The sequence below is a fragment of the Lissotriton vulgaris genome, chromosome 1_1 (assembly GCF_964263255.1).
Source record: "Lissotriton vulgaris chromosome 1_1, aLisVul1.2, whole genome shotgun sequence".
Classification (NCBI taxonomy): domain Eukaryota; kingdom Metazoa; phylum Chordata; class Amphibia; order Caudata; family Salamandridae; genus Lissotriton; species Lissotriton vulgaris.
The window spans coordinates 1,437,195,670-1,437,267,758 of record NC_141685.1 but is presented as its reverse complement, the minus strand read 5'-3'; the positions used below and the strand labels follow the sequence as shown (position 1 = coordinate 1,437,267,758).

The 72,089-nt window shown below is 43.5% G+C and overlaps 1 protein-coding gene across 1 annotated transcript; it reads right to left on the bottom strand.

Moving 5' to 3' along the window:
* Nucleotides 1-21,894: 21,894 nt before the first annotated feature.
* LOC147750655 (uncharacterized) lies at nt 21,895-43,881 on the bottom strand. Its single transcript, XM_086929959.1, is given in 3 exon segments — nt 21,895-22,196; nt 23,680-24,974; nt 41,687-43,881. Coding segments are annotated over 3 exon segments (3,792 nt in total).
* Nucleotides 43,882-72,089: the final 28,208 nt, after the last annotated feature.

The following is a 72,089-nucleotide window of genomic DNA, read 5'->3' as shown; positions in this document are numbered from 1 at the left end:
AGCTTGACTCCAGTGGTGTGGAGTGCCTGGGACCCACGTCTGGGCATCCAAAGCGCACTTAGGGCGGAATATGCAAACACAACAGGTGATGGACCGAATGTGGATCAATGTCACACACTCAACCCAGTCCAAAGATCTGGGCCCAAATCCATCGTTTTTTTGCACTCCACACCACCCTGGGTTAGACAATGGCGATATGCAAATCAGCTCTGACCCTGTGCCCCATGGGAACAGTCCAGTCCGAACTACAAAAGCCATGTCCTTCCCAGAACGGAATCAAGCATCCGAGGACCGGACCGGTTTCGAGGTAACACCTCTCATCAGCCCGGCTAGCTTGACTCCAGTGGTGTGGAGTGCCTGGGACCCACGTCTGGGCATCCCCAGCGCACTTACAGTGGAATATGCAAACACACCAGGTGATGGACCGAATGTGGATCAATGTCACAAACTCAACCCAGTCCAAAGATCTGGGCCCAAATCCATCGTTTTTTTGCACTCCACACCACCTTGGGTTAGACAATGGCGATATGCAAATCAGCTCTGACCCTGTGCCCCATGGGAACAGTCCAGTCCGAACTACAAAAGCCATGTCCTTCCCAGAACGGAATCAAGCATCCGAGGACCGGACCGGTTTCAAGGTAACACCTCTCATCAGCCCGGCTAGCTTGACTCCAGTGGTGTGGAGGGCCTGGGACCCACGTCTGGGCATCCCCAGCGCACTTAGGGCGGAATATGCAAACACAACAGGTGATGGACCGAATGTGGATCAATGTCACACACTCAACCCAGTCCAAAGATCTGGGCCCAAATCCATCGTTTTTTTGCACTCCACACCACCCTGGGTTAGACAATGGCGATATGCAAATCAGCTCTGACCCTGTGCCCCATGGGAACCGTCCAGTCCGAACTACAAAAGCCATGTCCTTCCCAGAACGGAATAAAGCATCCGAGGACCGGACCGGTTTCGAGGTAACACCTCTCATCAGCCCGGATAGCTTGACTCCAGTGGTGTGGAGTGCCTGGGACCCACGTCTGGGCATCCCCAGTGCACTTAGGGCGGAATATGCAAACACAACAGGTGATGGACCGAATGTGGATCAATGTCACACACTCAACCCAGTCCAAAGATCTGGGCCCAAATCCATCATTTTTTTGCACTCCACACCACCCTGGGTTAGACAATGGCGATATGCAAATCAGCTCTGACCCTGTGCCCCATGGGAACAGTCCAGTCCGAACTACAAAAGCCATGTCCTTCCCAGAACGGAATCAAGCATCCGAGGACCGGACCGGTTTCGAGGTAACACCTCTCATCAGCCCGGCTAGCTTGACTCCAGTGGTGTGGAGTGCCTGGGACCCACGTCTGGGCATCCCCAGCGCACTTAGGGCGGAATATGCAACCACAACAGGTGATGGACCGAATGTGGATCAATGTCACACACTCAACCCAGTACAAAGATCTGGGCCCAAATCCATCGTTTTTTTGCACTCCACACCACCCTGGGTTAGACAATGGCGATATGCAAATCAGCTCTGACCCTGTGCCCCATGGGAACAGTCCAGTCCGAACTACAAAAGCCATGTCCTTCCCAGAACGGAATCAAGCATCCGAGGACCGGACCGGTTTCGAGGTAACACCTCTCATCAGCCCGGCTAGCTTGACTCCAGTGGTGTGGAGTGCCTGGGACCCACGTCTGGGCATCCCCAGCGCACTTAGGGCGGAATATGCAAACACAACAGGTGATGGACCGAATGTGGATCAATGTCACACACTCAACCCAGTCCAAAGATCTGGGCCCAAATCCATCGTTTTTTTGCACTCCACACCACCCTGGGTTAGACAATGGCGATATGCAAATCAGCTCTGACCCTGTGCACCATGGGAACAGTCCAGTCCGAACTACAAAAGCCATGTCCTTCCCAGAACGGAATCAAGGATCCGAGGACCGGACCGGTTTCGAGGTAACACCTCTCATCAGCCCGGCTAGCTTGACTCCAGTGGTGTGGAGTGCCTGGGACCCACGTCTGGGCATCCCCAGCGCACCTAGGGCGGAATATGCAAACACAACAGGTGATGGACCGAATGTGGATCAATGTCACACACTCAACCCAGTCCAAAGATCTGGGCCCAAATCCATCGTTTTTTTGCACTCCACACCACCCTGGGTTAGACAATGGCAATATGCAAATCAGCTCTGACCCTGTGCCCCATGGGAACAGTCCAGTCCGAACTACAAAAGCCATGTCCTTCCCAGAACGGAATCAAGCATCCGAGGACCGGACCGGTTTTGAGGTAACACCTCTCATCAGCCCGGCTAGCTTGACTCCAGTGGTGTGGAGTGCCTGGGACCCACGTCTGGGCATCCCCAGCGCACTTAGGGCGGAATATGCAAACACAACAGGTGATGAACCGAATGTGGATCAATGTCACACACTCAACCCAGTCCAAAGATCTGGGCCCAAATCCATCGTTTTTTTGCACTCCTCACCACCCTGGGTTAGACAATGGCGATATGCAAATCAGCTCTGACCCTGTGCCCCAGGGGAACAGTCCAGTCCGAACTACAAAAGCCATGTCCTTCCCAGAACGGAATCAAGCATCCGAGGACCGGACCGGTTTCGAGGTAACACCTCTCATCAGCCCGGCTAGCTTGACTCCAGTGGTGTGGAGTGCCTGGGACCCACGTCTGGGCATCCCCAGCGCACTTAGGGCGGAATATGCAAACACAACAGGTGATGGACCGAATGTGGATCAATGTCACACACTCAACCCAGTCCAAAGATCTGGGCCCAAATCCATTGTTTTTTTGCACTCCACACCACCCTGGGTTAGACAATGGCGATATGCAAATCAGCTCTGACCCTGTGCCCCATGGGAACAGTCCAGTCCGAACTACAAAAGCCATGTCCTTCCCAGAACGGAATCAAGCGCTGGGGATGCCCAGACGTGGGTTCCAGGCACTCCACACCACTGGAGTCAAGCTAGCCGGGCTGATGAGAGGTGTTACCTCGAAACCTGTCCGGCCCTCGGATGCTTGAGTCTGTTCTGAGAAGGACATGGCTTTTGTAGTTCGGACTGGACTGTTCCCATGGGGCACAGGGTCAGAGCTGATTTGCATATCGCCATTGTGTAACCCAGGGTGGTGTGGAGTGCAAAAAAACGATGGATTTGGGCCCAGATCTTTGGAGTGGGGTGAGTGTGTGACATTGATCCACATTCGGTCCATCACCTGTTGTGTTTCAATATTCCGCCCTAAGTGCGCTGGGGATGCCCAGACGTGCGTCCCATGCACTCCACTCCACTGGAGTCAAGCTAGCCGGGCTGATGAGAGGTGTTAACTCGAAACCGGTCCGGTCTCCGGATGCTTGATTCCGTTCTGGGAAGGACATGGCTTTTGTAGTTCGGACTGGACTGTTCCCATGGGGCACAGGGTCAGAGCTGATTTGCATATCGCCATTGTCTAACCCAGGGTGGTGTGGAGTGCAAAAAAACGATGGATTTGGGCCCAGATCTTTGGACTGGGGTGAGTGTGTGACATTGATCCATATTCGGTCCATCACCTGTTGTGTTTGAATATTCCGCCCTAAGTGCTCTGGGGATGCCCAGACGTGGGTCCCAGGCACTCCACACCACTGGAGTCAAGCTAGCCGGGCTGATGAGAGGTGTTACCTCGAAACTGGCCTGGTCGTCGGATGCTTGATTCCGTTCTGGGAAGGACTTGGCTTTTGTAGTTCGGACTGGACTGTTCCCATGGGGCACAGGGTCAGAGCTGATTTGCATATCGCCATTGTCTAACCCAGGGTGGTGTGGAGTGCAAAAAAACTATGGATTTGGGCCCAGATCTTTGGACTGGGGTGAGTGTGTGACATTGATCCACATTTAGTCCATCACCTGTTGTGTTTGAATATTCTGCCCTAAGTACGCTGGGGGGATATATGACGTTACCACACGTACTTTTAGCACGCATACCATTACCACGGATTTTTTACAACGCAGGTCATGTTACAACGGATACCCCTACAACGCAATACACTACAACGCACATACTATTACAACGCATACCATTACAACGTAAGTATAGGTAAGTATATATATATTTTTTTAAATATCTTGGTAATATTTAATTTAATATTTCATTATTATATTTTAAATAATTAGTTTTTTAAATATTTAATTTAATTATTCATTATGTAATCATTAAATAATTATATTAATGAAATTATTTTTAATTGTAATTTTTTTTAATATATATTAAAAATACCCCTGTACCCCAAAACCCAAACCCAACCCTAAAACCTAAAAATACCCCTGTACCCCAAAACCCAAAACCAGCCCTAAAACCTAAAAATACCCCTGTACCCCAAAACCCAAACCCAGCCCTAAAACCTAAAAATACCCCTGTACCCCAAAACCCAAACCCAGCCCTAAAACCTAAAAATACCCCTGTACCCCAAAACCCAAACCCAGCCCTAAAACCTAAAAATACCCCTGTACGCCAAAACCCAAACCCAACCCTAAAACCTAAAAATACCCCTGTACCCCAAAACCCAAACCCAGCCCTAAAACCTAAAAATACCCCTGTACCCCAAAACCCAAACCCAGCCCTAAAACCTAAAAATACCCCTGTACCCCAAAACCCAAACCCAGCCCTAAAACCTAAAAATACCCCTGTACCCCAAAACCCAAACCCAGCCATAAAACCTAAAGATACCCCTGTACCCCAAAACCCAAACCCAGCCCTAAAACCTAAAAATACCCCTGTACCCCAAAACCCAAACCCAGCCCTAAAACCTAAAAATACCCCTGTACCCCAAAACCCAAACCCAGCCCTAAAACCTAAAAATACTCCTGTACCCCAAAACCCAAACCCAACCCTAAAACCTAAAAATACCCTTGTACCCCAAAACCCAAACCCAGCCCTAAAACCTAAAAATACCCCTGTACCCCAAAACCCAAACCCAACCCTAAAACCTAAAAATACCCCTGTACCCCAAAACCCAAACCCAGCCCTAAAACCTAAAAATACCCCTGTACCCCAAAACCCAAACCCAGCCCTAAAACCTAAAAATACCCCTGTACCCCAAAACCCAAACCCAATACCCCAATACTTACCTTTAAACTTACCTAAACTTACGATGTATTGGTATGCGTTGTAATAGTACCTGCGTTGTAAAAAAATGCGTGGTAAAGGTATCCGTGGTAATGGATCCGTGGTAACGGTACTGCGTGCTCAAAAAACAGTGGTAACAGTTACATACCGCGCTGGGGATGCCCAGACGTGGGTCCCAGGCACTCCACACCACTGGAGTCAAGCTAGCCGGGCTGATGAGAGGTGTTACCTCGAAACCGGTCCGGTCCTCGGATGCTTGATTCCGTTCTGGGAAGGACATGGCTTTTGTAGTTCGGACTGGACTGTTCCCATGGGGCACAGGGTCAGAGCTGATTTGGATATCGCCATTGTCTAACCCAGGGTGGTGTGGAGTGCAAAAAAACAATGGATTTGGGCCCAGATCTTTGGACTGGGGTGAGTGTGTGACATTGATCCACATTCGGTCCATCACCTGTTGTGTTTGAATATTCCGCCCTAAGTGCGCTGGGGATGCCCAGACGTGGGTCCCAGGCACTCCACACCACTGGAGTCAAGCTAGCCGGGCTGATGAGAGGTGTTACCTCGAAACCGGTCCGGTCCTCGGATGCTTGAATCCGTTCTGGGAAGGACATGGCTTTTGTAGTTCGGACTGGACTGTTCCCATGGGGCACAGGGTCAGAGCTGATTTGCATATCGCCATTGTCTAACCCAGGGTGGTGTGGAGTTCAAAAAAACGATGGATTTGGGCCCAGATCTTTGGACTGGGGTGAGTGTGTGACATTGATCCACATTCGGTCCATCACCTGTTGTGTTTAAAGCTTTTAAACCTTTATCACAAAATCTAAAAGCAATTTAAATGAACTTTTAAGAAAATTTACCACATATAAAATAAAAATAATAATGTTATAGAGTGGTTTCCAAATTACTTATGCATTAAATGAATGCCCTTACATTAATTATTTATTACACATTTTATTTGATTAGTTAATGTGCTGTATTATTTTATTAAATTAATTTAGGTTAATTACAAATATTTAAAATTAATTTACATTTAGATTATACATAAAAATATATTTTATAATTTGTAAACAATAATAAACTTTATTAATTATATTTCATTAGAGATTAAAAATGTTTTGTAGTCTAAATAACCAACCTCTATGCTGTGTACTATTGTTTCTTAAGTCTGCATTGTCTTATACTGTTTACTTTCCCAAAGTATGAGCAACGTCCTAACAACTGTAAAACATGCACTGCTCTGTACTGATGAAAATATAACCCAAATGCAAGATATACCAACCACGAATACCTAACACACCAGTGCTGTCCATTGACTATCATCAGACTTGCAATCCACTCAACATTACCCATCACACTGCACCTTTCCAACAACATCTAAAATGTGTCTTTCCAAATTACAAGACAGGATTGATTTGGCTCTGACTGATTCATGTTCACAACACAGAAAGAAAGTCATGTAGTTTGTAAAGTGCTTCCCAATCTGCGGCCCTTTTTTATCGCCACATCCACTTACTTACAGAAACCATGCATATAAAGTTAACTTAAACATGCCACACTCTTATAACAAATGAATACCAGTTTAGAAAGCAATCAGCACCGGCAAAGCAATATTCAAACAACCATCCAGCTAAAGTAAAAATGTCCAAGACCTTTGTCACACCCAAACAAACACTAGTGAAATGGGCAATAATGCATTCACTTATTTTTTTATCCAATGCTTTGTAATACCAAAGTGAGCTCCATCTAATACATGCATCTAGGCTATTATGCAGTAGTGGTAAGTCACAGTTACAATGATTCCAACAGCATTTTTCACCAACATATATGCCATTAACAAGCATTCGACAGAACACATTAGGTAGATGTATGATCTCACTAGTTTGCAAACACATACAGGCAAGATATATCACAAAGGGACAACATAATACAGAAAACATTGTGCAAAATCATCTATTTTGCAGCTAGCGCCGCCCATATGTGCAATATAGCTATTTATAATAGAGTCATAAATTGACCTGCCTCCAAAACATGCCACATGCTAATATACGAGCTATATATATGTATTCTCCCCTGAAGGGGCCTAGCCAGGCAGCTCTTGTTTGACTAGTTAGGAAGATTAAATCGAGCTCCTTCAAGAAATGATACAGAGATATTCACATATTTGAACCATCAGCATCTGCTTTTCTGTTGTTTTTGCAGATTAATAGCTTTGACCTGAGTTTGGGGCCGTATCGTGCAGTGTATTGGCCTTTTCAGATGCACAAGCATCTCTTCAGGGCGAGAGGGGCACTAAGCTATGTAGAAACTTTTATGTAATTACCTAAAGGCCAGTCCTTCTAGAAAGCCAGTTGCGCTGAGACAGAGTGAGTCACATTTAAAGTTTCTGCTTGTAACTCACTCCACCCCAGTACTAAAAGTCAAAATACTTTGTTTACAAAGTAAATGCAACGTGACACCAGTGGATACGTGCAATTGTGTTACCAGTAATGTGTGTGTTCTTGGAATTGCCCTATTTAAATCATGTTATAGCAGATTAACCACTGCCATATTCCCACGTGTTCACATCCCCTTATTTTCGACAACAGCATTCCTTTCTGGAACTATGTCAGTGGTTAATCTGCTGTAACAAGATTTAAATCAGACGATGCTGAGCACACTCTCATCAATCACTAGGAACCACTAAACATTGGCTCAAGACTCGTAGTTTGGGAAATGCTGGTCTAAAATGATATAGTGGGCAAAAAGCAATGAAGTGCAATGCAACCCTCACTAATTCAGAGTTTTAGACAGTGTTTAGTTTGTGGAAACAAAAGCTGCCAGGGCCCTTGTCAGAAAGTCACTGCAGCTCGCACCACCCATTGCTCCCACAAGCGCTGCCAATGACAGAACTACCACAACTAGCTTTCACACTCATGCAAGTGTGATAGTTCAGACTTAAAATATGTATTAAAATGACTAATTGAATTCTGCCCAAGCTATTCTTATAGCTTTGGGTGGCAGGTATTAGTGATGTTAATGTATATTTAATTATTAAACAACAGCTGTAGTGCTCCTCAAAACATAAGACAAACAGCACCATCATGTGGTAGGAGCCGATGTTGACAATTCAGTATTGGTCAGAACAAATTAAGCACTGGTCTGAAATTAATTTATCTTTTCCATTTCAATGTTTTGTTTTCCTCGCTGCAGCAGCCTATGTGAGAAGAGCATGCCCGGATGTGGTTACTGAGCTCATTCTGCCATAGGAAACTAGATGTGTCTTACTGAGGAGGCCTACATAGGTCTGGGGTTGCTTGTGTTTTCATCTGGAGATGAGTTAGCCTGGTCATTCAAGTTGGGCTGTTTTTTGGAGCAGGACTAAGCCTAATTTGCATTTGACTTATCTCTGTCTAGAGAGGCACAGTGGGCACAAAAGTATTGGACTGAAACGTGTCCCTGAGTAATTATCAGTAGCTGAGAATAACTTAAACATTTCACCACCACCTTTTTGTCTTTAGCATGAAACACCAATATCCAGCATAACACACTGGGCAGAAAAAACTCACGCACAGCACAAAAACATATTACATTCTAATTGACACCATCACACTCATGTTAACCTACCATCTCAGTTATTCAGTGCTTTACCCTAAATTATTGAACTGCAATTTATGTATTTATGTACCTATGAATGTAATACTAGCTGGCATGAGCTATACACTGTTGATTCTTACATCTATACTATTTTACTCTGTTTGGTTTCCATATTATGAGGTATGCACTAATGATTAGTTCAGTTCAGTTCAGTAAATCTTTATTTCGATGATTAAAGACCAACATAAAAATACATATGCACAGTTAAAAAATTAATTAAATAGCATGTCTGAACTTTAGCAAAAAACAAAGGTGCACAGTTGTAAAACACAGTATAATATACATTCATTCCTTAACATTAACCTCTTGTAATTTTTAATCTTACTGCCACTTTTAAAAAATTTATAATAGAACATAATGTTCGCATGTCGTTTGCTCTTTGTAAGAAGAGTAAGGCAGTTTTGGCATGACAAAACTTTGCCTCTTTCAAAATAGCCACCAGAAACTTATGTCGAGGCATCTGATAAAAAAGACACAAAAGTACAAAATGAAGGGTGTCCAGCGGAGACCTATTGTCGCAGCCGCAGGCACCCTTCTGCTCAATTGTTAAAGTAAAACCAGATGGATAAGACAATATATTTGGTAACATATTGAGTCTAAAATGACACATTAAAAACTTGTCCTGCGATCGTACATCAAAAATAGGTTAAAAAACCTGGAATGTCCTTTACTTTTTGCCATGTCTTACTTCTCGTTGCCCAAAACGTGTCGGACAGGAAGAAGAGAGTAAATATGTTCAGGGCAGCTGCTTTCATTCAAGAAGCATCTACATACCTGTGAGGGCCATTCCAGTGAGGGGGCAACTCTTTTCTGGTTGTTGTTAGTGGTCAGCCTGGCCACGGAAAGGCACCATCGCAATATCTGAGCATGTCCGTCTCCGTTCACTTGGATAAGAGACATATGGAACAGGAGGTACTTCAGTTTTTTAGAGAGCGGCTACAAGAGACATTGGTTGGTTTCCCGCAAATGTTGTTTTTAAGCGATTGTACAGCAGCAACCCACTCAGGTTATCCACTGTGAACTACCAGTTCCAGAATGCCTGGCTCGTATGAGCAGAAAGAATAAAAGAAAGGAGTCGCTGGTGGTTCTGCCTCGCTTGCTGTTATTTTGCCAAAGCTGTTCATGATTAAGGGCGTAGCCAGAAACGCGCCCTACCTAATCAACTAACCGGTATAAGACACCAGTGCCCACACCTCCTAGCCCTCACCGCCTATCAAGTTGGATGAAAAACACTGAATCTGTACTTAATAAACTCAAACACAAAAGCATGGAAGCGCGTAAAGCATGAAGAGTTGCGAAAGCGGCAACATAGTTTCAGGCAGACACATTGAAATTAATTTCACTGCCAGTAATGACACCACACAGGTGGGAAAGGAAACACTTATAAAACAGTTGTTTTTTCAATTAGAAAGGATGTACAAGAAAGGAACAAATACGAGCTAGGAGGTGATTGCATTATAAAAGTATATAGAGGTCAACAGGGTCATGAGGGGACTAAGGAGCTTTACAACTATTGGAATAATGGGGACAAAACAATATGCAATGTTCCTTAAAATTATGAAAATCCTCATTAATAATGCCAAAATAGATCTGGGCGAAGTACATAGAATAATTGAGAAAATGGATTCCAAAATATCTTTAAATTCAATCAAAGATGAATCAATAGAACTATGAAAAGAAATGAAAATCCAATTAGAAATTGCAAGGACAAAATGTAAGAACGTAAAATGAGGACATTTTCTCGAGATGGAATGGATTATATACAAGGCAGGATATTAACATTCACCAAAAGATTTGAGGCTTTAAAATGCAACTATCCTCAACACAAACCAATGTCTGCAACAGGAGACGCTACAAGTGAATCGGATGTGGAATTAAGCAAAGGGGAAGGTCAAGCACCAGAAACCCCCAACAGAATATCACTATTTTAGAATAGATAAGATTAATGCATTAGGATCAAACAATAATCAGAGGTAGAGGAACAGGAAGTGACAGAGGCAGAGGGCACGGGAGAGGAGATTCAAATTCTACAAGAGAACCAGAAAGAGAAGAAGGTATTAAAGACAAATTACAATATTCTCTCCACAATCTCTACAGGAAGAACCAATAAATGAAGAAGCAAACTTAATTTTCAATCTCTCAAATTAGCAAGAAAGAAAAGGCATTGCTTAAGAAAGGTCTTTCCTTCAGCCCAGAGAGCCACTTCAATTACACAGACACAAGAATTGGCATTTACAAATATGTGCGCAAACACAAATTGGCAAAAATACATGCATCCATACCTCCAAAATCAGCTCTCAAGACTAAAATCAAGAACCAAGAATTGATTTCACAATAGCACAGATTCCCAATATTAAAGATATTTTTGATCTGATGTACAATCTCAAAGACGATGATATGACAAGAAAAGGAGATCTTTTAAGAACTATACATAGAAACAGAGTAAATTAAAAAGTAAATCCAAATACTGTCCATCCCTATCTCCAGAAATAAAGTGGAAAATCATACATTAAAAGAAATAACAGCATTGAGAAATCTAATGGAAAATGAACACTTAGGGCCAAATTACGAGAATTTGCAGACCGGTTACGTAGCTGTGCAAACTGCTGCACCACGGCTACGCCAAAGCTCGCGCTGCTCACCCGCCAGATTACGATTTAGGGCCTCATTACGATGACAGTAGAAAAGCATTCTGACCGACTCAGTGTCGGAATGGTTTCTGACCGACTCAGGTTCGGGGAATCTGACCAAACGATTACGATGGTTCCGAACACCTTTCGGTTGGACTCCCATTGACTTCAATGGGAGCTTTTGTTCCGACCGACAACACAGGGTCCCATTGAAGAAAGGGGTGGTTGCAGAAAACTGTGCACCCTGAGGTGGACACCCAATGGTGCCTGCGACACTGTGCATGGTTGCAAAGATGGATTCCATGGGTACCCGCAGGGGCCCAACCGGAGACCTCAGGGTGAAGGGGGGGCTGCTGCAGGCCCCCAAATTTGGAATCAGTCAGCCGATCCATGTCTGACAAATCAAGTCGGAAAGGCTGTCTGAATCCGACATCGTAATCTGTTGGTCGACTCCGACTGACTCGATTCCTCTGAATGTCTGTCGGAACTGAGTCGGAAGGACCAAACTGTTACCTACCATCGTAATCGGCCACTCGGAAATGTTTCTGAATCGGTCGGAAACACCGGTTCAGGCACGGATTCGGACAATCCAAATGCCGTTCGAAGCCTTTCTGACCAACATCGTAATGAGGCCCTTATTCATAGTCTGTTGGCAGGCTGCATGGTGGTTTCCATTGCGGTGCCTTTTAAAAGGTGCTGGTGCCTTTTAAAAAGGCACTGCCATAGGAACGCCTCATAAGGTTTCTGCACGGCATGGCCTCGTAAGTGCAGGAACCTATGTGCATGCACACAGGAGGGCACAAGTTATGCTCCACTGTGTGCATCCAAATATGTCTGAGGCATAGAGGGCCTTGTAGGTCCTCCTTTGATTCCTCTCTACCAGGCTTTTCATGCCAGTGGAACCAGAAGCAGTCAACATTGAATCATCAAGGTATGGAAATTCTAAATCAACTATAATTGCAAGGCTGCCACCACTGGTAATAATACATTTATAAAAACTCTTATTGAAGAAAAAAAGGCTTAAGGGAAGAGCTTAGAATTGAAAAGGTTGGTTGTTTAGAGCAGGCCTTAAATAACATTGACTGCTTGGGTGAATAGGAAAATGAAAATATGCATCTTGTAGGTCCAGGGTCGCCAAGAAGACCTCTTTGAAAATTAACTGCTTGAAGACGAATCCTCCTGAAATGTCTGTGCTGGACATATTTGTTTAGATTCTTTAAATCCACAAATCAGGCAAATTCCTCCTGATTTAAAACGCAAAACAAAATTGAATACAGACTTTGACCTCTCTGGTCCTTTGGTACTGGTATCATTGTTCTATTCTGGATTATGGCTTGTGCCCCTTAAACACTGCTTGCCTATTTATCTTGCTTTTTGGTACATGAGTATGCTGAAATAATGGCTGTGGAAGCTACTTCTTAAACTCTATTAAATATGATAGAGTATGATGACGGTAAGACACACTTGTCTTGCAATCATCAAGTCCATTGGGCATAAAACTCTTTAAGTCTCTACATTCATTTTGGGTGATATAATCAGGCTTTTGGTCGTTGATCATTGGGCTCAGCTGATTGCACCTGGGATTTTATTTGCCTCCGCAATTCTACTGGCCTAGCCATGAAAGGGACACCAAGTATCTTGAAGATGTTGTCCTGGGCACTTTAATTAATGTTTTTCTTCATGCAGAGAATATAAAAGATTGTTAAATATTCTTCTTCTACGCTATTTTTTTTACCTTATCATTTAGATGTGGAGAGGATGTAGCCTAGCTGTTAGGGCTGTTGACTTCAAATCTGGGGAACTAGGGTTCCAGTCTTGGCAATGACGCTCAACATCCTGTAATTCTGGGCAAATCACTTAATCTCCCCATGCCTAACAAAAATGACTGTGTCCTCATGTTAAGCAACTGGTGCTCATGTAAAGTGCTCTGATACCTGATTTCTGGTCAATTTTGCGCTATTTAAAACTTCGAAAAAAATAAAAAAATAAATTTTGCTCAGTTCCAAATACATTTGGACCAAGAAAGGGAAGACAATGTATTAGGGATCTTTGCTCTGGATCTAATTTCCATGGCTTCATCCATAGCCATTTTCTGCATGCCACCTCCTCTCCTGCCATTGCAGCCACAGAAAAAACACAAACCGAATGATGTATCTGATACATATTGTGCCAAAAGCTCTATATGCCCAAAATAGGGACTGGATTCCATTTTCCTGTATGGTATCAAAAAGGGTTTTGAAATCCTTTAGCAGAACTCACTTTTGTATGCTAGTTCTTACTAAGGAATTTGCTGCTGCATAGACCTTTTGAAGGCACCATCCACTTCTCTTTCCACTACATCTGGCAGAGTGTACTCCTCTGAGGCTAATAATGGGGTTGAGGCTAAGGAAGAAAGTATAGAGTTCCATTTTGGGTTTTGTGGTAACTCATCCTCAAAATTTTAAACAGACTATGTTTTAGATACAAATCGGGAATTGCTTGTTTCAGCGACACCTTTCTGCTCTTTCATTAAGATGTTCTTGATTACATCACGTAGTTATAGGACATGTACTTTAGATCCATTGTACTGATCATACAAGTTATCCTCTTGTTGGTATCTTATTCTTGTGGTCCTTGTTTAATCCCCTCGATTTCCCTAATATGAGTCAAATGTTCCTGAAAATGTGTTTCTTGAGCATATTTGTCTTTGGGATCACTATCCTGTTTCTCATCGTTATTTATCAGGCACTAGTTCTTTGATGCTCATTTAAGGCTGTGCCTACTGCCTCTTTAACAACTGCAGCAATGTCAGCACTGGAAATATTTTGTATTTCCTTCTCCTCCAGGGCTGCATAATCATGGTTACATTTTGAGTGGGGAAATTGACTACACTAGTGCAGCAGTATTTCTTTTTATCAAAAACACACAGGGGATGCTAAGGGTCTAGAAAAAGCTACAAATATCTGTACACTCAGATGTAGTGTGGAGGGCTGGTCTTTTTCTAGACCCTTAGCATCCCCTGTGTGTTTTTGATAGTGAGATTGGGGGATAGGATGCAAGCAGGTCTTTAAAACACTCTCCCCTTAGACCCTCCTTTACATTGTGTTTTCTGTGTATTTCTTTTTATACCTATTTCTCAAACAAACATTCATACCGTGAGATGCCTGGTCTCTAAATAACTGTCTGCAGCCTTCCCCTTGTGTAGGCACCTCAGCTCTTGCAAGTGGCTCAGCATCCAATCAGAAACGGCTTCCTCCTGGTCCACACAGAGCACTTGCTTTTACTCCCTGCCCCAACATAGTACATGAACAGGGAGAAGGCTTCATCACTCAATAGTCTGCCCAGCCAGCGACTTCCTAAATACACAATGACATTCATAGCAGAGTATTCACAGTCCGGGATGACCTTTGCTCAAAATGCACCCTGGGCAAAACCATATTTTGCACCCCTTCTAAACTCACCCCATCAACCCCCCCTTGCCATTACACTTGCGCCTTTTCTAAGTGCAGTAGATAATAGCGTTTAGTATGAAACAACTAAAGAGCGCTGCTTTTGTGCTATGCTTTGTGCGGGAATGAGAAAACCCTGCTCTGCTGTCTGATGCTGTAGTATGTGGTACCCATTATTTGTGCATAGCGCCAGACACCCTGCTGGGGGTAACTGTGCACTTTATTAATATCATCCATCCATGAATGCATGAATAAAATACCTATTGCTGCTATTCTAGTTGTAACCACTACCTTCTTCAGAAAACCCATTGTCGTGGACGTAGTGGAGCAAACCAGGGGGGGGGGGGTGGAACTGGGCAATCTTGAGAGTTGTTAAAGGTCTGTGCCATGCCAGCCTCACTGCTCTCGACCATAGCGAAGTGCCTTTCGTGTTCACAGGTCAGTCAGGTCCTGGGTGATTACCATAACAGAAGTGACCCACCTGTGAACACAAATTTCCTTCTCTTTCCCTGAACCTGAATCACCAATTCAGGGGCTAAAATAGAGATGAGATGGAAACAAACAAAGAAAGTGGGAAGATTATTGAGAAAATGAATAGCGCTCTTGCCCAAGGACGACCCTGTTCACAGCAGTTACCCAAAAGGAACTTATACCACTGTCACTATCATAAAAACAGAACAGTTATTTCTTGATGGGTTATTCACTGAGTGTGCATGGTGATAACAGGCTGGGAGGCGGGCCAACTCAATGTGTAACGGCTGGGTTGAGGAGGACTGACAAAGGTGTAAAGTTTCCTGTTCCTGACTATTTTACTTCTTTAGGAGATTCCTCCATCCTGCTATAGCTTGATACACAGACCTTTCTTCTGACTCTTTTCCATTTTTGTCTGTGGAGACCAATTTATATTTATGTTTCTGTTTCAATATGCTCCTCTTCTACTCCTATCAGCCATCAGGATACAAGATATCGGGATGGAGCAGTCACCATTATCTTTAGAACAAGACCTCATGCCGCCTGTTACATCACAAATCATTAGAGAAATGTATTGAATAGACAGAGGTAACAGGAAAAGACTGTCCATGGAGCAATCGGGTGAATGCATTTGATAGGTCGAAGGGGCAAGACATTCTAGTCTTCAGGTAAAAGGAACAATTAGGTAGTAATAGTAAGAAGGCCTATCCCTGTAACCTGTTCAGGCAGACTTCTGTGGTACCAGCCAGCTCCTATACAGGGAATCAAGACAGGAAAGGACATGTAATACAAATAATTGGTGGCAAGAACCATGCAAACTCTTCGACAATGTATGTACACACACTTGTGGCCAGGGAGTCCAACACACTAGAATAGACTTTGCAGAGTGAGAGACACACAGGTAATAATGGGACACTGAGTCAGAGTTACCAGAGTCCTACAAAGGCATCAGTAGACACTGACAAGCTTCAAAAAGCCAAACATACCACTCACTGACTACACTTTTAAGAGTGTTGAATGACTGAAATAACAGAGCCCTGCTACTTTCATACCAATGATCAACAGACAATAGTCTACATATTACACACCAATGCACCCAGCAGTGACAATCATCCATGGTGTCACTGATGCTAACATGTCTGTTACATATTGATTTGACATCAACACTCTGTATAGTTTACATAGCTATTACAGCTACACTCTTGTTTTTATATGGGACAGAATAATTGTGGACCTGTCATTCTCCTAAAACTAGTTTTGTGGTTCACGATATTCATTAATCTGTTACATGAAAAAGAAACATTCAATTGCAGATATAACATCAGATAGTTAAAACAAAATCTGCTACAATATTTTCTTCCCTCTCCAATTGGTTTAAAATATCTAGACCCAAATGCCTTAATTATAGTCTTAAATAAACTATATGCATATCCCTCCTCTTTTTTGTAAATTATTTGTCAAGTTTTTAGAAAATTCCATTCGGTGCCTGCCTGTGGGTTGAATATTGGCTTGCAATTCTTTTTCAAGGATTTTGAAAATGTATCTTCCAATGTCATTTTGGCAATTATCTCTTGTTAAGGATTGTTTGATTTGCACAGCAACTTATTTACAAGCCCCTTGTACCACCAGCGCGTCACTGTTAATATTGGAAAAAGTAACCTACCGGTGACGCATGGGGCTTGTAAATAAGCCCCACTGTGTCTTGCCTCATAGAAAGAAGCATTAATATTATCATTGACAAAGCTTGTTCAAAAGCACATAAGAAGTGAAGAGCTGTCAGTGTGAAGGTGCATCCTTTTGCTTTTCAGTCCACAGTTGGGGGTTGATTCCAATTTGAGAAACAAATCCGTACAACGATTCGTATTCATAGCCATTTCCGTATGAATCATACGGATCTGTCCGAATCACGTACGATCCGTTGCGAGAAAATACGTCCAAATCATTGCAAACCTTACGAAAATGAAGTGTAAATCTGTACGACATCGACCCGCATAGTGAACCGTACAAATCGTAAAAATGCCGTAAGACCCCCCCAAGTACGATCCAGACCGGGGAATGAGTACGCGATTCCTACGGTAAACGTCCCGTATGAGCAATTCGTAAGGAGGGCAAACTTTCACATACGCACCGTGCCCCTAAAATCAAGGGGTGTACGCACGGGGTGTACGCACCGTACACCTACGACCTTGGGGTGTACGAACCGTACCGATATGGTCCGTACACCTATGATCATGGGGTGTACGCACGGGAACATACGCACTGTACCCCTGAAATCCAGGGGTGTACGCACCGTACCCCGATTTACCGTACCCCTGCAATCATGGGGTGTACGCACAGTACCCGGGGGGTCCGTTTCGTACGCATTTCAAGGCGAAATCTGCTTATACGGACGTTTTAAGCTCCCGTAGAAAAAGAGTCGTACGGAGTGTTGTCGATATGATTCGCACTTGCTGGGTCAGAAAATGCAGCTTCGATCCATACGGACATCGCGTACTGCGCGTTTCGAATGCGATTCGTACGGATTTGTGAGTTGTACGGTCTTCGGTACGATTTGTATGGAGAACTGCTTTGGGGAAAAAGCTCCGTACGGCTATTCGGAGGGATTTTAACTGAATCGGAATCGACCCCTTGGTGTCAATATTAGAAGGTCTAATTGCAGGTGGTCCTGCCTGAGTACAGAATATTGACATCCAAGGATTCCTAGATTCTCAAAGTAGCTGTGGATGCAAAGTCAAGATTTAGCTCAAATGAAAAGTTGTGAGTCTGCGCCAAGGAACAGCCCAACAAAGTAATCACAGTTGCAATGAAGATGTCAATTTTAAAAAAAAGCTTCATGTGTTGTTGTGAAGATACAATCCATTAATAGCTTCTCAAAACGAAAGAACACTGTGGCAACGTGTAAGGCAATAAAACATCAGGTCAGAAAAAATGGAAGCAAAGGGGCAGATTTATTAAGACCTTGAACTGGTGCATAGTGACACCAAGGTTTGATAAAATATTTAATGTCCAAGTAACCCTAAAAGTAATGACCCATGAGTGGTTAATGGGCATTCTCATGCTGCCACCCATAGTTTTTACTGCTTTGAGGTAGAGGTTAAATAGGAGAAATCTTTTAGTTTCTCCTAATTGGTCACAAATTGCAGGTGTGCTGCACTGTACAAAATACATCTGATGTTTGAAAAGTTTAAAGGCTTGTCTAGGCATATAACTTTATACTGGAAGGGTACCTGTCCAGTACACAAAATCTATGCCAGCCATCACATCACACATACATCTTTGAACTATAGCGCAGAGGATTGTGCCTATTACTAGGAAGACTGTTGTGTAGCAGTTCTGTGAAAACAGTAGCAGTTCCAGATCTTAGTAGATATCTATGCTCTCTCCTCCTGGTACAACGCAGCACAAACAACTTTTGTTTGGTTTAAAATCAACCCCGTAGTATCCGTGTGTTTTCAGGCCGAAAGAAAGAGCCTTCAAATAAATGTTTGCCTCTTGGGTTACAATGAATATTTATTTGTACCTATAAAGGGAATAACCTTTGATGATGAAAGGAAGAGCATATCACCAAACGAACGCTGAAAACAAAGGATCTGTGAGCCCACAAGGCTCTGGATCTTTTTGGGATTCTCTCGATTTGGCCAGTGTCAACTAAGGGGGTCATTAGGATGGTGGACGGACTTTGTCCGTCTGCCATCCTGTCGTGGGCAGGGACCGTCTGCCATAAGGGCGGAGGTCCCGTGCCTCGAATTAGGATGCACCCGCCACAGTGGCGGGTGCATCCCGCATTTTTAACATTGCGGCCGCAATGCCAAAAATGCATGTTGTGCTTTTCAAAGCACAACATGACAGGCACCGCGCGGTGCCTGCCATGTTTTACTTTGAAACGCAGGGGGGTCCATAGGTACCCCCCATGTGCACCCCCTATCCCCCCCTTCACCATGGGGGCCCACAACGGGCCCCCAAAGCAAAGACCATATGCCTTTCCGTGGTGGAAAGGCATTCCCCAAAGCGCATCCTAATATGGCTGGCATTGTCTGATAGACACACCACCATATTTGCCCTGTTCCGTCACTGTCGCAAGGCGACCGCGGGGAAAAGCGGTGGACGGTCTTTCCGTCCGCCGCGGACCCCCCAGCCATCCTAATGTGGCGGGGGGTCATTTCTGTGAGGATGGCAGATGGATTGCCCCCACCGGGCCGGCGGTGGCTACTGCCAGCCCGGCGGGAGCAATCCCTCCGCCATCCTAATCGACCCCTATGTGCTGGGCCTCTGCATGAAGGATCCAGTCAATGGGTACAAAATCAATAAAAAAGTAATGCACAGCGGTAGTGTATTTACCAGGCAGAGTGAACACTTAATTCACTAGTTATATCTTATTGACTGAAGTCAATTGCTTTATTCGATTTTCACCAAGTAATAAAAAATCATAAAAGCAGTTCATACAAGCAAAAATCACATTGCAAATACATATAATAAATAGTTATAAAAAAACAGTATTAAATCAAGTTTAGGTGATTAATCGAAAATTAATAAATTCATGATAGGTTCCTTAATTTTACAACACTTTTTAAAAACATTGACATGGAACTAATACAAAAAGGGTTTCCTAATTGTTGGAGATTTAAATAGGCCGGCCTACATTGCCTCCAAGCCCCGTCTCTTAGATAGGATTTCAGCCATTTCACGCGCTCTTTTTTATACAGTTTACAAAAAAGTACAAGATGGAAGGTCGACTGGGTGGATAAATTGTCACATGGGCATGGGGCCAAAGCTCTTTTCCAGTCATTTTTATCCGGATATGAGACCAGTCGGTGGAAAATATTAAACCTGAATCTAGTCAGGACAAAGCGCTCAAAACCCAAAGTGACAAAAGTTAAGTACGGTTGCATCTTGTAGGTAGTCAGCAACGGCTGGTGGTCGAGCACAGTTCTTTTGCTGACTTCGTTCCAAAGCCTTAAGGTGTTAAAATGTTCCATACATAGGTTTTTTAAGGCTTTCTTAGGGATTTTCCCAATTAGTTCAGGTTTATGATACCATTCTGGCCTTTCCATGTCCGTCAGGGCTTTCCTCACATACTCAAGCCATTTGATTCTTTTAACATAGGCTAATGACTTGACATCCATGATTATTTCTCGGTTTAGGCCCAGTTCTTGCGTCGCCCAAATTCTCCTCCATAGGAGAATTGGCTGGGTTTTAATCAAATCTGTCAGATAATCCATACCTAGTTCTGCATGGGAATTATAATTTGACGTGCTTTTTGGGAGAGACAAAAGATATCGAAAAAAATTATTTTCGATAATCTGGAGCATCGTCACATCATGGTACCCCCATATCCCAGCCCCATACAGGGCAATGCTTCTACATTTGGCGACATATATATTGAGCATTATGCTAGGTTGTTTTCTGCCCAGTTTGCTAGCAAAATGTTTTATAGCCGCAACTGAACGTTTAAATGCTAGCGCTCTATTTTTTACCTCGGGACCCCAGCCCCCCGTTGCCTCAATAGTAACTCCTAGATATGGAAATGTTTTTGTGGCTTGTAGTAGGGTGCCTGCCGCTTTCAGTTGTTTACATCTGGCTCCACCTTTGCCAGATGCCATCACAAAGGACTTTTTTGCGTTCAGTTTGAGGCCCCTCTCTTCCATGTATGTTATGTATCTATTCAACACTTTTTGTGCGCCAACCTTTGTTCTTGCCATCAACACAGCGTCATCCGCATACAAAAGGGAGCTGATCTGCGTGTTCCCGGCCTTAGGAGAGTCTATGTTGCTGGCACCCAGTTCCTTCTCCAAGCTGTTAGTATATAAAGAAAAAAGAAATGGGGCCAGCACACATCCCTGCCTCACCCCCTTCTGTATGCGAAAAGACCCCGTGCATTCCCCTCCCAAACCGTATCTAACTCTGGCAGAGGCATTCATATATAATTGTCTTAGAAAGAGGACTATCGAAGAATCCACTTTCATCTCCTCTAATGTTGACCAAAGTTTATCGTGTATAACACAATCAAACGCCGACGAAAGGTCGACGAAGATTGCGTAAAAACACCCCTCTTTTGCGCTGGTTTATTTCCCTTGCAAGAGAACAAAATTTAGCACTTGTTCCACAGTACCCATCCCTAGCCGGAATCCATATTGTACTGGGGTCAAGATATTATGTTCTTCTGCCCAGTCCTGTAGCCTAGTCAGGACTACTCTACCTGCTATTTTTACTAGCAAATCTAAAAGTGATATCGGTCTATAATTTGATGGGCTTTCCCTATCCCCCTTTTTGTATATTGGGATAATCAATGATTCTGCTCAGGTTTTAATGAAGCCTATATCACAACAAGCCCCCATTACTCGTAAACAGATAGGTGCCCAAAGATCTATGTTCATTTTGTAAAGATCACTTGGGATCCCATCTGGGCCCGGAGCTTTGTTATTCTGAGAGGACTTAATAGCTACCTTGACCTCCTCAAGTTCGAACTCTAGTGGGATCCGGTGATGTTTACTCGGTAATTGTTGCTCTGTCAGAGTGGTACAGTTTAGAGAAAACCTCCACCCAGGCATTTTCATCAATAGTGATTTCTATTTTCGCTGTCACCTTGTTGTTAATGAATGGTGAATTGACTACCTGCCAGAATTACTTGGGGTCTCTGCTTTCCGCTGCCACCAGTAAGTCTTGCCAAGCCTTTTCCTTAATTGCTTTCTTTCTTTGGTCTCTTGCTACTTTATATGCTTTCCTTAATGCTCGAATCGTCTCAAGATCCCTTACTGGGTCTTTTAGGGCCTTTTTTAGCACGTTGTGTGCCTTAGTACATTCGGTGTCAAACCAGCCCTTGGGGGTGTTGTTCTTTTTTGGACACTTCCTGGTCAGAACACCCTTTATGGTCTCTGTGATGTTATTAAAGGCCTCCAATATTTCTCCACTTGTGGGATTGTCCTCTAAACATACAAGTAGTGATGGGAGAGCATCATGCACGATTCTTTGTAAAGTTTTTTCAGGATCGGCCATGCTCCATTTTAAAGCAATACCGTTTTGGCGTGATACCGCTAAATTTTGGGTCCATGGTAAAGTCTCAGTTAGTGAGGTTGTTTTAACACCCGGTATATTAAGGACAATCTTTAATGGTAGGTGGTCGCTCAGGCCCATAGCAAGAGTTTTAAAGTTCGTAACCCTACTGCCAAACCTATTCGGTAGAATTATAAAGTCAATGATTGACTGTAGTCCTCTTGCCATGAAGGTGGGGGTAAATTCGACCTTGGGGTGGCATAACCTATTTGCAAACCCTAGGTCAAACTTGGCCATGATATCATTTAAGATTTCCCCTTTAGTATGGTGTGCAAAGTGACTGCTATCCCCATGTTCCCCCACCCCATATTCCTCGAAACCACATGTGTTGCTAGAACATATGTTCACGTTAAAATCGCCAACCCAAATCCAGATTAATTCCTTTCCTTTTAAGGGTTTTACCTCCCTCATTTCTTTGGAGACTTTCAATAGTTCTTCCCTAAAATGTGCGTTCTCAATATTATTATAAAAATTGACAACTATCAGCACATTTCTACTATTTAAATTAATCGTGACCAATTGAAAGTAGGGTGTCGTGGATCTACCTACACTGGTACTGGTGTTAAGACGATTGGACACATAGACACATAGACCCCCTTTATTCCTGCCATGATTGGAGGTGACTGCGGGAACATGGAAGGTTTTAAAACCATCCATGTGCACCTCCTTTAAAGCCCATGTCTCCTGGACACAGAGTATGTCCACATTGGTAACAAACTCAGCCCAAAGAGTTTCTGTCACTTTGTTGGCAATCCCACACACATTCCACGTTACTACACTTATAAGCTGTTCTTTTGGTCTAATTAACGGGTTCGCTTTCCCTACAGCATTCTTCCTTATTGCCCTCTCTGTTATAATTTCATCGCCCTTATCCTTTATCCTATTTACCTTTTTAATTTTGTTCTTCATCCCTATTTCATAGACTAGGGTCATATTTCTCTTACTTCCTGCTCTTTGGTCAGATGAAAGACTCTTATACATACTTTCCCCTCACCTGGTTATATTTTGGCTTATTTTTTGATTTATCGAGTCAATCGTTTAAGTCTAGACCCGAGAGTGGTTCATAGAGATTATGGAGTGGAATATTCCAAAAAGGATTTGGGTTTATATGATGATAGTTGTTATGTGGGCCATGATCAAATCTATTGGGATAATGCGGCAAGGAGATAGGTAGCAGATCATTATACCTGTGCCTACTTAGGCTGTGGTCAAATCTATTAGAATAGTGCGGCAAGATGCCAGGTGGCTGCTCATGGTACCTGTGCCTAACTAGGCTGGGTTGCTGCCTATAGTTAGTTGATGCACGTGAATTGCGGTGACCCCACTTTGAGGAGTGGATACGGGGCCTCATCAAACCTTCGGGATAAAAATAACTCAAATTTCGAGTGGTTACAGTCCCCTCCTCCCTTCCTGAAAACCAGTCAGAGATATGGTTAACCACCCTATAATCCCTGAAGTTTATGATGATCACATCGCCGTCTATATCTTTTGGCCTTACTCCCACCCAGTCGCAGCGTCTAACAGATACTATCTCCCCATTTAGGTGTGGTGGGAGAGGTCTGTTAGCCCGCAGCCAATGATTTACTTTATTTTTTAGGCTTGTGTCTGGCTCTATACTGCCCTCTGGTATCTTGGGGACCCCAGTTAATATGATAACATAGTTTAGTGACTCTGGGGGTAGATTTACATTTCTTTTCTGATTTGTTGTGTACTGGTTTTGTGGCGGGTTATTTGTTTTCCTCGCCTCTACCTCTACTGGCACCTTTTTAGTCATGATCTTAGCTTTTCCCTCCTGGGGTACCAGAATTCCCTTTGGTGTCGCCTTTTTGTCCTTATAGGTAGGGTTTTTTTTTGGCTGGTCATTAGTATGAATAAAGGTGTTCTGTGGGGGGTGTGTATCTACTTGGCCATTATCATTCCCTTTACTTTGTCCCGTTACCTTGGATGTTTGTATTTCCAGAATACGCTCCACAGTTTCTCCCAACCTTTTCACCCTCTCTAAGATAGGAAGCATGAAGGATCTGAGGAGGTGTTCAATGTCCTCTACAAGTCCCCCGTGCGTCTTGCTAGATCGAGGCGCGCTCAGTTCTGCTTGTGGCTTACTTGGTGCTTCTTTGGCAGTGGCCTTATTAGTTTTATCAGTAAATATTTTTGCTAGCGATGTTACTTTTGTAGTTGTGGGCCTTTTTCTACTCCCTGCCTTTCTCGCCTTTTTCCTTGGCGGGGAATGGCAAGCTTCATGACTTCTCTTACTCTGTGTCTTTCCAACTGGTGGATTATCTATGTGTTTTCCTCCTTGTGTCCCTTCTTCTATGATAGAGATAGCTACGGGCAAGGGGTGGCATGACACGTCTAAATCCTGAGTTATTGGTGAGTTCAATGCAATAACCTCAGGAGGTTGCGATAGTTTTTGGGTGGTGTTAATGGGGCTAGCAAGCTCCTTGTGAATTGTTTCAGGTAGACCTTCTTTAAAAATCAAAGGGATGTCATTTGTATTAAATAGGTCTATATCTGTCTCTCCCTCTATAGAGTTATTTGGCGTTGAAGTAACCTCAATTATGGCGGGTATTAAGGGTTTCTGTTTTAGCAGTTCAATAGAGAGGCGACGCTCTGCTCTCCGCTCTGCCAACTCTATCTCTCTGTCTATGTCCCTTTTTGCCCGTGCAAAAAATTTATCAAGAGGGCCCAGTATACTCACTCCAATAGTTGCAGGTAACGAGGAGTTCAGTTCAAGGCCAGCCATAATGCCAGCCCCACGTGGGTGTTTCAATGTAGTTGGAAATGCTGAGCAGACCTATGTAACCCCTATACAACGATGGAATTAGATCAATGGTCAGCAAATTTCCAGCACAAACATGACTCAATAACCGGTACCTTGAATAAAATACCTGGAGAGGGGGACAAATCCACCGTTAGAGGGGGAGCCCAGCCCGGCCGCCGTCAGCCCCGGACGGCCACAGACGGCCCGCCCTTTGCCCGGGCTTCGCCCCGGGCGCTCCCGCGCGCTCCTGCGCGCTCCCGCGACGCTGGGGTGACGCCTCTTTAAAGCGCCGCCTTGCGCGCTCTCACCGCGTTATTCTCGCCGCTGGGGCTGGCGGGAGTTGCAGTCTTTGATCCCTGCAGTCCTCCGGTGCCAGACGCCCCCCTCCGCTCGGCGGCCGCTAGGTGGTTAATGCGGCGGCGGGAGGGGGACAGAAGCGGACCCAGCTGCTGTTGCCTTATCTCGCCCTCAGCAGGTACGGATGCCAAAGTGTTCTATGCCCGAAAATGCTCTCGTGGTTCCCTTGCTCCTCCGGGGTGACGCCTCTTTAAAGCGCCGCCTGGCGCGCTCTCACCGCGTTATTCTTGCTGCTGGGGCTGGCGGGAGTTGCAGTCTTTGATCCCTGCAGTCCTCCGGTACCAGACGCCCCCCTCCGCTCGGCGGCCGCTAGGTGGTTAATGCGGCGGCGGGAGGGGGACAGAAGCGGACCCAGCTGCTGTTGCCTTATCTCGCCCTCAGCAGGTACGGATGCCAAAGTGTTCTGCTATGCCCGAAAATGCTCTCGTGGTTCCCTTGCTCCTCCGGGGTGACGCCTTTTAAAGCGCCGCCTGGCGCGCTCTCACCGCGTTATTCTTGCTGCTGGGGCTGGCGGGAGTTGCAGTCTTTGATCCCTGCAGTCCTCCGGTGCCAGACGCCCCCCTCCGCTCGGCGGCCGCTAGGTGGTTAATGCGGCGGCGGGAGGGGGACAGAAGCGGACCCAGCTGCTGTTGCCTTATCTCGCCCTCAGCAGGTACGGATGCCAAAGTGTTCTGCTATGCCCGAAAATGCTCTCGTGGTTCACTTAATTCACCTTCTCATGTACATGTAAGTTTTTGATTTATCACTTCTCGCTAAGCGTTAGAGAGGGCTTATTGGTGCAGTGACCGAATGTGTGGTATATTTGGGCTAGGCTGAGGGTGTATCCTCACAGGTATATTGACAGCACAAACCGGAGAGCCGAGTAGAACTTCAGCAAGAGCATAAAAGCTGTTTATGCTCTCCTTAATTGAAGCACAGGTGACAGCACAAAGCAAGGGTAAAGCATTCAGCGCCCAGGACACCAATAACCACAGTAGGGCAGACTGTGAGAAGTCCAGAAAGTTTTGCAATAACACCTGCCATGCTCCAGGAGGAGCGTGGCTTTAGCAGGTGCCAAGAAGGGTACGCGCTTGGCAGAAAAGGGGGAGGTAGACCAGGGAATTGGGAGGTTGTTCTGGGAAAAACGTATTAACTTGAACATGTGCAAAGCTAATAGCAGTGAGTCCCGAGAGATCACAGCACACATTAATTTAAAAAAAATTAAAACTCGCCTCTGTAAGAAATCACATCCCCGAAGGCGGCAGGAGGACTGGGCTTCCCGAATCTGACCAATACGACCAATACGAAAACCACTGGTCATTGAAAAACAAAACAATGCACTGGCTTAACGTCAACAGACCGATTCCTAATGGCAAAAGAAGCCGAGTAATGATGGTCCGTAGAATACCCTGGGTGGGCCCAACAAAGAAATCTAAGCAAGGGGACTGTGTTGTTGTAACTTTCGAAGACTCACATACGGCACACCATATCTGTTCCTGGCCAACCAGCGAAGAATCTTTAGTCATACCAAGGCCGTTATCCTATTTTTATCCTCCACGCCAAGTGCATACCCAAGCGGATAACTGGTCCTTGGTGCAGCATCATCCATGGAACACCCACCCCACGAGGCAAAAGGACACTCTTTTACATTGGAATGGCCTTTCAACTTACAATAGATTTGGAGGTCTGGAGGAGGTCGATTGACTCTCTATGTCCCCCGCTTGCTCACAACTACAAAAAGCATCATCTCCACATGTCACAGACATAGTTGGAAATCAAACCTACGGCCCACCAACTAGCCAAGGCGGCCTTCTGACTCGCACACCCCGTGCCATGGAACTGACTAAAATGGCTATTTTAGATCGCACGAGGATGGAAATGAGGCCAGATAGCCACTGCCCGATCCCCCCTCCTCCTGTTCAATCTAATCTAATGGAGATCGAACTGCCCGACAGAGCTGCCCCCGCCGCACTTCACCGGATCGAGATTCCTTCAATACCAACTATTCCGGATGAGGATAATCCCCCCTTACCCATTCATGTTCCTAAAAACTCTTCATCTGGTGAATCTTCACTGAAGATCTTAAGCTGGAATGTGGCTGGCCTTGAAAGTAACAATGATAACCCGGATTGGAACACCTTCCTGGCACCCTATGACATTTGTCTGCTACAGGAAACTTGGTGCCAGGAACCTAGACATAGAGTGGGGTTCTCGACCTACTACGTCCCGGCTGTACACCACCAAGGCTCTAAAGGACGCCCGTCCGGCGGTCTTCTTATCTGGATCAACATAGCTCTAGACCTTAGTGTTTCCCAAAGGCCCACTGATTCTTCTGACCTTCAATGGCTCACACTCCATCACAAAGTGGGAAGGAAACTAGAACTATTTAATCTCTACTTAAGGGGCAACAGGAACGGAGGATCTCTAACCTCTTTAGGCTTAAGCAACAACCTGGCTGCCTGCGACGCCGACTCTTTCGTCCTGCTGGCAGGCGATTTTAACTGCTGCTTTGAGCCTTTAGCTAAAGAAGACATTCTGGACACTAACGATGAGGATAATAGGAGGGGTATCCCCATCTTGAACCTTGACCCGATTCCTAAATGGACACAAAGGGCGATCGATATAAATGCTCTCTGTATGGAGTATAATTTGAGAGCAACAAATGGGCGTTCTAAATCAGATCCCATGGGTGCCCATACATACAATAGGACGGGTCACTCATCCAGAATTGACTTTGTTATGCTCAATTATACCCTCTGGCCATACCATCAAGACATGGAGGTTATAGAGACCTGCGACAGCGACCATAACCCTCTCGCTTTAACCATTTCTGTTCCCTGGCAGAAGGGCTCTCAAGAAACTACCAACCAGATATGGAAAGCCTCACATGAGATCCTCCCTTCAAACTGTGGCAGACGTCTTAAATGGGCAAGAGTCTCAGTAGATGAGGCAAGGATGACACAAGCTGAAACCATCTTATTAGAGGCTGAATCTAAGCTTGACATCACAAAGGGCGACAGCAAGATGTTCTTATCGCTATTTTTAGAGACTGTATCGGCACTAAGTGGGCTATTCATCATTCCCAAACCCAGCTTCAGAACCGCTTCAAAAGGAGCCTCGAGAGCAAGCGAAAAGTGGTTCACAGCAAATTGCCGAATTGCTAAGGGTGAACTTGTGGCCGCAGTAAAAGGAAAAGACCAAGCTACCATCAGGTCTGCAAGGAAACTTTACAGGAAATCTGTGGCTGAGGCTAAGCGGACATATGATTTCAACTTTTGGCGTGACCTAACGGAGGCGAGCACAAGGAAAGATGCTAAAGGGTTCTGGGACTTGCTAAGATCAAGAGACAAGCCCATTGATCAACAACTGACTTGCAATATCCCTGGCGCTGTCTGGTTTGCCCATTTCTCGAAATTGTATTCGGCTCATACAGGGCCTCTGCAACCAGACCCGCTCCCATGGCCCAGTTCCATAGATCTCCCACCAAATGAAGTCCCATTCACCACCGTGGAAGTAGAGAAGGCAATTGGTTGTATTGTTTCCAACAAAGCGGCAGGCCCCGACGGGGTCCCGGGCGACCTGATAAAAAATAATCCCCCATTTTGGAGCAGATTAATTGCTGCACTTCTTAATGAGGTTATGTTGGGGGGGTCTTTCCCTGATTCTTGGAGGGGCGCTGAAGTAGTCCCCATTTTCAAGAAAGGTAGCAGGGAAGACCCAGCCAATTATCGCCCCATCAGTTTGTTGGACTCGACGCAAAAGGTAGCGGGGAAAGTGGTATTGGGCAGGATTCTGGAGTGGGTGGATGAAAATCAGATATTGTCTGATTTCCAAGCGGGATTTAGATCAGGGACAGGCACCGTCGAGCAGACATTCCGCCTTTTAATGCTCTATTGGAAGGTAGTGGTGCTAGGAGGGGGCAGTTTATACTTAGTCTTCATAGACTTAAAAACAGCCTTCGACCTGGTCCCTCGAGCATTATTGTGGATGGTCCTTGATGGGTTAGGTCTACCCCCCTACTTGCTGGCCTTGCTGATAAAATTCCATGACAACAACTTTGCCCAAATCAGATGGGGTGCCCAGGGAGAAAAAACACCGTGTATCCCAGTAGACAGGGGCGTCCGCCAGGGGTGTGTGCTTGCCCCCACTCTGTTCTCGCTTTACGTCAACGGAGTGGTGGAGCACCTTCTTCAACATCCTGCAGATGCACCATCCCTGGCAGGAAGGAAAATCCCGACGCTCCTGTTTGCGGACGACACCCTTCTGATTTCGAAATCACCTGCAGGCATACAGTCACTACTTTCCAGCTTCAAGGCCTTCTGTGACACCAAGGGATTAGCGATAAATATTGGCAAGACCAAATTTCTTGTCCTCAATCCCCCTAAGAAATCTGTTAAACCCCCCACTCTAGACTCTGTCTCATTAGAACGGGTCAAAGAATTTGACTATCTAGGCATACGTCTTTGTGATAGTATGAGCTGGAAGGCCCACCATCAAAAAGTGTTTTTAACCCATAAGAGGGTTGTTGGCGCTCTACTCAAAGAACAGCGTGCTTCCTCCATAAAACCGGTTGGGCCACTTCTTGACATTTATAGGGGTAGGTTTGTGAGTGCAGCACTGTATGGCGCAGAACTTTGGGGAACCCAGAGAGTTGACACCTTGGCCCACCTAGAAAACAAATTTCATAAAGATCTGATGAGGCTACCCCAGAGCACCCCCACAATCCCACTCTTGCTCGACGCAGGTACTCGCCCAATCTGTGAGCAAGCCAAACTACGCCCCTTATTACTGTGGTCCAGAATTTGGAACGTCCCCGAACTCCACAGCTATGCAGATGCCCTAAAAGACGTATTGTCCTTACCTGGCTGGCACAAGATCGCCTGGCTTAGAGAGGTCAAGAAGGCACTGTACATGCTTGGTCTAGGACCCGCGTGGGAAAATAAAACAGCACCACCCAAACAAGAACTGAAGAAGGTTTATTGGTCTTGGGTGGATAATGAGAGACTTGGTAAACCAAACCATCCAAAAACTGTTGCCAATTTCCTGATGGTTAAAGATATCCCCTCCAGAGAACCATATTTGGACCTGATCCACAGTTCACATGATAGGGCATTATATTTTAAATTTAGGGTTGGGGTCTTACCTTTATGCCAGTTTACCTCTACCTGGAAACCACCCTTGCAAACTGTACCCTACTGCCCATTCTGCGAGCTAAAAACAGAATCCGTCGCACACTTTTTATTTGAGTGTCAAGCCTATTTGGCTCCTAGACGGAGGTGGTTGAAGCCTCTTTGCAGGAGCCTGGGAACTCGCTCACACCTGGAAGCTATAAGAATACTGCTCTCGGACGCAAGACCTTTTTTTGCCATCTGTTTGGCAAAATTCCTAGGCTGGGCTTGGCGCATAAGAACCGCTAAAGAAATGAAGACCCAATAATGTGTCCCCTTTTTTTAAGTCATGTTTTCCTCGTGTAAAGGATCAGATGTTTTTAATGGTATAATGAATTGTAAGTTGCTTGTTTCGATTATTGTTTTCATACTGTGATGTTTTGCTTTTATGATATGTTTTATATATCGAAATAAAGCCTACTACTACTCGCAGCATACTTTCAGGCATTCTGTCTGCGGTATGTGGTAGAATGGAACAGACACATGTCCAGCAAACATTGGCTCTTTATGGATCAAACGGTGGGAGGCTGCAATATTTGGAGGGAGCTCTGGTTGCCACGTAGACATAGAGCGTGGGGGTTGTACTCCTCCCTGGTGACTTCCCCGACGCTACGGGCTTGGGACCAGCTGGCGCTGCGTAGAGGATGGACTTCCTTCCCCTCACCTATGACGCCGATCGTGGACTATCCTGACTTTCCTCCAGGGCGTGCCTCGCCGGTCTTCCACCGCTGGCGCGGAAAGGGCTGCAAGAGAGTGGGAATGCTCTTTGACTTGGATGGACTGATCCCGTTCCCTGTGTTGCGGACGGAATACTTTCCGTTGGATCCGGGGACGCTTTTTCCATGCTCAGGTGGCACATTGGGCGACCAGCCCAGCTAATGTGTCATCTATGTCACGACCTCTTACGGCCTTTGAACGCTGGCTTGTTCGTAAAACTGATGACCGGAGCCTCATCTCGGAGCTGTATGCTGTGATCCTATGTTGCCCTTCAAAACAGCGCACAAAGGCACAGGTGAGGTGGGAGGTAGAGCTAGGGCAGCCCCTTTCGACCAAGGAATGGGAGCAGGTGTTCTATCGGGCGCATCACACGACATCCAACACGGCAGGGACCGAATCAGCATACAAGACAGCAACATACTGGTACTATACACCGGCGCGCGTCGCGCAGTGGGATAAAGCCAAATCAGGCCTCTGTTGGCGGGGGTGCGGGATGTCTGGGAATTTGATACACTTCCTGGGGCGCTGCCCGAAATTAGAATACTACTGGAAGATGGTGCTTGATGAGTTAGACAGTGCGTTCAAGATAACATTGCCCCGACTCCCGGAACACACACTACTTGGGTTGCCACATCCTAAATATTTCCCATTACGCTCAATTATGGGCCGGCAACTGGAGTTGGTGCTACTAGCTGTAAGACAGGTGCTGTTGGCAAGGTGGGGCTCGCGCGGTGCCTGACATTAGAGACTGGCTCCAGCGTTTGTGGCACACCCTTGCTATGGAGCGTCTTTCTCTAGGCATGGATGGGAGGGGGTCGGAATATGCAACTCTATGGGCGCCATTCCTGCAGCTCTTGTCCAAAGACCTTCGGGAAGTGACTTGCCCGAAATATCTGCAAATTCTTCAACTTATCCCTCTAGAGCTGGTTGGAGCCACGACGTGCAGTTGAGTCTTTGGGAGCCACGCCCCAGGGACGGGGGGTGCCTATGAGATAGTTGTTCCTGGATCTGTCTGATGCGGAGTGGGGTGGGCTGGGATGGGAATGGGGGCAGAGGGGGGGTGGTAGGGAGGAGAGGGGGGAGGGGTAGGTGGAAATGTTTTTCTGTTTTTTTTGGACTTTCATCTTTTCAAAATTGCGGTTACGATGCATCCGGTGGGGTGATTATGCAACCACAGATACGGGGGGCCGACCTCTGGGTTGTAGGCCTAGACGCTGTGTATGATTCATGTAGGAGTACGCCCTGCCGGTTAATTGATGTAGGCAGCTGGGCTGTGTACTGTGCTACTAGGCCGCTTAATAAAATGTTTGATTCTAAAAAAACAGCAGAAGTTAGATCCTACCTTTCAAATATCAGGATGGACGCCCCTCAGTAATTCTTCTCGAGAAATACTTTCAAATGTGATCGCCACATGGAAACAGCCTTTCTCAGATGGGGGACCACAGATTTAAGGGTCAGAGGCCAAGTTCTGTATTTAGAACTGACCAGTACTACTGAACGTGAAATGTCCACGCAAAGAGTCACTGTCAGTGTGTGATTTCCACATTACACTATGGGAGGTTGTAATGTTACAGAATAGTTAAACAACTTAATTCCCTTATATTAATTACATTTCCTGATTCTAACATTATAGGGTAAAACACTACAGGTAATGTAAATGTTGCTCTAATGATGTCTGAGGCTATAATGTGCTTAGGGAAATTAGGGTCAAAATTAATTCTCAAATGTATGTTAATCATATTTAGGATATCGCCATTAGTAATTTAACCACATTTAAGAAATGGAAGAATTTACTTAGTTGTTTCAATAAAGTTATGGCCTTGATTAAGCCTTCCTGGAACAAGATTGGACACCACAGATCTGTTTTAGGTAACATTAGCTAAAGGAAATATTGCATATTCGGTTAGGAGCATATGGGATATCACTGTTTTCTTGAGACATAATACAAGGGGAGGAGATATGCAGGTGGGGTTTATACTAAGGAATAACATTATCAAGGGATAGCAGTGTCTGTAAACCATATGCAGAGAATAGCTCTGCCATGCATACAGAAATTATGGTTTTCACTCAAAATTGTTGTGCTAGAGCCAGATCAAAAGGCTATGAAATAAAGTTTGCATTAATGTGCTATTATGTTACACAGCTTGTGCCCAGCTGCCAAAAAAGAGAGTAAATATTGTCGACAGGCGGGCACCTATTTCGGTTACCTACTGTCAAATGGGGGACGAGACTAGCTCCTGGGCAAATTAAGGGTAAGCAAAATTAAGTAACACATTGTAATTTTTCTTGATTCATGTCCTCTCTCTCTCCCTCTCTCTTTCTTACTCTCTCTCTCTCTTTTTTTCTCACTTAATTTTGAGCCTGTCTAAGCTGTCTAGGAATGGCCATGAGACATCTAATTGGCTATTCAGTAATACTGTTTTAAAATTGTTAAGATTAATAAAAATTAATACAAAAATATGCCATGTTACTGTCCATCCTGTCTGATGAAATTATGAAAGGATGAGTAGTCTACATTGATGTTCCCTTACTCGACCTTTAAAGGGAACCATATGTGGGTAGTTTTTGTTCTAAAATTCTCAGGTGATAACACCATTATTGTTTATGTTATTCTCATGCTATATACAGTTTTGCAAGGGCATTGCTAGTCTCTTATTAGTTAGTCCTTGTAATTGAGCTGACAGCCCTTATTAGAGCTGGTGAATAGGGTTTGTTTTCTTTGAAAAAGATGTTACATAATCCAGATCATGAAAAGTAGAATGCACAAGGGTTCAAAATATTAGGAAAGATGCCCGTGTGATCCGCAGCAAACATTTTGAAGGAAAATATTGCTTTATAGGAGTTTGATTGTCACAAAAGGTACTGATGGAGAGATTCATGTACCCACTATGTTGAGGTTTTGTTAGTTATTTATGTAATAAGAATCCCTGTTAAATTAGCAGTTTTTAGATTTTCCTGCTGCGCCTATAACATGAGAGCATGGTCCTAAGCATAAAATGGAGGTGTTTGTACGTAAGGAAAATAATTTTAGAAGTGTCTGCAGTCCTGTACAAGTAGTGGAAGGTTCATAAGTAGAAGTGTAGTGTACTATACGTTTTACTCTGGTCGGTTCACCAAAATGTTCCTTTTAATCCCAATAATAGGTCCAGGTTTTTTTTTTTTACTCTCAGATAGAGGAAGTGGTTCTTGGGTGCCTTGCTAATGTATGGGGCGCCCCAAGACTAAAGAAGTATTCTGAAATAGAGTATCCTCTCTGTTGATAGATTATTTATATGCCTTGTCTAAAGATCTTTTGTTTTGTCCATCAATAGATATCTGCTGCCCTACAACCATTGCCAGAGGGCCCCGGACAACAGATTCAGCCTGGGGAGTCTTACTGTCTTGGACGAAAGATGGGGTCATAAATCAGGATGGAGAATTCTTTGCGTGGATCCAGTTTTTGATGCCCAGCTGAGAGAGTCACAGACCGACAAGGACGGCAAGGAGGCTTTTGCTTGAGGTGACCCCCTTTGAAACAAGGGTTTCTGCAGATACTTCAGCATCAGGCCTCTGAGTCCTGGTCCCCAAGTGAATGCAAGTGAATGCAAGTCTGTACCTGTTTGTTGATCAAGAGGTGCCTGGGCATACTGGGTACAATCCGTGGCCCCGACAAAAGAGCAGTGCACCAGCGGAGCAACACAGGAGTTAGGGAAGGACTTGAGTTCAGGGTATAGGTGCTGTGCCTTTGGTGCCTGTTAGATTAAAGTGAGGAATACTGGTGCACTTCCTGAGACACTGGACAGGATCGCTCAGGGCATTTGCCCCAGAGGGTGGGTGCCCTATCCTGAAAGAAAGAAAATAAACTTTGGGCCCTGATTGTCTGTTTTAGTTACAAGCTGGGTAGCTCCACCGTTGGAAAATAATTTTTGATGAACGATAGGAGCCTGCCTGTGAGGCTCAGATGGACACAGGGAGAAGACTCCCCTCTGGCTGGTTGTAGAGCGGCTTCTATTCTTCAAGTACTTTTTAGCAATGTACCCCTTTGGTCGTCCCATTTTTGAGGAGGAGCAGCCCTTTGCTGCTCCTCAGCCTAATTCCCATGGCCCCGTTTGGTGCTCCTGGTCCCCCAACACATTGATTGTTTTTGTGATCTTTGATACCCTAGCCCTTTTGTCCACCAATAGATATCTGTTGCCCTACAACTATTGCCAGAGGGCCCCGGACAACAGATTCAGCCTGGGGAGTCAGCGCTCATCCAGCTGGAGTTGATGTAATGGGAGCCAGCACAGCCATTGCTGGCAACTAGGACCAGAGTGAAGGTAGAACACCTGAAGCACTGGGGCCTGTAATAAAACGGTGAAGTGTGTACCCCTGTTATTGTCTTGGACGAAAGATGGGGTCATAAATCAGGATGGAGAATTCTTTGCGTGGATCCAGTTTTTGATGCCCAGCTGAGAGAGTCACAGACCGACAAGGACGGCAAGGAGGCTTTTGCTTGAGGTGACCCCCTTTGAAACAAGGGTTGCTGCAGATACTTCAACATCAGGCCTCTGAGTCCTGGTCCCCAAGTGAATGCAAGTCTGTACCTGTTTGTTGATCAAGAGGTGCCTGGGCAAACTGGGTACAATCCGTTGCCCTGACAAAAGAGCAGTGCACCAGCGGAGCAACACAGGAGTTAGGGAAGGACTTGAGTTCAGGGTATAGGTGCTGTGCCTTTGGTGCCTGTTAGATTAAAGTGAGGAATACTTGTGCACTTCCTGAGACACTGGACCGGATCGCTGAGGGCATTTGCCCCAGAGGGTGGGTGCCCTATCCTGAAAGAAAGAAAATAAACTTTGGGCCCTGATTGTCTGTTTGAGTTACAAGCTGGGTAGCTCCACCGTTGGAAAATAATTTTTGATGAACGATAGGAGCCTGCCTGTGAGGCTCAGACGGACACAGGGAGAAGACTCCCCTCTGGCTGGTTGTAGAGCGGCTTCTATTCTTCAAGTACTTTTTAGCAATGTACCCCTTTGGTCATCCCATTTTTGAGGAGGAGCAGCCCTTTGCTGCTCCTCAGCCTAATTCCCATAGCCCCGTTTGGTGCTCCTGGTCCCCCAACACATTGATTGTTTTTGTGATCTTTGATACCCTAGCCCTCATAAAAAGAACACTGGAAAGGTCTATTAAAAATGTTTTTTATTAGGATATTATATTAGACATGTGCTGTTGGCTATTCTGAAGTTGAAATAGATGGTCACTGAAATACATCGGAGCCCTGAAACTTAGAATTGGACTGGATGGTTTTGGGATTTACTTTCTGCTTGCGGTTGGAAAATATTGATAGTTCTGTTTATAATAATAGCCATTATTTTCTCCTGCTATTTATGTGTTCATTATGGACTAAATGCTCTGTTACCTGTGTGCTACTGACTATACCTTATATATACCCGCTTAACGAAATATTTAGGATGTAAATGCCCATCTAGCAATGGATCAGGATATTAATGAATTTATGAGGATAGATGTGCGAGATAACTTCCTTGCTTCTATTAATTCATACCGGATGTCTTCAGCTAATGCTAAAACGGCCATCAGTGAAAACTAGCTGAAATCGCTGTTAGCATCAGCTGAAGCCATTTTGTTTGTAGCAGCCATTTTAGTTCGCCATGTACTCACCTTGTACTTTCTCACTCTTCACTGTTGCCTGTTCTTGTATTCTGCTTGAGTCATCAGTTATAGTTAACTCCTTCAGCTTTGAGCCAGAGCACTGCACATTCTCAGAAAAGTCTGTAGCTAGGAGAATGCACCTGCTCTTGAAGTAACTGTCAGGCTATTTTAACTGATGTCAGCAGTTGTTTTACTCCTCCTACTCTGTTGACTAAGTATTTTCTGTTAGTCCATATATGTAAAATAACTATTCGTGTGTATGCTTGTACCGCCTCTTTTTGAGTCTTTATGCTTACTCAACGATAAACTGGCCATAAAAGGCCCATGGTTTCTGTACTCCAGGGACCGTCTCATACAGTGGCCTGAGGGTACCGTATTGACACAGTCTCCCTCATGTGAGGTTAATAAATGTATTCTCTTTAATAGTACAGCTTCTGTGACAATTTCTTCTTTGTTGGTTTAAGGACCGGGGCATCTGTGAGCCCCTAAAAAGGCTTTTTATTCAACAATGTGGTAAATACATGACCAACTTTGTATCACATCAGAGGAAGAATCGACAGGACACTAATTAGATTGAGCACAACATATATGCACCCATCATTGAATTTGTCATATGGCAAAAATACATGCCTGTTATGATATACTGTGCCACCCCTACATGCTTTGATATTGGTATACTTCACATGATCAATTGGCTGTCAATCTCAGTGAGATACACAATGTAGTTCACCAATATGTCAAAGGTCGTGAAACACCTGTGTGTAGTGGAAAGAGCAGATTTGACCTAAAAACGTCACATATATTGAGGTTTGAGATCCAAATCGTCAATCATGAAGCTGTGGAACAAGTTGTGGTATGATATGTTACTCAGATCATGGCATGGATGTCCATTAGGCCACCAGGGTGACATTGACATGTGTTGTGGGTAAAATAGGATAAGCAGATTGTACCATGTATTTAATGTGGCACCACACCTGACTACTGCAGTGAATGACATTGTATCAATTAGCCATCGATGATGCTTGTGAGTCTAGTAAAATGTGATGTCAATGACATTAATCGCACTTTCTATACATTTTCTACAGCTGGAAGACCCTTGATCACACAAGGAGATGTGGATGCATTCATGGACACACACACCACTGGTGAGTGCATCACCCCTACCTTTGGATTATATGTGTTGGAATATCCAATCATTCCACAGGCCCTGTATGTCATTGTACACAGTCTGGATGTGCATCACGTGAAACTCACCTCTGGTGTGATGATGCTGCATCAAGTCAAGAGTTATGCACATCAGCATCATGTGATGCTGGGGGACAACATTGCCCTTCCTGACTTGATGTGCCAACTCCTAATATGATTCACAACACCCTAGCTATGTACAAGCAAAGAAACTATGATTTTAATGATGTCATTGCCATGTCTTAGAGCCGATCACGCAGCATCACAAACATCTATACGTCCTGACATGATTGTGCAAGGGTGCCAGATATGCTGCTGGCAATTACAATTGTAGACTGTTGTACATGATGATAAGTTAGTTCCACTGACCATGTCACATCTGTTGTTGGTTACCATTTGCAAAGTGATGTGGCATTCTGACATGAACTAGTGACAAAAAAACCATACAAACTTATTTTAAAGTAAATAGAATGTACTACATTCACCATATGATGTTTGCCCCCATGGTAGCAACTATGTCACCACAAATCAATGATTTGACGGAAGCTGTGTCTGTGTGTACTCACAACACGTTCAATTTGATATGTCATTTAGGAACAATGGACAGACACATATGTGATGTATTGTGTATGATCTGATCCAAAACTCAAAAGTATCATGGCTCCTTGACATGGTAAAATGTGTACAGGTCAGCTTGTGAACATGTTACATGTCCACCGCTACTTCGAGTTAAATTTTTCCTGAGCATAAAATAATTTGTCACATGAATATAGTATAGTTTTGTAGTGTAGTTCCTATATTCCCAATAGGCTCTGCGCATTGGAATAATATATTCAGCAGTGTAGACATAGGACTGAGGTCGACTAGGTCTCTACTGACTATATTAGACTTAAGGTTTGCCAGCTAGCTCAGAGGTCACTAGAAACTTTCTCGAATAAACGAGGAGGAGTTTAACCTCCCGGGATAGACAAGAAGGGATTAGCTTCCGACAACCATATAACATGACGACTTTGCTCCCTCAGAATAAGAGTATATCTCTAGAGTCGTGTGAAAACAATAGACAGCTATTTCACTCAGTAAATTGTGCGTTCTTAGTTTCACCAGAGTGCAGAGAAGAGAGAGACGGGCGTTTTCAATAAAAGGTATAATTTATTGAGCAGTCTTCCTTCTCATGCAAGAGAAATGAATTGCCACAATTGCAATACTTAATATAAAGTAAAGTGCGTACAGTAAAAGGAGTATTATGAAATAATACTGTAAAAGCATTGATATGGTTACTTAGCCATAAAATACTTCAAAATGGATAAAATATATACATACATATATACATTGACTAACGTACTCAACTGGCGCTTCTAAAATACGCCTACCCCGGTGTGCCTGACCTAAGCCTAATACGTGGGAAGGAGTAAGTAAGTAGCAGTTTAAGTTAAGTTGGTTTTGCCAAGAATCTGATTCAAGAGTTCTCTTTAAGGGTTTAGTCAGCACCGTACCTTGGGAATAGAATGCAGGAGGTCTGGTATCTCTCTTTCAGGACTCGATATCCCAGCAACCCGCAAGGGTAGGCTGGAAACGCCGGAGCTTGATTTTCTCGGCTGGAGGATAAAGACAGCGTCTTTCTCAGCACGTCAAAGAGGAGGGGCATCGTCTGTGGGTTCTCGCATCAGCTGGGCTCTCGGCAAGTAGATAGCTGCTCTGCTCCAAAACCACCACAGTGTGTTTGCTTAAGGCAACATTGGTAAATTTATACCTGAAAGGTGCCGGGTTTGACGTAAGGATGGACATAAGACGTCAATAAAGATGTCACTAAGAACTGGCCGTTCTTACAGTGCTCGCAGGAGTTCTATTACAAATCAAAACAAAGCAAACGGGGATTTCCCAGGTTGCTGGAGGTTTGGTGTGTCGAAAGAACTTGTTGTGCTTTCTAGGAATCCAAGGAAGTAGCTTCTGCCGTGCCTTGGACTGCAAGGGCTATTTACTTAAATATGAATCTGATTCTCATGCCATTATAGGGATATTATTGATTATAGCCGTACAAGGGCATAAAATAGAAATATTGATTCAGGTTCCTAGATAGAAACACAATACCCACTCCACGATCTAATGTCCATCATTACTAAAACTAAGCAATAGTAAACATTTAAAGGTGCATGTGTATTCCAACCCACCCCAAAATAAATTTTTGCATTTGAAATGATGTATGCGAAATACACAAAAGATTATTGGTACTGTACGCTTATTAAGCAGTGTAATCATTCAGAAAAAAGGATGCATATATATTCAGCTGAACGATTTGCGAAAATTACACATGAAATGTCTCTTAATACAGAAAAGAAGGTCGAGGCAATTCCATCACATATAAATACAGTTGCATGTAAATGTGCTAGAGGCTGAGGTAATATATTGTCTCTAGAATGACTAAAAATAGAAGCTCTGTTCTTTAAGAATAGTTCTACTTTAAGCAGAGTACATGTGCCAGAAAAAAGGTAAATAATTTCGTTTTCAGGAGAGAAAATAGTTCCAAATGTTTTCAATAGCCTTTGTTTATCAAAGCTGAAGGCCAAATTCAGAGTTCAGGGGAACGCTGTGTGCTCGTTGCTTAAAAAGTTATTCTTTCTGTTCAGGGGAGAACATCATTTCAGACAGATGTGCAAGAAAGCAGTTTACAGCTTCCGGTGAAAGTTCGACCAAGTTTGAAAATGCTGCAACAGTGCAGTCGTGAGAATGATTGCTTGTCCCGATAGAGTATAGCTGGGATCGTTTCTTCCATCGTTGCTGGAGTCTTGTCTGCGATTTGGCTTGCCATATCAGAGCAGGAGGATCAAAAATAAAATTCCTGCTACCAGTCCCAAAAGTAGTGGTAGACCGCCAAAGACAGAATGGACAAAATTGGGAAAGATGCCCAGAACTGTTTCAAATGGTGTTAATAGTCCCGAAAACATTGTCTTAAATACATGTGCGATGCCACTGGTATCTGACATATTTAGAATTTGGCTTAGCATTTCTACGAAATGCACAGGGCAATTAGTTGATAAAAGTGTATGTATCTCTGCAACTTGAAGATCATACGTTTCTTTTGATGACGTTAAAGGCACGGTTGTCTGTAAAAGAACAGATTTCATTCTGTTTAAAGTATCAATTCGTATAGAAGAGATATTCAAAGAAGGCCAAATTGTCGCCTCTGTATCAGGAGAGCTGTTTGGATACAATACTTGCATACAGCAAGTGACCATGGAATTAACGCTTACGAGATATGCTTTCCCTGGCACCATACCACAACAGCTGTGGTCCATTATTAGAACGTACTCCCATTAGAAAGTTGTCTAAAGAATGGCTCTATCTGTGTTGCAGGTGTGCCGTGCTGGTGGCATGAAAGGTTATTTGAAGTCCCCTCACAGGCCCCATACCTTGGCACAGAAGTATACCGCTTAGTGATCGTTTACAATTGTTACCACTAAGAAATACATTCTGTTCCTTTTCACTATAACATGTGTGTGTGTAAAGCAATTTCCATGATGACTTAATGTACCCTTTACCCAACCTTTCATACTGGCCCTCTGGTATATACTCTTGGCAGTTTTTAAACTGGAAAGTGTTTATCGGAATTGTGATTATTCCGTTTATTATCCATTCAATGACAGGTCTTTCTGACATTGTCAATGGTAATCTCTAAAGTTTTTCAATGCTCAGAATCGTTTAGTCTGCTCCTTTTTGTATTAAACTGATTTGTTTATCAGTAAGGTTAAAGATAGAGAATAATGACGTTGTGTTTATCAAACGCCATGGCACGTAGCCTGAACGCAGATTTTGCAACGTCCAGCCTAGCTGTACAATAGAACGTAATTGGGACTGACCGTGTTGTAACATTAGTAAGTCCTGATCTATTATATCGATAGCAGATGATACAATACTGTCCAGTGAATATATTCTGGAGGACAGAGTCATTAACCCATTGTCCACAACAGAAAGTGATTTTTCCAAATTAATACGATCAATTTCTCGTATTTTTTCTGCTGTCTCAATTTGCATTACTTTCCAAGCTTCGTAGTACGCAGCGTATATACCGGCCGCTATGAAACGTTTTTGACGCTGTTTGCGTGGTCCCATAATGAAATCGCGCAAGTCAGCACCGTCTTTAAGTAAAGTCAAGTGTTGCCTAATTTCAGCCAGTGTGGATGTCTGTAGCCATTCAAGGCATAGTTTCCCTACACTTTATGCTGTTACTATCCCTGGATGTTGTCTCTGGGAGTATCTAGGGTCTGGTCTGGTCATTCTGAACCCCTGTTTTTTATTCAGGAATCTATCTTGACAGTTATTTGTGTCTGTTGGCCAGATCAACCACTTTTTCCTATCAGGATGTGTTCTGTTTTGGTGTAAAATTTGGGATACGTCTATCTCAATATCTGTAGTGGTATTACTATCAGGTATTGGCTTTGGTATAGACGGTTTGCTTAAGTCTTTAATCTTAGCTAGGCCAAGACAAGTTGTCTGTTGAATGGTGTCATTCAAGAACATTATTTGCTCTGGGATCATGCAGGCTCGAAATAATGCTTCTAACCCTTGGACCTGCCATTCTTTTGTACCCCAGATGGTTTTTGTTTCAATGTTGTTTTTCCAGAAATCAAAACCAAATTTAATAATTTTTTCATAAAATGTTTCAGAATAAATCAATTTAGTATTTGTTAACATAGCTTTCATCCCTGTCTTATCTAACAGTTTATAATAAAATGTTTCTGCATCACTTGTGTTAAACCCTGAGAAGTATGGGAATTTCTCATAAAATGTTTTCGAACTGCTTTTAGGTGGAGTTGCACAATGTTCCCATTGATTATACTTAAAAACATTTCTAGGTTGAGCAGATTTATGCAAATAGTGATGTGCAAAGTGGTTATAACAGTACATCTGTTCATAGTTCGATGAACCCTGTAAATAATCATGTTCTGTAAATTTTGCTGACATTACTAAATCTGACATCATATTATTTATGCTTTCAAAGTCCCAATCATCAGAGAATGTACTTGGTTTTACAAAGTCACTTAATGAAACCTTGAACTGATGTGGATATTTCAAGAGTTCAACCGGGCCACAGATTTCGTAATCCGTTCTGTCCCAAGCTACCCCACCGGTTATTGGAATGGCTGTGACATTCACTGATGATAGTTCTCTTTTCTCGATGTGAGATGACTTGTGTGGCTTTTGGACCAAGTTGATGTTCTGACTTGCTGTGTCCATTGTACTGTATTTTACCTCAATGAATTTTCCCACACAAAGTATCATGATGAGACAAAGCAGGAGGAAAAGTACACCTAACACAATCCAAAATTCAATCCATGGAGAAACCAGATAGGTTACTTTGAGTTGGTGAAAGACTTCAGTTACTTTATTTTTGAAAGTTTTTGTTGTTGGCCTTTCTTCAGGTTCGCTTGGATCTTCAGAAAAGTTATCAAAATTGATGAAGTAGCCTGATGCAGGTCTGTCAATTGTTGGAATTGCTTCCGAATTTTCTTTTGCTTTTTCAATTTTTCTTTCATTAGCATAGTCTGAGGCTACATCGTTGTAGACTGGTGTTTCTTGATGAACAGTTTCAATTTGGGTTTCAAGAGGCACAAGTTCCATGGCATTGTTGCATAGTCCTTTTTTATTCACTGCAGATTTATCGAATGTGATTAGTCTCTGAGTTTGACCCTCTTGGATTGTAGCAAATTTTGGTATTCTGCTATTTCTTGGGAGTCCACTGGGCCTACTACTTATTATTGGCCACATGATTGTGGTTTTACCAGGTCGATGGATACAACTAGGTTCTCCTTTTTACCAGCAAGGGGCGGTAGTACAACTGATCTTGTTCCGCTGACAGCTAAGACAGGTACTGCTTTTCTGTAAGAAGGCCCAAATTCCTTCTTCACCGCGATCTTCTCTCTGACCAGATCCCCAATCTTTGGAATCCAGACAGGCCTTGCTGGGACAGGTGGTTTATCTTCAGTGGCTGTTGGCTGTTGTTTTAACTTTATGTTGCTCAGGTCTTTTCTTGTTTCATTTAAGTCCTGTAAAACAGCCAAATGATATTTGATGTCAAAGCATTTTTTCTTATCTTCTACCACTGAAGTCTGACTATCTAAATCCTGAATATACATTCTAGTTCCGAACAATAGTTCGTACGGGCTGAAACCTTTTAGAGAATTTCTTGGCAGATTGTTAAGGCTACATTGGACACTTGTTAACTGTTGGACCCACCCATCACCCAAGCCTAATACCCTTGCCGTTATAGATTGCTTTATGTCCCGGTTTTTTCTTTCCACAATCCCATTTCCACCAGGATGGAAGGGACAAGAGTACCACAATGCAATGCCCATGCTGGTCATGGCCTCTTTATAAGCTCGAGAGCTAAAGGCAGGACCCTGGTCAGAATGTAGCATGCCAATTGCGCATGTGCCGATATAGACTCGCAAATCTTTTATAACAGTTCTAGCGTCAGCCGAGTGCTGGGGCCACATCCAAATGAATCTCGTGCAGTAATCCACTGCGACCATGATATATTTATAGTTACCATCCCTTTGTAAGGGACCACAGTTGCCCAGGTAAACACATGCTAATGGTTTATCTGAGAATAGAAGGGGTGTCTGCGCAGGTCGTTTCACTGTTGATACTTTCATTCTTTGGCATATTTCACATTCTAGAACATATTTCTTAGTTTGTATTCTCATAAGCGGCCACCAATATCTCTGTTTTAATAATGATATTGTGGCGGAAACACCAGCATGTGCAGAAGCGAGCCCTTCGTGTGCCGCTGTAATTAGTCCTAACCTGTGTTCCATGTTTGGAATTGCCCTATCCCCCACTCCCGGGATTCGAGCAAATGGAACATTATTCGCATCAGTTATGTATGAGTACTTTACTGGAAAGCCTTTCGGGAGTGTTTTTCTGTCCTGTTTTACTGACGCACTGACAGCTTGCATTATATCGCTGTCTATTTTTGTTTTTGACCTGGTGATAGCAGCTACGGAAGCCGTTTGCACAGCTGCCTTCGCGGCTTCATCTGCCAATAAATTTCCCGCAACGTGAACGCCATCACGTTGATGACTCAGTGTGTGTATCACGTGAGTCTTTTGTAGTTCTTTCTGTAAAAGAACTACTTGTTTCCAAAGCATTTTATGCTTGATTGTGCCACCTTTTGCACCTTTGAAACCGTTTTCAACCCAATTCTGCAAGTATTCATTATAAGACTGAACGCAGTAATATGAATCGCACACTATAAGTGTGGGGAATTCGCGATCGGTATTTTCAAGCGCCATCTTAAATGCTAGTAGTTCAGCTCGCTGAGCTGTACAATCTCCTAGAGATTGCGTTTTAGTGACCAGTGGTCTAAATTTCCCTTTGTGCCAACGACCTTTAACAATCGCGCACGCAGCACTGTAAGCTTGTTTACCCCCAACTGCGGGTTGTGCGGATCCGTCTGTATATATTATACAGCCGTAGTGTTCTAGAGGCAGGATTTCGGTCGGCCGAGGACATTCATATTCATATTGTATAAATTCTTGTGTTTTTAAATTAGGATCAAATTCATATACTACGTCTGTTGCAGCAAGAGAATTAACCCATTGGATCCATCTCGGATGTAGTGCTTTAGCATTTGGAATGCTTGCTTTTGTTACTGCTTCTAGTGCTGGTATCGGTGTAACGATTATTATTAGTTTACCTTGTGCTAGGGCCCTTTCTTTTGCTACAGCAGTCTGAACCGCAGTTAGGATTTTTTCAGTTGAACTGAACTTCATTTCAGCTTTTGTATACAAATGTGATTTGTAAGCTATTGTTACCGTTTCTCCCTCATTAGAGGTCAGGTATGTGAATCTGCATCTTCCTGGGATGACTCGGATTACAAGGTTGCGTGTGTTGTCGCGAGTTTGTAATTTTGTTTTAGCTAACATGTCTGTTTGTAATGATCTCAAAATTTCTGTGTGTTTCTGAGTCCAATTGATTTGTTTAAAATCAGGTTTTATTAATTCATAGAGAGGTTTAACCCTCTCTGCATAACTTAGAATGTAAGTTCTTCCAAAATTCAGGAAACCTAGTATTGATTGTAAGTTCTTCAGCGTTTTTGGTGCTTGGAGTACAGCGCACTTTTCTAAGAAGTTGTCTGCTAGGCTTTTGCCTTCACTTGATATTTCATATCCTAAAAATAGGACTGTTAAATGGGCAATTTGTGACTTTTTAAAGTTGAATTTGTAACCCTCAGCTGCAAACCCAAGTATTATGGTGTTCACTCTTTTCAAGTGAGTATCCAGGTCATCATCTGTGAGATAGATGTCATCGACATAAGATAATGCCTCATCATCATATATTTGTAGTAACTCTGTTACCCTTGCTGAGAATAATCCTGGGCTATTCTTGAATCCCTGTGGGAGTCGACAGAAATTTTTCTGTGACCCCATTATTGAAAAAAGCGGTTAAATACCTGCTTTCAGGTGCAATGTTTTGACAAAAGAATCCATTAGAGATGTCTAGTGTTGTTTTGTATTTTTTGCGAACGATGTTATTCATTAGTGCTGCACTGTGTGAGTTTTGTAAAGCAAATGTCTTGCAACATGAGTTACGGTGTCTGTAGTCCAAGAATAGACGATATGAATCGTCTGGTTTGGAGACAGGAAACAAAGGATTGTTCATTTGAGAGGTGCATGTTTCGATCACCCCTTGCTATTCAAGTTGATCTAAGATCTCCCTGACTTGCTTTTTAGCTTCTTGCTTAATTGGGTACTGCCTTTGTGCAGTTGGTTGATATTTTAACTGGATTTTGTGAGGAGGAGAGTCCTCATCTCATCCTACATGATTTTTATATAATGCAGGAGCTTGAGCTACTGCCCATTTTCTTGCATGTATGTGTTTTCTATGAATTGGAATATGATTTGAGAAAGCAGGCATAATCATTTCTTCGCCACGAGGGCACTCCCTGACAAACTCTAGTGGCCAGTCTTTCTCAGCTAATAGGATGTCATAGCCTTTTGAAAGGTTATCCCAAAACAGACCCCTTACCTTCCTAGTCTTATCTCCCTCTATAGGCAATGTTATTTTGTATATTTTATGAGGTTCGCTAACTCTGGTATCTGCAGTTTCCACCTGAATGTATTCATTGGTGTCCACTGTCTCCAGATGATTCATCAGGATCTTGCGAGCTATTGTCACTTCTGCTGCGCTGTCTAGCATTGTCTGGTCCCACTCTCCGTTTTTCAGCTGTGTCCTCAGAATCCTCGGCATGTTTGATTATTTTAATACTTGCTACCTTCTTTCTTGGAAATTGTAATTTTTTACTTTGAGCAGGTTCCTTGTCTTTGGACTTGAGGTGCTCTTCCCTGTGTTCTGACCGTCCTCTTCTTTCCGATTTCTGTGAGGAAGATCGAGAAAGATTCAGTTAGAAGGATCGAGAGGGACGTGTATCAACATCTTGATATCTGTCAGGTTTTCTTATTTTATCCCTATCTCTAAGGTTGTTATGTTATGTTATGTTATGTTATGTTATGTTATGTTATACTTGGTTTTGTATAGCGCACGGCTACTCGAAGAGTGTCCCGGCGCTTTGATTTGCACACCTATCTCATAACATAACAGGAAAAGAACAGATAAAAAACAGAGAATCCAGTGAAAAAAGCCCAAGGAAAAAGCTAAGAAGTAAAAAGCCAGGTTTTGAGCCACTTCCTAAAGGCCAGCAAGTTTGAAGTACTGCGCAAGGCCACTGGCATCGTATTCCACAGCTGGGGCGCCAGCAATCTAAAAGAACGGCAACCTATGCGTGCCCTCTTAACACGAGGAACTGCCGCGAGGAATAAGGATCCTGACCTCAAGGGCCTGGCTGGGTGGTAAAAAGCCAGCCTTTTTTGAAGGTATTTCGCTCCGGAGGCATGCAGAGCTTTATGCGCCAAAGTCAAGGTCTTAAAAATTATCCGCTTCCGGACGGGAAGCCAGTGCAGTGCCTGCAGGAGGCCCGAGGCTCTGGCACGGCGAGATAGTCCAAAAATAGCCCGTGCTGCCGAGTTCTGGACCACCTGTAGCCGTTGAAGCAGATATTCTGGTAGGCCGAGATAAAGAATGTTCGAGTAATCAATTCTCAAACCAATTATCGCCTGCACTGTGATCTTCCTGTGCTCCTCCGATAGTAAAGGGAGAAACTTACGCAACATCCGGAGCAGGCCAAATCAGGTGCCAGTGAGGCCGATTATCTGTGAGCGCAGTGTTAGGCCGTTGTCAATCTTAATCCCTAGGTTTTTAGCCACCTGGGATGAACTTGCTGGTGGAAACATGTTCTCTGGCCACCACACCTTCCAGTCCGGATCTGAGCTGCACCCAAAGAAGAGGACCTCGGATTTATCTGAGTTGCACTTGAGGCTGTTATGTTGGAACCACTGAAATACAGCCTCAAGGCAACCCCGGATCCTCTCTCCGTCGCAGTCCGCACCCCTCTCACAGGTGAAGAGGAGCTGGGTGTTATCAGCGTAGGAAACGATCTGAGCCCCGAAGTACTCCGCCAGAGCCGCCAGAGGGGTCATGAAGATGTTATATAGAGTCGGGCTCAATACTGAGCCCTGAGGGACTCCGACACCCAGTGGCGACATCTCGGCGGAGCAAGCAGAGGCCCAGACCGTTTGTCGACGGCCCGCCAGGAACGAACGAAACCAATTGAGCACCGTCCTCCTGAGACCGATCTCAGAAAGCCTTGCGAGGAGACCCTCGTGGGGGACGGTGTCGAAGGCCGCCGACAGATCTAACATCACCAGCATCGCCCTGCCACCTGAATCCAGCACTTCCTTATTCGCCTCCGAAACTTCCAGGAGGGCTGTTTCGGTGCTAAGATTGGTGCGGAATCCCGATTGAGTGGGGTGCAGTAGATCATGGGACTCCAGATAATCGGCGCGCACCTTATGCACATGTTTTTCAATGATTTTAGCGAAAGCGGGCAAAAGCGAGATAGGCCTGTAATTCGCCAGCACCTCCGCGTCCAGACCGGGCTTTTTGAGCAGGGGAATGATCATCGCCTGCTTCCATGACTGGGGAACCACACCCTGTATAAGAGAGCAGTTCAGCAGGGGGTTCACATATGGAATAATGACTGCTGCCATTTTCGCAATAAACTTGGCGGGGCAGGCATCCCGAGGAGAACCTGATTTTAGACAGGCCATCAGATCCAACGAAGAGGCCATAGAGAGAGGAGGAAAGACTGCCAAAGCCGGACCTGCACTGGACAGGATGGCCGAGGCATTCTCCGCCCGGCAGGGCACCTCAGGCTCCTGCACAGGGAAGGAGTCCTGGATCAGTCGGATCTTAGAAGTAAAAAAGTCAGCAATCGCGCAGACCCAAGGCTTAAGGGGGGGAGTCTGAGTCGACGCAGCGCGTGAAGTCGTAAACTCCCGCACAATGGCAAAAAGCTCCTTACAGGAATTAGAGGCAGCTTCGATTTTTCTCGCGAAATAACCATTCTTCTCAGAGAGGATGTCTCGATGATAAGCTTTCACCAAGGACCTGTAAGCAGGTTGTATCTTTTTTCAGAGGGCTCCCTTTGGGGAGACTTGTCTTCTCGACCTGGAGATCTCTCTCTACGCTGAGGAGACCTTCCTCTGGACTGGAATCTTTTCCTTTGGTAGTGGACTGTTTATTTCCACCCCAGCTCTTTTTTGGAGTGTTTAGATTATTTTTAATAAATATCTTTTCAGGATTTTCAGTTAGTTGGGGTTTTACCGGTTTCCCACCCAAACTATCTCTACCTAGTTCTTCTTAGGATTTTTCTATGATTCTGGCAAGTTCAATTGGTTGGTCTGCTATATCTGTTTCTTTCAATTTCTGGAGGTAAGTTATATCCTCCATTGCCAATTGAACTAACTCTCTATATGTCTTTGTTAATTCTTTTATTTTAACTGAGAGTTCTTCGCTTGACATTTTATCAATGTCTGGATGTGGTATGTAACTGGCTAGAACCGACCACGTTGCTCCTGGTCTACCTAGTGGACCGAGCCTGGTTATGTGATTATTATGTTTTAAGGCGCCTTTAAACCAGAGCAAGTGCTCTTGGTAATTTAATGGGATTTCAACGTCTTCGAAAGGAGTGTATTCATCCGGAGGTTCCTCTATTTTGTAATAGTGGAATTTGTGTGTTGCAGCGTTTGCTGCTGGAAAGTTTATCCATGAATAGAATACCTCTGTCTGCCGATATTTATGGGCCTCTACCATGAATATGACTGTACCACCTCGTGGTGTCAGTCCGTTTTCTATAGGTTTAATAGTTATAGTTCTTCTTATGTTGACCGGAATGAGTATAGCATTAGGGTCATTCTGTAGGAGACTCGTGTCATCCTCTAGGAGTTGCGCTGCTATTCTAGCTGCCTCCCTATCGTCTTTACTTTCCACCATTTTTACTGGCAGAAAGGTTTTTGTTGCAGATCAAGTTTCAAGGAAAACAAAAGATTAGGTGCACAATCTTTTGGAACACTGTATCCTTCAACATTGACTAAACCAAAAACTCTACATAGGAATCTCTTCCTACTAAGTTCTGGCGGATTTGAACCTTTTACCCACTCCAGACGTCTTTTGGAGTATTTACGGGAAAAAGGGTCTGTGTGAAAAAGCATGACTGAGTTACTCTAACGTCTTGCGTTCGTTTTATCGCCTTACCAAACGTTGGGCGCCATGTAGTGTAGTTCCTATATTTCCAATAGGCTCTGCGCATTGGAATAATATATTCAGCAGTGTAGACGTAGGACTGAGGTCGACTAGGTCTCTACTGACTATATTAGACTTAAGGTTTGCCTGATCAAAGAAGAGAGTGAGGACTGGATATGCTAGTCCGGATCCCCAATTTATATATGTTTTATCAATAGAACTAAGGAAAGCCAGTTTTTAAGGCCTGGCTGAAACATGTAGACCGCACTGGACGTAGGGAATCATAAATTCACCAACACGTCCGACAGCCTTTTTATCCGCTAACAGGGGCCCAGTCAATAAAACTTACCTATCTGACCCTCGGGTACTGGGACCCACTGTATAGCTTTTAAATCTCACTTTCTCACTCACTACACACCACACTCAGCAAGTATACCAGCTCCGCAGCAATAATGGCGTCGAAGCACACTCGGGGCTCGCTAGGTGCCACTGTGGTGGGCCCGATGATGAAGCATGCCACCAACTAGGTTGGTGGGTGAGGGCTTTTTAAACAAACCCAACGGTTTCCCTGATAAAGCGTACACAACAGAGTCTCGCACCTCTAGCTAGTTCTTATTGATAAAACAGACTTAAGGTTTGCCAGCTAGCCCAGAGGTCACTAGAAACTTTCTCGAATAAACGAGGAGGAGTTTAACCTCCCGGGATAGACAAGAAGCGATTAGCTTCCGACAACCATATAACATGACAACTTTGCTCCTTCAGAATAAGAGTATATCTCTAGAGTCGTGTGAAAACAATAGACAGCTATTTCACTCAGTCAATTGTGCGTTCTTAGTTTCACCAGAGTGCAGAGAAGAGAGAGACGGGCGTTTTCAATAAAAGGTATAATTTATTGAGCAGTCTTCCTTCTCATGCAAGAGAAATGAATTGCCACAATTGCAATACTTAATATAAAGTAAAGTACGTACAGTAAAAGGAGTATTATGAAATAATACTGTAAAAGCATTGATATGGTTTCTTAGCCATAAGATACTTTAAAATGGATAAAATATATACATACATATATACATTGACTAACGTACTCAACTGGTGCTTCTAAAATACGCTTACCCCGGTGTACCTGACCTAAGCCTAATACGTGGGAAGGAGTAAGTAAGTAGCAGTTTAAGTTAAGTTGGTTTTGCCAAGAATCTGATTCAAGAATTCTCTTTAAGGGTTTAGTCAGCACCGTACCTTGGGAATAGAATGCAGGAGGTCTGGTATCTCTCTTTCAGGACTCGATATCCCAGCAACCCGCAAGGGTAGGTTGGAAACGCCGGAGCTGGATTTTCTCGGCTGGAGAAAAAGACAGCGTCTTTCTCAGCGCGTCAAAGAGGAGGGGCAGCGTCCGTGGGCTCTCTCATCAGCTGGGCTCTCGGCAAGTAGATAGCTGCTCTGCTCCAAAACCACCACTGTGTGTTTGCTTAAGGAAACGTTGGTATATTTATACCTGAAAGGTGCCGGGTTTGACGTAAGGTTGGACATAAGACGTCAATAAAGATGTCACTAAGAACTGGCCGTTCTTACAGTGCTCGCAGGTGTTCTATTACAAATCAAAACAAAGCAAATTGGGATTTCCCAGGTTGCTGGAGGTGTGGTGTGTCGAAAGAACTCGTTGTGCTTTCTAGGAATCCAAGGAAGTAGCGTCTGCCGTGCCTTGGACTGCAAGGGCTATTTACTTAAATATGGATCTGATTCTTATGCCATTATAGGGATATTATTGATTATAGCCGTACAAGGGCATAAAATAGCAATATTGATTCAGGTTCCTAGATAAAAACACAATAGTTTGAGCTACTGAATTATTAGCCTGTTAATACAACCATCGTACATTACTCCAGCCATTGTAGACACATCCCAGATTGTACACACTACAGAAGATACATTTGAGTAATGATGATGATGTGTATGAACAGACCTGTAGTATGTTGACACCCAGCACTGATATGCATGTTGGTAATTGTCATGTCTAATAGCAGTTCCAGTTGACATTGACAGTTAGTTGCCCAAAGAGCAGGTCACATAACCACAATGACAATGTGAGCATGTCTCACAAAGGGCTGACCGATATGATGAAATCTCAGGTTTGTCAGAAAAACCCTTCCAATGTAGCACAGATTGTTGGAAAAATAAATCTGTCCCATACAATACTTTTGTATTTGATGAGGAATCTTGTGTTTTATTTCCATGCTAATGTAAGTAAGCAGACCTCTGTTGCCAAGCAAGGTTTGGTGTTGCAACATTGTCTTGGACAGACTGTCTCAGACTCAGTGCCAAAGCAGGAATAATAAAATTAACTTAGGACAACGTCAACTCATGCATCAGACATCTTTTCACACTACATTTAGATGTTGAGAGTTTGACATTGTTACACTGCTAAGCCCATTCGTCGTCAGACAGAACCATTATCACAGGGGCACCTTGAATATTATGGCGAGTCAAAATTTTTGGCTGTGTCCAAAATATTTTTGAAATATGCTCTTTATGGTGACATGCTCAACAGTTCTTCAATTTATATGTTGCAAGTTGGTCATCAGAGTGTGTCACACATGAAAAACACAATAGTTCAACAATGGATTAAGTGCATGATGGTGATCTTTGCATCACATCCACTAACATGTGTTTAAGTCAGACAACATAGCACTGTCACCACATCTTCAACAAAGCAGACTCCATCATCGCACCCCATCTCCGTGATGTCATCAACTGCTCCTTCAACTCCGCTACCTTCCCAGAAAGCTGGAAACACGCCGAACTCAACGCCTTCTTGAAGAAACCCACAGCGGACCCCTCTGAACTTAAGAACTACCGCCCCATCTCTCTCCTCCCATTCCCTGCCAAAGTCGTTGAGAAAGCCGTCAATAGACAGCTCGCCGCCTTCCTTGAATCCAACAACTCCCTCGACTCCTCACAATCCGGCTTTCGAGCCAAACACAGCACAGAAACCGCCCTTATTGCAGCAACAGACGACATCCGAACACTACTGGACAACGGAGAAACAGCTGCCCTCATCCTACTCGACCTCTCCGCCACCTTCGACACAGTCTGTCATAGCACCCTCATACAACGTCTCAGCAACATCGGCATACAAGGAAAAGCCTTGGACTGGATCATCTCGTTCCTCCCCGGGAGAACCCAAAGAGTCAGACTCCCACCTTTCATATCAAAGGCCATGGAAGTCATCTGCGGAGTACCACAAGGATCATCACTCAGTCCAACCCTCTTCAACGTTTACATGAGTCCCCTCGCATCCATCGCACGACAACACAACCTTAACATCTCATCTCTTACGCTGACGACACCCAACTGATCCTTTGCCTTACCAAAGACCCTAACACCGCCAAAACCAATCTTCACAAAGGCATGAAAGAAGTAGCCGAATGGATGAAAAACAGCCGCCTACAAATTAACTCAGACAAAACGGAAGTCCTCATCCTAAGATCATCCCCCTCTGCCTGGGACGACTCATGGTGGCCATCGGCCCTGGGCACAGCACCCATACCCACAGACCACGCACGTAACCTAGGATTCATCCTAGACTCCTCCCTCTCGATGACCAGACAAGTCAACGCCGTCTCATCCTCTTGCTTCAACGTACTTCGTATGCTCAAAAAAATCTTTTGTTGGATCCCCACCGAAACAAGAAAGACTGTCACTCACGCACTGGTCACCAGCCGACTGGACTATGGAAACACCCTCTACGCCGGAACCACAGCCAAATTACAGAAAAAACTCCAACGCATCCAAAACGCATCAGCCAGACTCATATTGGACATCCCGCGCCAAGCTCACATTACCGGTCACCTGAAAGACCTCCACTGGCTTCCCGTCAACAAGAGAATACCGTTCCCTCTCCTCACCCACGCACACAAGGCCCTCTACAAACTAGGACCCGAATGCCTCAACACACGACTGTCCTTCTACACACCGACCCGCCAACTAAGATCCTCCAATCAAGCCCTCGCTGCAGTCCCGCGCATCCATAGATCCACCATGGGAGGAAGATCCTTCTCCTACTTGGCGGCCAAAACCAGGAATTCTCTCCCATCTCACCTCCGCCTTATCCAGAACCACATTTCCTTCAGGAAGGAACTTAAAACCTGGCTATTCGATAAATAATGCACCCCTTCCCCAAGCGCCTTGAGACCCTCTGGGTGAGTAGTGCGCTATACAAATTCCTGAACTTGAACTTGAACTTGAACTGTTGGATGAGGGTGCATTCCTTAGCACTAGCATGAATGTGTTCACATTGCCACTGTTTGAAAAGTAGTGCAGCCCAATTCGTGATTGACATGCAGCAGCTTTGCGGTCCCATTGGGTCATTGCACAAAAATGTGCAGAGCAGTTTAGTACTGCTACACAATGCTTCATGCAACATATGCCCTCTTTCTTTGCATGCATGTCAAATTATTTGCAGTGTTCCACAGATTTGCAAATAAATGTGTACATGATCTAAAATGGTTGTGTAGCTGTGTTGACACCTCCAAAGGGCCCCTAATACAATTAATTTCCATTTCCTCAAATGTACTACATGACTACCACTGTTTTGATTAGTCATCTGACATGATTGCAGACTGTGCAGCCTACTGTCTTTGTGTAGTTGGATTGGCAGGGTCTGCTATGGGCCTGTTAAACTTCATACTTACTGAACTCCCCCTGTTGGACTCAATCGTTGTTCATTTACACAGCCAAATTGCAAACAGCAATTCTACAACTGTTGTCACTGCACTCCATGCCTGCTTTGTCCACGGCAATGAATAACCATGTTTTCATGAACATCTTATTCTGATTCTGGGTATTATGTGTTTATGATTTTTCAGATCATGTGTGTTTTTGCGTGTTTTGTAGGATGATGTTCATAGAACATATGGCTTATTAGTTTTGGTGTGGCAATTATGCATAATGCCATCATGTTTGTTTTTGGAGTCAGGTAACATGGCATGTATTTGTTTTTTCAGACAAAATGTCACCGGAGGAGCAACAGCTGTTCCTCCGGCGTAAGGAACGTTACCTACACATTAGGCGTGTGGCAAAGGGATACAAGGCAATGGCAAAGAGGTACTGTGAGGAGAGGGCTTCTAGCAGGTGGAAGTCCATATCAGACAGCACAAAGAAAGGTGGACAACGACACGCTACCCTGCCTGCTTCCACAACACACCAGTGCCAGTCCCATCCAATCCCTGGCCCATCAGGATGACATTGTGGCACACAAAAGAAAAAGTCGACTGTACCAGGACCATCTAGAGGTGCTCCACGTGCTGCACCCACCTCTTCAACACAAAGACTACCCCCCTCACAGAGTGCTCAACCGGAAACATCCTCAAGAGCTGAAGGACACATAGAGATTAGGCTGCTGTTCAATTTTAACGTTCGGGTGGCCCGACTGGAACAGGACAATCATGATGTTAAGGGTCACCTCATGGACACTAAAGGGGCCCTGAGGTTGCCCTATTGATATGCAATTGATTTTTGTTTCCCACCATGTACAGGCCCACATTTCCCCTGACCTATTTACCATCCTTTTCATAGAATAGTTTGTTATTTAGTGTTAAGTGTAGTTTTAGTGTAGGTCTAGTATAGTGTTAGATGCAGTTATTTCTTGATTAAGTTTCCTTTTCCTTAGGGTGGGCGGTTGATGTGTTTTTGGGCTTGTTACATATATATATATATATATATATATATATATATATATATATATATATATATATATATATATATATATATATATATATATATATATATATATATATATATATATATATATATATATTTGTTTAGTATGTATGTTTAGTTAGTTGATGTATAGGTTAAGCTGTCCTTGTGCCATCCCTGGATGTGCCGTAAGAAGAAGGTGGGTTGATGTATAATATATGTTGTTATGTGTATTGTCCTAGGTAAGGTAGTTAGTTTAGTATAGTTTAACATTAGTACAAATTAGGTTATTGTAGTTTAGGATTAGTCAGTAATATTAGTTTAGTCTGTTAAGATTGTATTTTGTAAGAATAAATTGCTAATGGTGGATGGTTTGTGCTGCATTGATTTTTGCTGTGTGGACATATCCTGTTGAATTGATAGTGGATTACGACAGATGCATCCCACGCACAACCAATTTGAATGCCTATAAATGTAATTACACCATCTTCAAGGGACAGGCTACCTTCAATCTTCATTTGAAATTTTTTTGAGCCAAATTGATTGATGTTTAGGGTAACAAAGTTCACTTAGGAAAATGTTTTGGAGTGGTCTGAGAAATATTTATCTATATGTGACTATTAAGCAAGTACAGAATTAGACAGAATGCACTGTGGGCATTATGCTCACACAGCATTGGTTGAATGCTGTAGGTATTGCGTTAGGATACTTTGGGTCATCTTTGATTACACCGGTCCCCCCACCAGCTTCACTTTCCATGTGTGGGTGCAGGGGATGACTGCTTTGCATTATCTACAAGTCATCCTAACACCTCTGGACATGTTTCAATACAGCCTTGTACATTGTGGAGAACACTGTGAACAAATTGGCATACAAGTGTTGGGCAAGTGATGCTGTGATAGGCGTTACAGCAAAGCTCCGCATGGATGTGAACTAGTAACAATTTTTGACATATACTTTCCTACACCATTCCTCTTCTTTTTGCTAGATACATTTTTTGGCACATGTGTCATGTTGAGGGAACTGTCTTTACATGTGTCATGCCATAACACACATATATATTCAAATATTGCCCACCACAATGACTATGAGTACTTGTTCTAAGTATTTTTTGTAAATAATTTTTTGAGATCTGAGCATTGGTAGATTCACAAGTGCCAAGCCCTCACAATGCCTATCATGGCCACAGAGTAAGCATATTCCCTTTGCCAAATGTTCCTTAATTTGTAGTGATGGCTAAACTGACCAGACATTGTTGGCACATTTAAATATAAATGGCCACAGGCAACACGCATCTTAATGACTCAATTCTTTTTATTTACATGTGCATTAACTGAGGTAGCAGACTGACACAGCTCTCTGTGCAACACCCCAATGTTTAAATGCCCAGTGAAGGGCCAGAAAGAGTCTTGGAGGGGGGGGATATATCCAGAGACATGTTGAGGAAGAGGCAGAGTTCGGTAAGAAGGCTGTCATTGGGAACAATGCCAAAATTGGCAGTCCATGTTAAGTCTTGAGATGAGAACACTGACTAACCATCTGACCTTTCGTAAGGTCCTAAAAACACATCTATTTCCCATTAACTGATCCCCCTCTCTCTAAATGCACCATTTACCTCTTCATTAACATCTGAGGATATTCTCACTGGCAAAGCGCGGAGATACCCCTCCGGGGGTCTATTCATGCGCTATAGAAGAATATAAAATAAATAAAATTAAAATAAAGTCCAATGTTAGTGCAGCAGAGTCATTCAGAGGACAGTGGAAACCAATGTTCCGAGGCATGATGGTAGGTACAGGTCCAAGTAGAAACAGTCCATTTGACAGAGATGAATGCTACCGCTGACTTTTTCGCAAGCATGTTGATTCATCCACATCTTCCTCCTCTGATGTGTTATTTGCCTCCTGTGTGCATGATGGAGGATTGGCTGGAGCACTGTGAGGCTGTTACAGATCAGGGGGGTAAGATGGGGATGTTGAAGGTGCAGCAGCATTTATCTGTGCCAAATGATGAGGCAGCACTGCAGTGACGATAAGCTGCAGGGCTTGGAAGACTCCGGCAACGTCTCTGTGGTATGCAGCCATAGCTACCAAAGCCTGCATCCGCTTCATGTTCTCCATGATCATTCTCATTTTACGCATCTCTTTGGTGACATCGCTGGAGCCCCTTTGACCGGACAGTTGTTCTTGTCTCTGAGTATGTACTCCAGGGATGTCAGCCATGGAATTCTGGAGAGCATGGAGCGGACTGTGGGTGCCTCTGATGGACTCCCTAATGAGACTGAGACACCCATGGACCCCATCTAGTTTGGCCGCCAGGCTGTCAGCCAAGCTGTCAAACCTCATCCTCACCTGACCAGATATCTCCTGCTGGAACTCTACCTCACAGCATTGACATGTTAGAAGTGGGTCCTCAAGGCCCTGGGAGACAGTTGTGGTGGTAGGTGCTTGCTGCTGGGTGTTTTGTGCAGGAGGTGGAGCTTCCATGACGCTGCTGGATGTCCCTGCTTCCTGAGATGGGCTGCCAATGGATTTGAGCAGCTCTTTGAGGGTGTCCTGGTTGATGGTTGAGATGTCTTCCTCTTCATCATTGAAGAGTGGGACAGGCTGCTGTACAGGAAGAGATGTTTCTAACTCTGCAATGTAAAGGGGAGATGCTGTTGTAAGGGTATCTCAAGTATGGTCATGCATTTAAGCAGTTTGCAAGCAGACTGCATGACAACGTCCAATACCTATTTTAAGAAAACTACACCTATTACATGTAGGGTAGTAAATCATTGTACTACATCACTGATGTGAGATTTGAGTTGTAAAGGATTTTTTACAGTTTCCCAGTATGCCAAATGTGGGGGGCCAGTTTCTACACACATGCTGTACCGGTTGTATCCTCTGTTCAATAGTGACAGTGGTTCAAGTTGTAACACATTCTTGTCAATAGAGGTTTGATCTGATCTATGTGTATTTGAGTTTGAGTCACCCCTAATCATTCAAGTTTACATGGTTTTTTTAAATTATCTAGTTTTAGAGGTGTAGGTTGCATGGTACCCCACCTTGCTGTTGGCAATGCCACATGATTGTTATTGTGGCATGAGCAGTGCAATCATGCAGTTGAGATTAGGGTTGATGTGATGTACCCCATGATATGACAGGTAGATGTGCTTGATTTGCCATGCTCCAAACAGTGTATATCTATTTTAAGGTGGCAAAATCACATTGATGTATGTTGATGTGCAGGGATGGTTCAGCTTCTGGTTTATTCCCCTAACTCATTTCACTCAGTCACCCTTGTAGTTTTGTGCATTTTCAATAGTGATATATTGCAAGCCGGTGGACATATGGCTCTCAGTCAGGATTTTGAAACTTGTGCATTGCTGGACTGCAGATGTTTTTCCTGCATTACGGGGGCATAGATACAATGAAGTGACAGAGTGAGGCATTCTCCTTACAGGATTGACTCTGCACTCATCCACTTCAGCAACACAGGCCTGCACCATAGGTACAATTTTATGGTGCAGCCATGCATTTCATCCTGCTCTGGCACTTAACTTCTCAGTGTGGCGCAAAGATAGGCACCTTAGCAAGATAGTGCAAGTGTGTCTGTGTTCAGGGTAAGAATGTTTATGTGCAGGGAAGGACCCCTTCAGGCACTTTATCAATGATTGACAATATGCTATTTCTATGTGTGCTTCACAATGCAGTATACATGGAAACTGCAAAGTGTTGGAAAATGAAGATTTTCTATATATTTGCATGTTAGAGATCATGTTTTTTCTTGTCTAAATTTATTACTAAGTAATCTACAGCAGATGCTGTCGTGTCAAGCAATTGCTTTGTTTGTGATGTCGGAATAACATTTTAAACCAGTTATTTGAACCATCATGATTGTTAAACAGCTCTGAAACCCCCAAAACAAACATAAACAAAAATACTCATACAATGTGAATATGAACAATCACTTTTTTGTTTTTATATATGAAAAGAGATTCAGAAATATATAGCTGTTTTATAAACAATTGTATCCACAAAGGTGAAAAAAGTGATATGAGTGAATCAAGGGAAACAGTTGTGATATTAGTGTAATGTAGGCTAGTTTCTACATATACATATATACATAAACAATGGTCTGTCCAGTAGTAATTATGTATGTCTTCCTCAATGGCCCTGGTGATAGTTATTTCAGCTCTAGGGTGAGGGGACCAAAGTACATGGCCTATGGACACTTCGATGTTTCGACCCAAGGTTGTGCGCAATTCAGGAGCGTCACAGCGGATGAAGATCAGCACTGACAATGGAGAATTTATGAACAGCCTATAAGGGTGAGGTTCTTTGGTTTCCGACTTTGTCCCGTATTCGGCCGCCATTTTGTGTCTTGTCGCCATTTTGTGTTGCCCTCACTCAGGCAGCACGGCGAACGGAGTATTTTTGCCTTTTCCCAGCTGCCTCTTCTGTTAAAAATTAACCCCCTGCCCTTGTTTACGAAACCGATGTCAGGGTCTGGCCGAGTTCACTAATCCATGTCTGGGTTGATTGATCCCCGTCTCGACTGACTATTTGGTTTCCCTATTCTTTCTTTACTTTATCCTATCCGACTGGCCTTCGCTATTCTCTCCTTGTATTCTCTTGTTACATAACCATCCTTTGAGACACACAAATACGTTCTGCCACCTGCAAATTGGTTTGTAGGCACTAGCACTGATTAACTTGTGGGGAGGGGTGACACACAGGGTCTGAAAGAAGGGCGTCTTTGGGACAACTGATAGTTTGTTTTCCAACTTTTCCTATTGGCGAGCTTTGTATGTATTGGGAGTATACGTTGTAAATATTTGTGCTATAAAAGATTGTGCACCACGGAATAAAGTGGCAGTCTCCTGAGAACCTACTCTGTACTTCTGGGACAACTGTGCTTAGCTGCAGCTAATATACCTGGTTTTCTACGCCCAACAGAGTGTCTCGTGTCTCTGTCCGACAAGGCAGGTGACCTCGGGGATTTAAGGCGTACCCTGCGCCACCAGGCCCATAAGGCCCGGTTCTCCAAGGGCTAAAATCATTTAAAATGAGTAAAGGATTCTGGGGTGACATGAAAAGTGGAAAGTGCCCCAAAAAACTCTAATGCATTCACCAAGATAATAAGTGGATTGGATCCTACGTATTGGGAGCTGATGATTCAGTGCCTATGTATCGGAGGAAAAAGAATCATCAGTAACTCTCCGTAATGTAAATTGACAAGTTTGTCATGAAAGAGTGAAACGGGACCTACCTTGCATGTAGGTAGCAACTCTGCAAAAAGTAGGAGTCCTGGAGAAGGATAAATTCTTACTTGATGGCGCAGGGGGTCATAAACTAGAGTACACCCTCCGGTCTGAATCTATAATCAATAAAATTATCAATGCACGTAAAGAGAACACATGGTCACTAAGGAGTTAAATTATGCAATGCGCAGATATGTGCCTAAGCGTCTTACCTATTTAGTGACACAGCTTATTAATTCAACTGGTGTGCATTATGCAGCATTCAATGAACGCTAATTGCTGTGAGTTAAAAAAGAAAGAAAGAAAGTACAGTCACATTCACATGCTCTATTAAGTATGGTCGATTCAATTCTGAATAAACGTGCATGCAAAAATAGAGGCGTGGCCTGCTAACTTTTGCCCCAAAGCCGGGTGATTCACAGGGCTGCATCATGTTTTTGTCAATCAGATACAGCCCTGTGCTGTCAATTTGGCTGAACGTGGTGTTGATTCAAGGAGGCCAATGAGACACTTTGCCGCCTTTCCAGCCAAAATGCCCCTTTGCTTGTTCATGGTGCCCTTATTTTGTAGACTAATGTATGTTAATTTTGCTCTAAATTTGAATATTTATATTTGCTGAATTCAAAGTCAGTGATACCACGATTATGAGTCTTTATATAGATTCAACAACTAAAGTGACATGTGTCTATACCCCAGGTACCTATGTATCTGGAACTAGATCTGCTACATATTTGTTGGGCATTAAATAATGTCAGAAAACTTTAACTCCAATAATTTAAAACTGTAATATCTCAACACAATGTGAGTTACTGCACTTTATTATGCGCCCAGCAAATGAGAAAGTTTTTTTAAGGTGTTTAGAATTTGTAAGAGTTTTTTTATCAATATTTTGAAGGTATCTTGTAGGTGAGCATTTCCAATTGTCGTTTGTTTTATAAATGACATTTTATAAATGTTTTAGTAGTTCAGAAATGAAATATATAACCATGTACAATCATTATGTTCATTTTAAAGATGCTTTAAGTCACTGAGTGTTCTGTACCTGTGTAAAGCCCTCTCTCCACAGTTGTTGCCTAATACGACACCTAACCTATGGTTGACTCATCATATCCTGTTGATGGCTTGTTGGGCATGCAGTAATACATGTATCAAGTAGGATTACACACACCTTCCACGGTGCTAAATATTCATTAACATATGCAGTGCACTATATGATTATGAAATAGGAATATTGGAGCGGGTATCTTTAACTATAATATCACATAAGTTTGAACACGCGATGTTTGAAAGAAATGGTCTACAGCGAAGATCATATGAGTTCCTACAAATCAAACATTTCTCTTTGAGTTGAAGAAAGATCCTGCTGTTCAGCTCCCGGCTGCCCACTGGTGCACGCTGAATATCCCATTAGGAGGAAATGCAGGGCCTGGCAGGAGACAGACATCTTCTGTTCTCTGCTTTTATTTCTTATTGACTAATTGGTATAGTATATACTTTATGAGCAAAAACAGAGCTATTCCCATTGACGAAAGAAGCGGGAAATGTTTTGGCTCGCTTTCTCCAGCAGTACCTTTGTCTCTCTGCTAATACCCTGGAGAAATTCATCAGAAAAACAAAAGCTCTGCTGTCCCCGGGAGAGGAGCACAAATAGAAGAGGCTGTGAAACACAGCGCAACCCGCTTTGCACTCTGGGAATTTGAGAAGAATATGGCAGTACATTGCAACAATTAATGGCTCCATCTTTCACCTGATGGCAGGTCCGCACTCCCCTAGTCTGAACTCCCAACTCCTGACACAGGCTGCTCTTCATATCTCTCGGAATTATATCATTCATTGTTTAGGATATTAAAAGTTGATACTTAAAAAAAATTGTAAATGCACAACGGGGGGTTAGATGTACGAAAATAGGAGTAGCAATTGCCTATTTGCAATTTTTTGCGAATGACAATCAGGAAATCGCTATTTCTAATGTATGAAACTCTTTTTAGTTTCATTAGCAGATCCTAGTGGATGCATATAGACCAATTTCATGAATATTAATAAGGCAGGTTGCAATTTGTGATCTACTGCGATTCACTGCCATCACAGGGATGGTGACCTGCTCGGGTCAGCAGACAGCCATGTCTGTGATTACATTTAAATAAAGCAATTTAAAAAAAAGATTTAAATACAGCCATGTTTCCTTAAACAAAACAGGATGTGTTTAAAAAAAAAATGAAGCGTTGAAGTTTGCTTTTTTAAGAGTAGGCAGTGGTCGAGGGACCACTGCCTAGCCTCTATTAAAAAACTCTCTCTTAAAAAATACTTTTTCAACCATTCTCATAGGGGAAGGAGTCTCCCCTTCCCATTTGCGAAAGGGTTACCACCAGGTATGAGTTGGCGCATGTTTTGTGACCGCATTTTGGTTACAAAAAATTCATACATACTAATACAAATCGGTATTTGGAAGAGAAACAAAGCCCTTTCCAAATACAAATTTGCAAACCCAAATTTCAATTCGGTAATAGGATACAGAATCAATATGGGCTTTCTACATCAGCAAAGGCATTTTCCATTCTGTGAATACTGCTGTTTGCAAATGCAAAAAAGCTTCCTACATCTAGCTCCAGAATCGGTATGATAGCATCAGTATACAGAGTGAATGTAGTCATCCGTGGCCCACAATGACCAGTAGCATGCAGGGGTATAATCTAATGTAGAACTGTGGTGTGCAAAGTGTTGGACTGGTACATCAGGAACTCTGGCATTTCCAGATGGCCTGCTTGAAAGGCAAAATTCACTGGCTGTCCACAAATTATACCTTTCAAGCTGGCCCACCTAGCAGTGCCAGAGTGCCAAAGTACCTGACGGGCCATTCCAGCACTGGCGTCAAACATACATCCATGCGTGTCGAACCCATGCCATCATTTTCAAAATATTCATGTGTGATAATGCACACAAAATTAATCTAAATGAGCTAATTTACACAGGCAGTGGTTATCCTGAAAATATGGCATGGATCTGATGCTCCTACTACATTAAACATCCTTGATATAAAACCTTTCAGGAGGTCAGCAAAGTGCATTATTAAGTGGGAACTTTATTTTATTATAAGGTTTAAGCAGAATTTGCAAATCATAAACGTAAGGCCATATGTATTATGCATTTGTGCAGTCACAAACGGCCCAATCTGGCCATTTACAACCTCAAAAATCAATTTTGGTATGTATGAATTCCAATTTGCAATTCGATAACATATTACCGAATTGCAATTTGGAATTGCGAATACATACCGATTCGGTATTAGGAAGAGGCGTCCCTTCCAAATACAGAATCACACTGCCATGTAGGAATGTTTTGTGACTAAAATGCAGTTGTAATACGTTCACATTTTACCACCTACTTCAAGTAGGTAGTAACCCATTCGCAAATAGGAAGGGGGTCCCAATTGACAATTTCCCCTTTGGGATCGGTAACAGAAATATTTTTTCAGAGCAGGCAGGTATCCCACGGACAAGTGCCTACTCTTAAAAAATGAAAACAATACTTTTCATTTTCCTTTGAAGAAAATGGGCTGCATTTTAAAAAATGTTTTTATTTGAAAGCAATCATAGACATGGTGGTCTGCTGACCCCAGCTGGCCACTATCCTTGTGATTTTTGCCTTTCCTAATGGGTCATAATTTGTGACCTACCTCATGAATATTAATGAGGTAGGTTGGTTTGAAACCTATTAGAGAATGCTAAATAAAACTCATGGAGTATCATGAATTCAAATAGTGATTACTAATTGTGATTGTCAGAATATGGAAATCAGGTAATCAGTATGACTAATAATTATAGATATGGCCCATAGTTGCTACGTAACCATTGATATGTTGGTAATATCGCATAAAAATGTAATAAAACCAGTGGTGGCTGCCGTGCTCACTACGCCACTGGAGTCAAGCTATCCTGGCTGATGACGGCTGATAGCCAGAAGCTGGTCCTAGGAAGCTTGATTCCCGTCCAGGTAAGACATGGCTTGGCAGTTCAGGCTGGGCTGTTCCCATGAGGCACAGGGTCAGGACTGATTTGCATATGGCCATGTCTGAACTGGGTTGCGTGGTAAGCAAAATAACGATACACTAAACCCAGATCTGTGACTGGGGGTGAATGTCTTGCCAATGTGCAACATTCCGTCCCTCACCTTGTGTGTTTTGCCACTGAGTAGCAAAGCACAGGTGAGACAGGGGGAGATTGAAAAATAAATTAAAATAGACCTACTTTACTTCCGAACCGCCCGACCACCGCCTCGCGGCACCCTCTGAAGCAGGAAGCTCAGGCTCCCTCCTCTATAAAATCACAACACTGAAATGCAGCGTTGTGATTGGTCTGAACCCAGCGGATCGTCGCTCATACAGGGAATGGGAGCCTGTGCATGCTTCCTCTCCAGGCTGCGCAGCTAGGTGGGGAACATGCAAAGTGCGCATGATTGTTTGGCCGACCCAAGAGGACCAGCCAAACCGTCATGCTCACATAAGGGCCCACCAACCCTCCCCTTGCGGGCTGTGACAACAGCCAAGCCCTGTCCCACCCCTTAAAGCTGCATGACAAAGGGAAAATAAAATTATATTAACATAGTGCTATTATCAATTTATTTTTCCATCGTCCACAGCAAAAATATCACAAGAATGATATAAAAGACATATATATATCTACACATTTTAAATATGGATGGCTTAAAACATTCATCCCTAAGCAAAGCTAAACATTAAAAGTAACTGTTTACCATTAGCCGCAACTGTGCGCACACACACACACACAAAAAACACACACACACAAACACGACAGAGTAAAATTAATTTTGCCAAACTGGAAACTATTTCCTTCCTTGGTGTAGTCAATTCAACACCTGGCATACTGCCTAAGGATAGGAGGTGCTCTCTACCCCATCATAGTAGTGCACTTTAGTAAAAGCGCATGTTGCATACATTGCTGTTTGTCCTGCAATTTGTGCTAAAAGCCTTGAAGAAAGAAAAGAGGTCAACAGATAATTTGATCAGGGATATACATAATTTTAAACCCCTTCTCGGTGTTTTCTAAAGGTGTCAAATGTTGCATTTTCGAAAGGTTGCTAAGTGTGTCTACTTTGCAAACCTTTATCAAAAAAGTTTGCACACAAAATATTTCTGCAATACATTTTTTAGAACAGACGTCTCACTAAAGTAATTTTTCTGTGATTTTTTTTCCACTGAAAGTCTATTTCTGTAGATTTTTTTGCATATTTTTTTTTAATTTCCCAATCTTTGCGAAAGTACAATGTTCCGGAATTAACGCCGGAAGTCTGCCTTTGAAAAGCGTGGCAGTTTCCTATCCTCTCTTTCCCCGATTGCGGTCTATGAAAGCACAGCAAGTGGCGTTTTGTATTCAAACACCAGGGAGATTCCACTTCTCAAGCAGATAAAGAATGGACACTCCAGTTGGCACATTATAGGTAAACAGCATATCTATATGCACCGACTTTGTTTCTTTTGTGCTGCGGAATGGAACAAGCAGTATTTGCTGCAAATTAACCTTTTGAGTCAGGGAAAACATGCAGCGAAATGGTTTTACACTATTGTTGCTGTGTTCAGATAATAAGAAATGGATAAAATACATTTTTCAAATATGATAGAACTAAGACATCTGTTTATTCTGTTTGGCTGCAAACAGCTTTAGCATTCTGCCACAGACCTGTTGTCACTTTCCTACAAGGGGGTTTAATAGGGGTGCTCCTCTCTCATCACTTTTTAGGTGTATCATTCCGCTTGGAGTGCTTTCATTCACAAGGCATTAAAAGGGAATATTTTACATCACACTTTTTGGCATTTTCAATCCACTATAGAATGACTGCATCCTACAGGATCACCAGCGATACCATGGCATTACGAGTCTAGCATTGCACTAATGCCCAATGCCACGCCACTACCACCTTACCACTGGTCGATCTTAGTTGAACCACCTCAGCCCTACTACACTACTATCCCTCTCCTGCTCTTCCCACAGCCCCAAAACGCCCACACAACCACTCTATTGCTGCACTACTTCTTCCATCAATACAAATATATGTCACAGTAACACACTACCACCCAGCATCAAAACTGTCCAATCCATGATTAAACTAGAGTTGTCACACTAAAGACCAAAGGCCCTTATTTAGGAGGCCTTGCGTCAGTTTATGAGATTTCACTGCGTCACTTTTAGGATGCTGTTGCGTCAAAATCTTGCGCCTGCCTGACAGCAGGCGTAAGACTGACGCAAGCCCTTTCACATGGGGCTTGCCCCATGTGAAAGGACGCATTGCTGGAGTTGCGTCACTTTTGTGACACGCTCCAGCAATGCGTCACTTTTGCGCTTACAGATGCATCAGAAATACTGACGTATCTGTAAGTCCGTGCGACATGATGCGTCATACATTAAATATGACGCATCATTGGTGTCGCAAGGAGTGCGCAGTGAAAAGTGACGCATCGCTGTTTTCACGCAGCGATGCGTCACTTTTCATAAATGAGGCCCATAGTAAGGATGCTATTACCTCATAGCACTACGCTTTCACCCCAGTACCACTCTAATCCCACAGTGCTGCACTCGTAACTCATGCCACTTAATTACTACTGTCCACAAGCTAGCTACCAATCTCAAGGTCACTACCACCCCCACCAGTATACAACATCCTAAAAAAGCACACTCCTACACACCAGCCCATCCACATGTCCATACTTACAAGGCATAGCAGCACACTATGAAACTCATCATGTCAATACTATTAGAACCACAACGCACTATTAGTTCATCCATCACTATCTCATTTCATTCATGAATTGTAAATCCAACACTGTACTCCTGACAGACCACATTACCTGCCACCATCACTACTTTGCGGAAAAAAGCACCACTATTTTACCACCTTGCTCCAAAACACTAAACCCAGCCCCACTGTACTAGCATCATGTGCTACCTCATGTTGAAGTCAATGCACCAGCCATGCCTCCTCATTATGCCTGTTTCTGCTTACCACCTCTAAAATCACATTGCAACCCCCACCCTGTACTACAAACGTACACTTCAGATGGACTGTAGTTGTGGTGCAGCATTAGCAAAACAGAATAAAAGCTTATTATAACACCATAACACCATGATAAGCAATACATAATACAACAATACAATCTAAAATACAACATCCACGACAACAAAAGAGCAATAAAGTGCCTCACTACTCACAAAACAACAGCCAACACAACAAAATAATGCAGCCATAAATCTCAACATTATATGACAAAAACAGAATAAAACAACAGCATATCACACAACACAGCAAAAAGGAAGAACAGGCAACGCAAAACCAGAATGCATACGAGCTACACATAAGCACACATCACAATAGGAGCGACACGCAAACACAAAAGAATAACAACTCACACACCATATTAACGAAAACTAAAACTACAATGTTGGACCTGGCCCTCTTTGAAGTCACCCCCAAACTTTTTGCTTTCACCCCTCCTATTTTCGGAATCCGTTTTTGTTGGCCTTTAGGATTCAGTGGACTTTACCACTGGTAACCAGCGCTAAAGTGCTTGGGCTTTCTCTTTTAAACATGGCAAAATTAGCTTACACCCAATTGGCACATTTAATGTATTTATAAGTCCCTGGTAAAGTGCTACCACAGGTACCCAGGGCCTGTAAATTAAATGATGCTAGTGGGCCTGCAGCACTCATTATGCCACCCACTTAAGTACACCTTGAAAGCTTCTCTCAGGCCTGCCATGGCAGCCTGTATGTGCAGTTTCTAAACTGCCAATTCGACTTGCCAAAAACAACCCATTTGCCAAGCCTGCAATTCCCTTTTTAATACATATAAGTCACCTCTAGAGTAGGCTTTGAACAGCACATACGCAGGGTACATCATATTTAAAAAGATGGACAAGTGGATTTCAGTTTAACCTGTCCTGGAAAACCTGCACATTTGTTTTTCACTACTGTGAGGCCTGCCTCTTTACCATAGGAGAACATTGCCTTCCCTTCTTACTTTTAATAAGTGGTAACTTTTGTTTGGGAACAGGTAGATTTGTCATATCTGGTGTCTATAGAATTGTAATCTAAAATTATCTTTAATGGTAAAGTTGGATTTTAAGTCACAATTCGTTAAAATGCCACTTTTAGAAAGTCAGCATTTTTTCCCTAACCATTTGGTGCCCCTAGCCGGTTTCCTGTATCACATGACTAGGTGTTGTTGGCAGTTGGCCTTTTTGTATTCCTCCGAGACAGCCACACAATAGAAACTAGGTGTTGTCAGGATGGATGGGCAGAGCTGTGCATAGCCCTACTTGCACTACAAAGACACTGCCTCAGCTCGCACACAAAGAACTTTACACTAGCCTATTGTGACTGCAGATAAACTAGGACCAGGACTCTGAGGCAGAAAATCCCAAACACCTCTGTGGGGAGATAATCCAGAAGCTTCTCCCATTTCAAAGCTAGCAACAGGTATAAGAATTAGACCCTCATACCCACATTTTATTTAACTCCTAGACCTGTGGACACTACAGAGGGAAGTACTGCTCTGCAGCCAGAGGACTGTCCTGATGTCTGAGAAAGAAAACTGGCCTGCTTCCTTCATCCAAACTTACCTGAGTGACTTCAAAGGCAAATTATCTTGCCTCCTGTTCTGAGGTGCAGGGAGACAACAAGCTCCAGAGTACTCTCTGCAACTGCCCAGCTGACCTGCTGCACTGGTGTTGTGTGGCGTTTTAGACTCCAAGTGAATTTTCCCAATTCATGCCCTTATATAGTAACAATTCACATTGTCCTTATATAGGCATAGAAATCAGTCCCTTATTTAAACATAGCCCATGCAGACCAAATACAGGCATGGCTACTTCCACCCGTACCAAACGTCACAACGATTTCTTGGAAAATCGGCTTAAGCAGTTAGGGAACTTCCCCTTGCTTGAATATTGATTTGTCCAAGAACTCATGTACTTTGCAAAGAACAACTAATCCCTAGGGGGTCTTTCCTGACGTTATTATGCCGGACTTTACGTCAATCTATGACATTCTTAAACACCTTCAAGGTATAAATATGCCTTCACTTGCAATGGCAAACTACGGTGGTTCGGAGCAGTTCGACTATCTACTTGCCCAACGCAGCTCGCTACCGCAAGTGCCGAAGGAAGCCGACCCTCCAGCTGAAGCACTGATCAAGAGGCTGCCCTTCTCTCGCAGAGAATCCAGCTCCAGTGTTTTCAAGCTCCCCTTGTGGGTTGTTGGGAAATCGAGTCCTGAGACAGAGTTACCAGACCTCCTTCATTCTAACTAAGGTATGGAGCTGATTAGAATCTAGAGAAACCTTTGGTAGATTCTTTGCAAAAACAACTAAACCTATGCTACACAATACTTACTTCTTCCCGTGTACTAGACTTAGGTTAGGTACATTGGGGTAGGCGTATTTAGAAACACCAGTTGAGTATTTTAGTCAATGCTATTTATGTATCTATTTTTATACGGCTTAGAAACCATACGATGCTTTTACGGTATTATTTTATAATACTATTCTTGCTGTACGCATTATACTTTGCAGTCTGCTTAACGATTGTAGCAGTTCACTTCTCTTGCATGAGAAAGAAGACTGTTCAATAAACCTTTTTATTGAAAACGCCCGTCTCTCTATTTCTCTGCAACTCTGTTGAAACGAAGCATGCACGATCGATTGCGTGAAACACTTATCTATTGTTTCCGCGACTCTAGAGATATATTTCTTATTCTTGGGAAACAAAGTTGCCATGTTTATGCGGTTGTCAGAAACTAATCCCTTCTTGTGAATTCGAGAAAGTTTCTAGTGACCTCTGAGCTAGCTGCCACTCACTATTAAGTTTAGTATATTCAATAGAGACCTAGTCGACCTTAGTCCTAAATCTAATCTATAGGATATATTATTCCAATGTGCAGAGCCTATTGGGAATATAGGAACTACACTACACTGGACCTGCAACGGGACGTACCTGAGCACTGCTGGACTCTGCTAGAGTGAATACATAAAACCCAAGAGGTGCCTCCCAGGTCCTGGACCCTTGGTGTGGCATTAATTAAGCTCTTCCTGAAAGAAAAAGAGAAATTATGAAGTTTTGGACATTTTGTGGCCACAAATGGGGGAGCTAGTGCCAAGATATTGCCACCAGCGCCGCCCTCCAACATGAAGCTTCATTGAACCCGGATCTTCAGCGATGATCAGCAATGTGAGATTGGCACTTCGCACTTGAGCATTGACTGCCCACAGTGAAAGCCACCGTGAAGCACCAGCAACGACCATCCACGACATCCAATAAGATATTTGCGCTAAAGCGAAGACCATCTGCGATGCTTAGCCGGCTCTTCACGCTACAATGACAACCATCTGC